We start from the raw sequence: 72,089 nt of genomic DNA on the forward strand, positions 1-72,089 counted from the left end.
TATGCCGGAGTGTTTTGCGCTATGAACTAGATAGTTGGTCCGAAAGAATAGTCGCCGGAATTGACCTGCGCCGTTGCAGGTAGCTACCGGAGGAGCTTAAATTGCTTACTGATATGGCGTCATATCACATAAATTCGAACAGGTTTTGCGGAACAATCCCAAAATATTCTCCGAACTTGAAGATCATTTTCGAGCTTGATATAAGCAACAACAGGTTCGCCGGAAAAGTGCCCGAACAGGTTCACCGGAATATTAGTTCCATGGTTGTCTACCTGCAAGCTCTGTATCATGTCTGATTCTTTGAACATAGTTTTTTATAAACATATCACTTTTGGATCAAAGTGATATGTTTCTTTTTGTAGAAAAAGTCATTTTTTTTTAAACCGACCCAACCCAAACTGACCCGAAACCCGTTCTTACCTGGACCCGTTTCAACCCGAAACCCGTTCTGACCCGGACCCATTTCAACCCGAACCCGTTCCGACCCGAACCAAAATGACCCTTTCTTTAATTGACCCGTTTTGACCCGAACCTGTTTTGACCTGAACCCATTTTGACCCGTCACCCGACCCGACCCGACCCACCCGTTTTGCCAGGTCTGGTTTCGTCCCATTAACTAAAAATTTAGTTGGTTGGTGTTTTAGACGTGTATTTTAGAACAGTCAACATTGTCGGTTTTAGTTAAGTTAAAACGGGTCGAACGGACTAAAATGATTAAATTACTCAAATGTTCAATGCATACTCTAAATGGTACATACATGCTAAATCTTTTGATTTAGAGAAGCTATTTATCATTCCAACAATATAGTTTTTCAAACATTTAATGTAATGACATACTGAGCTCATGAAAAAAATGGACACGATTTAGGCTAACAAAACAATAATCTATATTAAGATGAAATCATCTACTTTAACTAAACAATACTTTAGATAAGGTGTAACAAGGTTGATAGAATCTATATTCTTAATTTGGTTCGGTGGGCACATGTCTATTTATAATTGGTGTATCAGGGTTTAGCTTCATTGATATAGAAGAGCCGAAACAAATAAAATTGATAACTCATTATCATCATCATCATCGTGCTAATTAAATCTTACCGATAACAAAGTTAAGATAGGGTTTGGGGAGGGTAAGATGTAAATAGCCTTACCTCTATCCCGTAGGAATAAAGAGGTTACTTCCAGTAAGACCCCTGGCTATAATTGAAATTATTATATCTGCCTCCCTTCTATAGGGTGAGTATCCATCAGGTTGCGCAAATAAACTGAAATCGGCTATTAATAAAAGCAATTTCATAAACAAACGTGTGAATTTGTGAAACCAAACATTCACTTTTTTGGGTATTAAAGAAAATAACTGAATATCACTAAAATCTGGGGAAAGTCTTTGACTTTGGATCAGGGGCTCTAAATCGAATCCAACAGTTAGCTCAGACCATCTATGGCGTTTGTAAGTTGTCACATTTGAGAACTTTTCAACCACTGCTTAGGGGGTAGGGGTGGTTATCACTCATCACTCACTCACAACTTCCAATCAAATTCCGCCATATCATCAAGCATTATTATTCCATCAGTAGTGATGGATTTTAGTGGAAATGTCCATCACTTACCACCACACCCAACATCCCTCACAACTAACAATTTCCCTCATCACCCAACACTTCTTCACGCGTGATAATTATGACGCGTGATAAACACTAGTGGTGGTGGTGTTTTGTTTTGTATAACTCGTTATATTACTTCTTCACGGGGTAAAACGCCCCGGGTCCCCTTATGGTCCATAACTCCAAACGTAGCATGTCCTTTTTTACTGAACTATTGCCAATTGCCATTTTGCATATACTAATCCAAGTATGAGTTTGCCACTTCTTGCATCATCTTTGTATCAATCGTCCCCTTTCTACACCTTTAATCCAATGGCTATTCTTCCCTATCAGCCTTTCTAGCCGTTAAAAAACAAAGATGTCAGCCTTAATACCTCTTGTGTAGTTAGTAAATTAACTTAACCGTCAGTATCCATAGGGTTTCGACCAGTGACGGATCCAAGATTTTTTTCTAATGGGTTCATTGTTTTTAGATACTCTAATATCATAGGACCGGATGTAAAAAATCCGGGTCGGTTCGACGGTTTGGGTCGGGTAAAATTCATCACATACTAAAAAATAAAAATACTATACAATTAGGGGTTAACAGACTTCGGTCCGACCCGAAATTACTCGAAAACAAGACCGAAAATTAATCGAAACCGGGCCGACATAATACAAATGGTCAGTCCTTGGTTCCTATTTATTCACCAGGGCTGCTTTGTTTCAATCATTTTTTAAGCAAATAACGCATGTAATTTAACCATATGGAAATAACATCTACTTCAATTCAATTTGCAAAATCAATAAGAATGGGAATAACGTTTTATCATAGCCATTGATTACTTCAACTCAACTGTCATCTCAATCACAAGTTTGTATTGTATAATCATGCAATTCTTATTCAGACATATCATCGAGCAGCTTGTATGCATACTCTCAATAAAATATAGAAAGACCCAACTTTGTTCAATCCACCCCCAAATCACAAGTTCAAACAAGTATGTTCATGAATTTATTGACTCATGGTAAAATAATGTTGGTGCAGTTGTCTGTCGACTACATCTTAGTTCGAGTCTTAGGTTAGGGTTGTTTGTATCATGCACGGAAATTGAGAAATCATGATTTAGTAATAGTTTCGCTTATAGGGACATAGTGGAGGTTTCACTTTTCAGTCATTGTAAAGGTTCCGCTTATGTGTCATGTACACATAAGCGAAACCAGATGTCCTATATATAGGGGTCATTTGAAGCGAAACTAAGCAGCAGTTGTGTTGTCTAACGGCGAAGCCCTGCCGAAACGTCTCCAGAGCTTGTAAATTGTTAATAAGTGAAATAAACAGAGACAAATTAGTGAAATCAAGCTAAACAAAGACTGAAGAATTCCGCCTCTGATTCAATCTGAGCACTCTTCTGATCGACTCGTCAGGTCGTATAACGATCCTACAAATAGAAACCTAACAAGTATGTTCATGAATTTAATCATTCATGGTAAAATAAAAACCTTGTAAAGTAAAAATGTAAAGGATGAGAGATTTGGTACTGAGAGGGTCGAAGAGATTAAGGGAATAGGGCTGATGTGCGAGTTTCAGGAAAAATGGGGAATGGGACGTTGGTATAATGTTAAATCTTAGGCCTGTTTTAGATTTAAAAAAAAAAAAAAAAACTTCAAAAAATCAAACACCGCAGGAGTCGAACTAGCAATAACTAGGTTGAAACTGGGCGGGCTTAACCAGTCACCCATCTATCAATTTTGTTAATGGGTTTAACCAAAATTTCTTTTATGGGTTCATTTAGAATTTTCTATATATACTACTCTAGTAAAAATTTGAAACCGAAATTTTATGGGTTCATGTAGATCCGCCCCTGGTTTCGACCCATGGATATTCATTCTAACACGCTTACGAAATTTATTCCAACTCTAAAGAATGATAAACCACAACACCACCACCGAGACTACATCGAACACGAAAAGACTTCCTTTTTACACTGTTGCTCAAGTCCATGCCACCTTTTTAACAGTAATGTTATGTTAAATTATTTAAAAACATAAATTTCTTATTTATTTCCTAGTATGTTATGTTAAATTATTTAAAAGACTAAAAAAATAAATTTCTTATTTATTTATTTCCTAGTCCATAGCTTAGGGGGGTCGGGGTGCACACCGAAAACCCCATCGGGGAGGTGTTTCGCCGAGCGGGTATACACCGCCAACCATGCGGTGACCAAGAGAGAGGTGAGAGAAACGGTGGCGGCTCACCGAGGAGAGAGGGAGGAGAGAGAGAGGCCTTGTCCAATCAATGCTTTTCTTTTTTTTTTTTTTTTTTTTTTAAACAATTCACCTAAGAGGGGAGTGCCGCCATCAATTTAGGGTGTTAGGGGAGTTTAAGAGGGGAGTTGACGTGGCACACGAGGATTGGTTTGGCGTAAGAGAGGGGACTCACCTATTAGGTGAGCACCCCCTTCACCCTAAATGCCCAAGAAATTAACCGTAAAATGAAGATCCTGAAATTAATTTGTAGCGGACATATTGACACGTCATTAGAAATTGGCGGTTGTAACGAAACTTAATCCATCTTCTTCCCTAACGAGTAACAAACAGTATCATTTTATTCAGTTATTCCTGTGACATTAATCACTAGCACCAAAACAATGAAAGCAGCAACTGCATCGATCATCGGAGGAGGTAACGTCCTCTGTTCTCATCGGTTAAATCTCTCCGGCAACCATCAATTAATCTCTTTCAATCCGCTTTCATCGCTCAATCTCCGACGTAGCTCAAACTACCTCACTATTCAGGATCAGTTGCCGCCTAAAAGTAACCTTAAGTTTAAGTTTGTTATCGCTAAAGCAGCTGATTCGTCTCAGGCTGTTCCTGCTGCCCCTACCGGTGGCAAATCGATAGTTGAAGACGATGAGTTTTCGCTCGCAAAGGTACTAGTTACATAATTGTTTTTCAACGGTGCTGTTTGTTTATGCATCTAGTTGATGATTGGAATGTTATATTTGATATAATATAATTTGGATAATATACTTGCATACTTATGTTTATTTTAATTAAAAGTTATGAATTGATTGGATTTTATCTTTATTGTATTATGCTTTTAGAGGAAATAGGTAATAAATTAGAATTTAGGTTAATGGTGTGGGTTAATGTTAAATTGTTTAAGCCTGTATTGCTGAATTGTATATTTATTATTATGACCTCTTTTCTGCAGATCTCTTTTGGTGTTATTGGACTTGGTGTTGGATTATCGCTCCTATCGTAAGCACATTGATCATACTTTATGCTTTAAGTTTCATGTCCAAAGTAGTACATAACGGAGAGTGAAAACGAAAACCTAGGTTTCATTTTAAGACCATGCATAACGGTTTCACTAAAAAATGAAAAAGTGACTGTCATGTAGGCTGGAGGGCTTTCACTCACTTTTTATTTCTCTAATGGTTTCACATAGAAATTAAATAAAACAAAGAAAAACAAAGCATTGTGATCGACAACCTCCCCTCTCACCCCGGTCACGCACTCACGCCCCACCGTGGAGGTGTTTCACGCTCTTTTGGGCCACTTGGCAAGGGGCATTAGCCCATAACGCACAGTCTAACATTGTGTTGCACGTGTTTTACAGTTATGGTTTTGGGGCATACTTCAATATTCTCCCTGGATCTGAATGGTCTGCGTTGATGTTAACATATGGATTTCCTTTGTCGATTATTGGGATGGCTCTTAAGGTGAGCCATTTTTTCGCTTTTATTAATCATCCTCCCCTTATATCCAGCATTCTCGGGGTACTTAATACCATGTTGAGTTTGCATAAATCATAACTTTGTTTGTAAATGCTTGTGACTTCGAAGGACATCGTGTTCCTGACGACAACATGATTTAAAACTTGTACTCATCTTTTGTAGTACATGTCAACTGCAATTACAAGTAAATGATACTTTTATTCCTCCATGTTTAATGTATCACTGTATTACATTTTTGCAGTATGCAGAACTCAAACCAGTACCATGTTTGACATACGCTGATGCTCAGAATTTAAGAGAAAAATGTGCAACTCCAATCCTTAAGCAGGTTAGAAAGATAAATTTTGCAATATGCTATTAACGCTTTATAGTTATTACTTTAGACACGTGTCAATGTGGTTAGAGATAGTTTTGTTGACTGTGTTCTGCAATTTTTTCTCCATCATTACCATTAAACTGTCTCCCTTGTATTAGGTTAGAGATGATGTTATCAGATACCGATATGGGGATGAGCAACATTTGGATGAGGCTTTAAAACGTATATTCCAGTATGGCCTGGTAAGTTCTTGCTTTTATATACATCTTATGCAGGTGTTTGTTATTACTTTCTGCAGATTATCAGTTAACCACTGGCTAATGTTGGTATATCATATATGTCATCATTTGGTTTAGGGTGGAGGTGTAGCAAGAAGAAATGCTCCGGTGTTGCAAAAAATTCGTGAAGAAGTGAGCCTCTTGACTTCCATCAACATATTGTTAAAACTTAAAACCAAATTATATATGAGGACGATTTTGTCTGATTTTCGCTAATGACCATTTTCGGGCATTTGTCTTACTTCCTGGGTATGATGGTTCAGGTTACCGAAGATGGTAAATACTGCTTAGTGTTGGTGTTTGAGGCAAAAGCACTTGAGTTGGCTGATTTTGAGAAGAGACAGGTAATCCTTTTTTTAACAACTACTTCCCAACTTCAAAATTGGTCATATCTTGATGTGGCAAATTCTAACTATAGTATTAAAAGAGTAAATTACGTTTTTGGCCCCTGTGGTTATATTACTTTTACTATATTAGCCCAAAATAAGAACTTTTAACATATCTGCCCCCATGGTCTCTATAACTAACCATTTTGGCCCCTAAATCTAACCATTTTAGCCCCCATGGTCTCTATAACTAACCATTTAGGCCCCCATGATCTATAGACTTAGGGGCCAAAATGGTTAGTTATAGAAACCATGAGGGCAGATATGTTAAACTTTCTTGTTTTGGGTTAATATTGTGAAAGTGATATAATCACAGGGGCCAAAAACGTAATTTACTCGTATTAAAATATAATCTATATATTTTCAATAATATCATTTAGGAGAGTTTACGCGTTTAAATGCACTCTAGACGACTTTCTACCCATTCAACGATTTGAACCATTTGATGTTTAGTTAACCTTTAATGTTTTTCCGTTTGACCCATTGGAAATAAGAACAGTGTGAGAGTTCTACCTCTATGGTTTTGGTTTGGCTATGTATATGTGTGAATTATATAACTCACGTTAAACAATTCCGTTTCACAGGAAAAATTTGCTTCCTTTTTTGGCCCGGGAATCACAGCCAAAGTTGGTGAGTTCTGACTTGTTACATTTAGTTTTTATACCAATTTTAGAAACTTTTTAACAATTAAATTAAAATTCATTGGGATTTGAATTGTATGCAGGGAAAGGAGAAGAAGAGAACATGTATGATGTAAGCCTAATTTCCAACACAACACTGTAATTACTCACAGCTACTTGCATCCACTTTGTACCTCCTTAGAACTAGATTTTCCATAGCATCGGAAAACATTGTATTATTAATCATATAACAGAATCAATATATTTCCATTCATGTCATTCATGTTAGAAGTAGTGAACTACAGCAAACATCAAGCTTTTCATCAAGTAATTTGAACTCAAAACTCAATTTGAGGTCAGCTTTAAACAAACTCGACACACATCCTTAGCTCAGGGCCGGCCCACGCCCAAGTATTTTGAGGCTTGGGCTTTAGGCCTCCAAATCAATAGGGCTTCCGACTTTAAAAAAATTATATATGATATTTGGGCTGGATTGAACCTATCTTTACACATACAAAAAATGTATAAAAATACAAAAAAATTAAATTAACTTCGCCAACAATAAACCTTTTAGTTTATTTTGCCGGTTCCAAGCCCGGGTAAAGGAGGATTTTTCTCAAATAATATTTTTTTTTTTTGGGAAAAAGACCTCAATTTTTTTATTCGCTTTAGGCCACCAAAATGGCTAAGCCGGCCCTGCCTTAGCTTGCAATTTTCACACTATGGTATCTGGTTTTCAACAATCCTTTACTTTTAAAAAGGCAAACTCCATCTTAACAATTCATTTGTTCTTACAAGTATCTATGCATATTTTATGTACATAAATAGATTAATATGGTGTAAATAAATGCAAGATACAGAAAATTTTATTTTACACATTGAACAATTTGAAATCAATAACTCATTAAGTGTGAAATCAATAGTTAATGGATATACATGAGCAGGCATGTTTTCTTTTTTGTTTAGTTTCAACAAAAAAAAATCTAGAAAAAAATACATGTCAGAAGTGGGATTTGAACCCACGCCCTCTCTCGAAGACCAGAACTTGAGTCTGGCGCCTTAGACCACTCGGCCATCCTGACTTTTGTGTCTAGCTTCCCTCATTTACATATGAAACTTGGAAAATAAAACCTTCAGCAATTTTGTTCATTTAACAGATTAATGACTCTGTGCAACTTGAGTAAACAGTAGATTTCATAGCCGTTGTTTTCTATATTTAAATGCTAAAGCTGAAATTTTGCAGTCTAACTTAAGTGTAACAAAACGAATTAGTCTCATTAACGTCAAACCCAGATTGTATATTACAAAATTAATCAAAATAAACCAACCCTTAGAATTGGGATTAACATGTTATCCATGATATTCAGCACGTGTTCGTCCCGTTCGCTTTTGATACCTTTGGGGCTCTCGCCCCTGACGTGGTGCAGTTCCTCAAGCAGGTTCAGCAAGTGGTAAGCAGTAACACCGTTCATGTTAAGGGGCAGAATTTTGTGTTGAGCAAGGTAGGGTTTGCTATTCAAAAGGGGATAGCGACGCAACTTGTTGCCCGTCTACCTGCCATTTGTCTGTAATCGTCTCTGTTTTAATGAAAATGAATTAAATAAAGGAAAAGGAGGAAACTGATGATTCATGTGAAGAAATGGGGATCAATGAGAGGACGTTACGGCTAGAGTACACATCAGTAAATCACCTGCCTGGATTACTTTACACTGCTATAATTATTTGAAATTATATGTACATGCTACAATGTATACATCTCTGAGCATACGTATATAGCCCACGTATTGCAGCTCAGAATCTTGAATAAACAACGAGATAATCCTTGTATGAATCAAGGAATCATGGATCCGGTGTTCGTCGGCTATCTTCCATTTCCAATGATTTAATTATCCTTCTGTGCCACGTGGCGGTTTCAGGATCAAACCTGAGCTCCCACGTAGGCCAGTAGTGCAGGTCCTGTTTCAGTGTCAGCACCCTTGGCTTCCCATTTAAATGGACTGTCTTACACGAACAAATTCTCCGTCTTCAATGGACATCTGGATAGATGGATGGTGCCTATATTCTTTCACAAAACACAAACTTAACTCATTTTTTTTAAATTGACCTTTAAATTAATTTGTTTGTATATATTTTGTAACTGGAATGTTACATATATAAATTTTAAGCGATGAACATCTGAAATCATATATAAATTTTATATTAAAAAGTATTTTACGACTTATGAAATGTTTATATAAAATTTAAAATTATCAAAAAGAAGTTTCTTTTTGATTTTTATGTATTTCTATATGAACCAGGCTATATATGTTCTGTAAAGGAGGGACACAAGTTAAATTAAACAAAAGAAGGGCTTAATGGAAATACATGAGCAGGCAGGTTTTCTTTTTCGTTTGATTTTAACAAAAAAAATCTAGAAAAAAAAAATGTCAGAAGTGGGATTTGAACCCACGCCCTCTCTCGAAGACCAGAACTTGAGTCTGGCGCCTTAGACCACTCGGCCATCCTGACTTTTGTGTCTACACACCGTCCTTTCATTCTATTAAATGAGGGAAGAAACAGATGATGCTCTATCTCCATGTTTGTTGTGTGACATGAGGGAAGAAACTAGGATTCACATTTTGTGGGATTGTTTTGCAAAATTGGTTTCGTATGGACAGTTTTTACGTGGTTAAAATTGCCTATCCCGGATCAGATTTCCTCCATCCAATAAATCCTAGGTATGGCTTTGGATATGAACGGATCAAAGGCGTGGAAGAAAATTGTCGGAGCAGTTTTGCAAGTGGCGGCTTGGGAGATATGGAAAATGGGGAATGCAAAAAATTTCTAATAGTCATCACATTCATTTCAATCGAACGGCGGAAATCATCAAAGAAAACTCTTTTATTTGGATTAGTGGTAGATCGAAACTTTGTAATTTTAAGTGGGATAGGTGGAGTGATTTTAATATTCGATATATAATTTTGTAATCGTCAGGTCACAATCGCTTGCTGGCCCGTTTTTCTATATATTTATATAGAAGTTTAGCCCTTAAAAAAGGATATGTTATCTTTAGATTCACAAATCCCAAAAAAGCCCAAAACACATTTATTTTGCCTAATTTCCAACAACACTGTAATTACTCAAAGCTACTTGGATCTTGCATCCACTTTGTACAACTAGATTTTCCATAGCATGGTAAAACATTGTATTATGAATTATATAAAAGAATCACACTATTGCCATAAAGATATGCCGTATCATTCATGTTAGAGGTAGTGAACTCCAGCCAAAATCAAGCTTTTCATCAAGTAATTTGAACTCAAAAATCAATTTGATGTCAGCTAAGTTAACCTTTAAACAAATTCGACACATCCTTCCTTAGCTTTATCCTTGCAATTATCAAGTCATGACATCTATTTTTAAATATCATTTACTTTTAAAGGCAAAAGATCAAATACAAATAATCTTAACATACTAAACATACAAATTGAAGGAAAACCCAAAAAGACAAGGTGGCATTTTTGTAATTACCACCAACTATCAAAGTTACAACAAAAAGTACCTAAAAAAACACAATTTTTTTTTTATTTTTAACATTTTTTATTAAAAAATCGCTACATTTCGTAAGAAAAAAAAAATTTTTTTTTTTTTGGCTGCTACTAAAAGTAGCGATTTTTTAATAAAAAATGTTAAAAAAATAAAATAAAATAATTTGTGTGTTTTTTTTATTTTTTTAGATTTTTTTAGGTTTTTGGGGGGGTTTAGTTTTTAGCATTTTAGCTTGGGTGGGGGGGGGGTAGGTTTTTTTAGGTTTTTTTTTTTTGGGGGGGGGGGGGGGGTAGGTTTTTTTTAGGTTTTTGGGGGGTAGGGGGTGGGGGGTTTAGGTTTTTTTTGGGGTGGGGGGAGTGGCTAGGTTTTTTTAGGTATATTTGTAGAGTAACTTTGATAGTTATTGATAATTACAAAAATGCCACCTTGTCTTTTTGAGTTTTTCTTCAATTTGTATGTTTAGTATGTTAAGATTATTTGTACAAGAACTTTACCCTACTTTTAAAAGACAAACTCCATCTTAACAATACATTTGTTCTTACAATTACCCTTGCATATTTTATGTACATTAATTAATACGATGTAAATAAATGCAAGATACACAACTACGATTTTCAATAAAAGTAATATTAATTATTTTAAGATTGAATTCAAAATTCAAATAACACATTACATAATTATAACAAACTAGTTGACGCCCCACCCACGTTGCGGGGTGATGGCCGAATAATTCTCAATCAATTAGAAAACATAACTATAATTTTGCTAGGGAAAAAATTAAAACGATGATAAGATCGTAATTTTTGCCTTAGGGCAAAAATGTAATTTTTCAGAACTAATGAGCGAGTGTTAGGCAGCTCTTTGACACGAAAAAAAATTAAATGGAGTAAACCAATTAAAACATAAAACTTTTATAGTTTTGCTAAAAAAAATAAAACGATGGGAAAAGCGTAATTTTGAACCGAGGGCGAGATGATAATTTTAATTCAGGGATGAAATCGTAAACTAAAAGGATCAATGGGGGAGTGCCAGGCACCTGCCGGCATGACTGCAAATTTACAAATGGGGGCAAACTTGTAATTTAACCATGAAAACAAACAAAAACGATGGAGAAATTGTAAACTTAAGTTGGGGGAAAAATCATAATTTGGCTGTGAGAAAAAAAATAATAATGGCAAAACGCTAAATTTAAACGAAGCAAAATCGTAATTTTTAACCGAGTGCAAAATTGAAATTTTTAGCTGGGAGCAAAAGCGTACATTTATTTTTAAGTAGGGGTAAAAACATAATTTTTAACTGATGGCAAAATCGTAATTTTAAAGAAAAAAACTAACGGTAAAAGTGTAAATTTAAATGGGGCAAAATCGTAATTTTTAACCGAGTGCAAAATCGAAATTTTTAGCTAGGAGTAAAAGCACGAATTTATTTTTAAGTGGTGGTAAAAACATAATTTTGAACTGATGGCAAAATCGTAATTTTAAAGGAAAAAAACTAATGGCAAAAGTGTAAATTTAAACGAGGCAAAATCGTAATTTTTAACTGATGGCAAAATCGAAATTTTTAGCTGGGAGTAAAAGAGCAAATTTATTTTTAAGTGGGAGCAAAAACATAATTTTATACTGATGGCAACATCGTAATTTTAATGCGGGATAAAATCCTAAATTTGTTGGGTCAATAAGGAAGTGTCAGGCAGCTGCCTAGCACTGTTGACTATCCCGCCCATGTGACCCAATAAGGGGGCAAAACTATGCCCGCCGACACTATCATTTGTAGTTGTTGAAAATACTTTATTACGTTCCTTTTTAGTAAGGATCCACCGTACACAAAACTATTCACGAACCCAAATCAACCAACCAACTATGGAGTGAAATCTCATTGCAACCCAAAAGAACCCGAATCAATTCGATTCGATTGCAACAATGTTCCCGATTTACCAAATGAGCCCATACCCAATTTTCAACCTTTTCCAACATTCTTCGGGTTCACGAGCCAAAAACTTGATCTCGATTACCAAAGCAATTGTGGCGACATACCCAAGCATTTCGTTGAAATCGATTGTTTACTCAGAAGCACCCCTCACACCCTTATGCAAACTCAATTAGACTGAGTGTTGTGAAACTATGTTCAGGGCGTGACCATCAAGCATTTTTCAAAATAAACAAGTCATCCCACAAACCTATCAATTTGACCCATACCAATCCTATTTAGCTAAACGTTTCACATGTTTAAACCCAACCTGATTCATTTAGATTAAACCTAAACTCAAAAATTTAATGTTAGATTTGTGTTGTATAAGAAAATCACAACTCTAAATACATCTTACATCACATGACCAAATTAACTTGACCTTCAAAATAATCATGTCCCTATATAGGTTACAAAAAGTTTGTTTAAATTCATGGAGCTAATATAAATTATATTCCATGAACTGTACATGAACAAAACACAGATCATCACGCGTTACAACAGGATTAAACTACGACTAATATAAGTCTTGAAAATAACATAGCATTACCCCTAGCAACAATAAAATGCACATCCACTAGTTTTTGTAGTGTTTTCTAAACCTTGTCCTGCAAAATAACACCACAAACCTGGTTAGCAACTACTTAACAAATGTTCCAAGAAACTGAAACAATTTTTGAAAATATTGTATCCTGTTGGAAAATGAAACACTTTTTGCGTTTGCACAGCATAAACACTTGTGAGTTTTTTGTTTTACATTGATGCATAAGTAGGAGGGTTTACGATTTGGTTTTGGCGGTTTTTACGTCAAACCATGAGCCAAACTATTAGTAACGGTTTAAGATTACCAAACCATTCAAACTTAAAACCGAACCAAACCAAACCGCCACCAACAGTTTGGGCTTTTGTTGGGCCTTTTCTATAAATGCATAAAACATAAAATAAAATTGTTGTAAAAATACATAAACAAGTTAATGTAGAAGCACAATTGTTTTTAAAAAGCCCAGATTAAGTAAAGAAATAAAATCCACACTAGCCAAGTATTAATAAGAGATGTCTAGATTGTTTTAAAAAATAGGCAACTATGCAATTATATATGTGTGTATATATTAACATTTGAAATATTTGTTAAACTTATGGTCCGGTCCGGTTTTATACGGTTGGTTTTTGCTATAAATCGTAAACCAAACCGTTCGCTACGGTTTGAAAAAACTGAAAAAGTGATCGCAAAACAAAACCAGTTTGGACAGTCTCACGGTTTTAAACTAAACCGTGAACACCCCTATGCATAAGGCAGTTACATAGTTGTCTTTCTCTATCCCAAATTCATTTAGAATATAATGTCCCCATAGTGCTCTATAATACAAGTATATAACATCTAAAAAGCAAAAAAGAAAAAGGATAAGAGTTACCTCAAGACATTTATGTGTTTTTCAATCAAATCCATCTGTTCATCATCGAATTCAAACCATTTGTCAACCACTTCAACAGTATGATCCCCAGTTCCTATATCTGTATGTTGTGTAGTAGTTACACTTAACAGTATTATAAATATTAAAAATAAAATTAAACCTTCATAAACTGCATCTAGATCTCACCTTGAAGAAGAATTCCAGGATTCTCGGAACACCCTTTTAATCTCCAGTACATATGCCCACTGTTGTCCCTGAAAATCGGCTCTGCTCTCACAGCATCAGGCCTCGATTTATCTACATAATCACACATTTTAGATAATGGGTCAACCTAACAGATCAGGTATTATAATTTTTTGGTCATATAAATAAAAAAAAAAACTTACCAATTGGAACCATATCTTTACATGCAAGCATTTCAGCATGTGCTTCGGCTGCTTTATTCTTGATCTTGGAAACAATAGCATCATGTTCAGATAAAGTAAGAGGAACACCTTCTTTCGCTATGATTGCTTTGGCAATATCATCCTGCATTTTCTGCTTTATAGTTTTCTCCTATAGATTCAAAAACAAAACAAAACACACCAAATCATTAAAAACAAACTAATTTAAGTTATTCTTTATATAAACAACTATTTATACCTTATCTTTTGCAACCGAAAGTTTCTCCTTTGCTTCCTTTCTCTTTTCAGCAAACTTCACATTTTGATCATCAATCCAATTTCTTATCTTTCTGTTGAATAACACCAAGTATACAATCACTAATTCACTATACAAGTAAGTTAATATAAATGTTAAATCATTAAAGGTGTACATAATTAAATAATTATCTTACTCAGTTCCAAGAACTTCATCACACAGGAAAACCAAAAGCTTAAGTTTCATCGATGATTCCAAATTATCATATCCGGCAGCTGTCAAGTCTATAGAGTCCATGTGTTTCACGTTTGAGTCAGAGATGCAACTTTTTAGAGCTTTCAGCCATGAATCATTGCCATGACTCGGATCCGGTGTTGGTGATCTGAAAAATTATACGTCAGTATGAATATGTGTATCTACCATGCTGTAAATTTTTACACTACGATACTAGCTAAAGTAACAGAAATAAAATATATAGTACATACTCTGAGTCAGATTCCAATTCCTCTTGAATAACAGACAGCAGCTGGATATGAAACTGGATTACGGAAGTAAATTTCCCACGGCGTGTACTTCGGCCTTTAATTAGATCTCTCAAAACTGCTTCTGCCTGCCCTTTTTTCACATCTAAAATCTGCAAAAAGAAGGTAAATTACAGTGCGTTTCATTCAGGAAGAAACTTACATTCCAGATTATATTAAATGAAATAAAATATATGGTTAATATCAGTGATATATCACCGATATATCAGTTATCGGTCCCCGTGTGAAATATCGGTGTCAACTGTCAAATATCGGTCAAAATATTGGTACCGATATTATCAGCAATATTGACCGATATTTGACTGATATATCACCAATTTTCCTAATATCAGTATCTTTCTTCTTAGTTTTACCATTCATCTATCTTCTTATTGCTACTATTAATGTTAGCGTTAAATGTTGGTGTTTTAGGTATTAATCAATTCCTACTAGCTACAATTATTAGTGTTTTGCAAGTTGCAAAAGGTTAATTTGTTAATGGTATGAAATAAACATGATGTGAAAATTACCAATATCTCACCGCAATAACGTAAATCTCAAATATCAGTCCTTAACCGATATCCAATATTTTACCACATTAACTACTTAGAAAATTAGAGCTTACCTTTGCAAAAGTAGAGCAGAATTCCAAAAACTGCAATGCATTACCAGCATCTTCTTTTGAAAGGTCAACCCCAGCTACAGTTACCAACTCAGTTCCAGCTGGCAAAGGGATAACAGACTCAAAAAAGTTTGAAGTCTTCTTTTTTACTAAACATTGATTATCCTCTGAATGCTGGTTTGCATGTTGATCATGCGAAATGTTACTTTCTTTAACTTCATTTCCATCAACAGTCTTCTTTGACCCGTCTGTCTTCAATTTCTTTTGCTTCTTCTCGTTTATGGCATGATTAATCTCGGTCTCCGAAACATCATTAACCACACTGCCATCAGGCTTAACTTCAGGTCCCTTCCGCTTAACGTTCTTTGGTTTCTTCTCAACAGCATTTCCTTCAACAATTTCCGTTGACCCGTTTGACTTTAATTTCTTTTGGTCCTTTTCATTTAGGGCATTGTTCGTCTCGGTTTCTGAAACATTATTAACCCCATTGACATCCGGCTTGACTTCAAGACCCTTCCGTTTAACCTTCTTTGGTTTCTTCTCAACAACAGTTCCTTCAACAATCTCCGTTGATCCATTTGACTTTAGTTTCTTGTGGTTCTTTTCATTCAGGGTGTTGGTTGTCTCAGTTTCTGTAACATTATTAACCCCAATGTCATCAGGCTTAACTTCAAGTCCCTTCCGCTTCACTTTCTTTGGTTTCTTCTCAACAGGCGACGGGGCTGAAACAATAGGATTTGCATTTAAATCTGTTTTGCCATCAAACAGATTTTCCTTGCCCGGTTTCTTCGGTGACTTGGTAACAATTCCCTGATTAAATTTAGTGCTTTAATAAATTTCCAAACATGATAGCTGTAACTGTTATCAAAGAAACTAGAGGAAAAAAAAGAACCATCACCTCTGCTGGAGAAGCTAGCTTTCTTGGTGAAGCAGTTGTTTCTTTCACTCGCTTGTAATTACTAACATTTTGAGCACCTTTTGCAACAATCATGTCAGAAACAGACGTAAATCCACTTGCCTTTGCCATTTGAACGACCATACCAGTGGGCTGATGACCGCGCTTTTTCCTACGGTTAAAACAGCTCTTAGATTTTATCTTAGTTTAACAGATCATATATTGCAAAAATGTGGTTTTTATATACTTACATGCAGATGCTGCAATTGCAGACACCTTTACACTTGGGACAATCCCATTTTTCCAACAGTTCCACTTCTTCAACTTTCTCCCCATATCTTGATAAAGATAAACCATATGTTGAGATCAATAACTTGAAGTAATAACCAACATATAGTTTGATAAAAGTGTTGAAAACAGCAGAGAAAAACTAACCTGTTCAAGAGGCACGTGCGACAATACTTGATGTTACATGGCTTAGCCTTTGCTTGATTCTTGCAGTTAACATATACAGCATAGGTCTTCTGTCGGCACTACGAAAAGAATGAAATGTTTTAATAATAAACCAAAAAAACTTTTAACTTCTAGGTGAAAAAACAAATTACAGATTAATAAAAGAAATAACACAAGACTGAATACAGACTGAACTGATCATCTATCAATTAGAACCAAGCGTTTGAAGAATATATATAAGTTTGAAAAATTACATATAAATTTCCAATTCACATAATCCTTAATTCTGATTAATAGCTAGTCGGTACTCGGTACCCCCATCGCAGACTAGCGCTAGTGATTCTTACAAATTGACAATTAGTACTAACAAATTACTTTGCTCTGTGATTAATACAGATTGACTCTAAAAGTCAACACAGCTCCCATCTAGAACATAGTACAAACATATATCTCATATTCATTTCAGATCGCTTCGAATTCGCCTACACGTCCTAACAAAACTTCAAACATTAATCTAAACCTAAAAACAAAGCTTAAACAATCTCAATCACAAATCATAAGAAACATTAAAACACCTACCTCATATCGAATATAAAATCATGAAAACCCTAAAACATGGTATATAATCGATTAATCCCAAAACATAAACACTATCGCAGAAATTAAACTACGCAATCAAATCAAATCAAACATACTTGATGACAAGTAGTCCCGTTCTGAGAGTCGTAAATCTTGCCGTGAATAACACGAACACCTGGATTAGTATTCCTCTTCTGCGGTTTAGAGCTCTGGTTGTTAGACTTCATCTCAGACGTGATTTGCTTCTCCTCATCGCCGGTGGTGGTGACCGTTGTTGTTGTTGTTTTCTTCTTGGGAGTAGATAGGGTAGGTTTGGAGTTAGGGCTTGCAGTTGCAGCAATCGCCATTTGTGAGAGATTGAGATTGAGATTGAGATCTGAGAGTTTGCCAGATGTTGTTAAAGTGTGGGAATAGAGAGATTTAATATGATTCAAGGAGGGTTTTTGGAGGGAGCGTGTGGTGAATTTTTTCAATTACGGTTTTGGAATGATGGAGGGAAAATTTTTGGGAAAAAAATTTGGGAAAAATTGAAGGCGGCAACTGAATGTTTGGAATTTTTTTGTTTCTTGGTCCCTTGGGTTTCCAAATTTGATGATGGCGAGTCATGCAAATGCGTGTGCATCGTAAATGTGTGGTTTAGGTTAAAATTTATAAAAGTATAAGCTTGAAAAAATGTTATTAAAAGAAAGTGATCTGTGTATCCAATTTTATTTTTATAAATTAAATTGTAAAACTTAGAAGTGAAAATGATTTTTTATAACGGTAAATTTGGATCACGAACGGACCACTGGAGTATTATTGTGCCACCAGCAGAACCATCTGATCATATCTTTTTCACTAGACATAATGTCTATACACCAATTCAGAAGGAAACCCAATAAATATGGGAAAAACCCCTATCGTGGGAATCGAATTCAGGACCTATTGGTCCCAAAGCCTTATCTCACCCAAGATATCACTAGGCTATAAAGCCGTTGAACGTGAGATCTAAAATGAATCATGAGTGAGCGGGTCAAAGTCGACACAAACATGAAAGTTTGACCCATTAACTTCATTCTTTCTTTTTTCTTTTTTTCGGTTGGAATGGTATTTTTTTAATGGCAATGTTTGCTCCTACTTTATTATACCAATAGTCTTAAATTAATAGTCTATGCCAAGTTTGAATACGGGAACTCTCTTTTAAAAAGCAATGTCTTTACCAAGTGAGCGAGTCCCACATTGACGAAAAGCTATTTTATCAAACAGACAAAAAACAATTAAAAATTTGAATTTACATCGTTCGTCCCACTGTAAGTGGCGATTTTAATACGATTTAAAAAAAATGAATTTACATATGGTACGTGATTTAGGTAACGTTACACAATGACGTAATTTTATAGATTGTAAAATATTTTTTTTTTAAATTAACAAACTATAGTAATAGCCTACTAAAGAGAATAAAATGTTTATTAATATAGTGTAATTTAATTGCCGTTTGAAAATCATGATTGGGGGGGGGGGGGGGTAGTTCATGCAAGAAAGACCATAATACTCTTTTTCTATTTGTTATTTTAATTGTAAAATCTCCTTATTTACGTAAATGTCATCGAGTCATTTAGAATCATTGTTCTTGGGAAATATAGGGTTGAGACTCCTACATACAATTCGTACATGAAATCCCTTTTGTACAATAGCCAGACCCGTAGTTTTATTATACGGAGAAACCACACAAACTTTACTTGTTTCATTATATCCAGAAACTACAAAAGGTTTACTTGTTTTATCATATGAAGAAACTACAAAAATTTTACTTCCAGTAATAAACTCATAAACTTTGTTATTACGTTGCTCAATTACGTAACTTACAAATAATTATCACTTTTTACTTTACCTCAAAACTCAAATACCCGTTGTTTGCGACTTACAAATAAGTGTCACTTTTTACTTTACTTCGAAACTCAAATATTGACACAACACAAGAAAATATATTTTTTGGGTCGACTTACATGCCACTTAAACAAAGAATTGACCAAACACCACACATTTTAAGTTAAATGATTTAACACATGTGTTAACACGAATACAACACATTTATTAAATGGGTTAACTTGTTATAACTGTTTAAAAGTTTTTTTAAGCTCATATTTATATTTATATTGTAGAAGAGGTTATTTAAAAGTTCAAATTTCACTTAATTCTCAAAAGTGCAATTAATTTATGTATTTAACTATTTAACATATCATAATTTCCAAAGACTTCATCTTTTAGTTTTAGCAACGCATTATCTAGGCCTTATATGTATGTCTACTAATCCCAAACTAAATATATAAAACTAAATTTAGTAATTGAGAATGAGACAAATTAAAAAAAAAAAACCTTTGAAAGAACATTATTAATAAAAAATGTTTCATTTGACCATGAGTAACGGATTTTTAATTTCTCACCATGTCACTAGATATTACTTACATTCATAAATTGGACATTAAGCGGGCCGGCCTGAAACACAATTTGCAGGTTCAGCATGATATGTCACAAATAAATATATAGATCCGTTACGGTTGAAGCGTTCACCCCACTAACCGGTCAACTCACCAACTCGGTACATTTAACGCTCCTAGTGTTGATGGGTTGGTTTTCGGGTTATTCAAATTTGAAAAATTTAAAGTTGGATTCGCATTCGAATTATGCTTATGCATCGAATATCCAATTTGATTATAGATTGATTAAAATAAAGCTGAATACATGTACATTTTCATAAAATAAAAAAAGCTATAATCGAAATCAAATACATGGATCTAATTAGTTTGAAAATCACAAATTCGATTCGAAGATTCAAAACAATTCAAATGTGGTCAAGTTCAAATTTCGTTTTTTCAAGTTTGATTCAAGTAATGTACGCCACTACTTATAGGTTTAACTATAAATTTATTTAAGCTTTCTCTGCCTACTCCTTATAATGAACACAGGCAAGACATCCCGCCCCACTTTCTTTGCCTCGTTAGTGTAAAGAATCGAGAGAGAAATTTGGCCCATCTGTCTTTTTTAACAACAATTGTTACTCGTAGTCTACTTTACACCAGTTATTATAAACTACTCTCTTTGCCCAAGTTTAAACCTTTGATATTGTTAGGATTCAGAGCACACACACGAGATCAATAAACGAAAGCAATAAGAAAAGTAGACACGAGATTTACGTGGTTCGGTCACAGTGTGTAACCTACGTCCAAAGGGGTAACTAGGGTTTGTATTTTATTGAGTGATAATGATTACAAGTACAAGAGATATATTTATAGGCTAGAATTAGGGTTAGCCTCTTGCTAAACAAGTAACTAAACATCTGGGCCTAAAACACTTAAAGCCCATTAGGGTTAGGGTCGGCCGAAGCCTTTCCTTTCTTCTCTCTAATTATTGGCTAGCCTTAATGGGTTGAGCTGAAGACAACATCTCCAACAATCTCCCATTTGGTGTCTTCGGACCTCGAACTGCATCATCTCTTCTGTACTTCTGTAAATGAAAACCCCCTTGATCTTCAAAACTCCCTAGTTACCCGGCCTTCTCAGCATTATTCCTGAAGGGCAGCTGAAGCTATGCATAGCTTCAGCTTATCTAGCACCACAACCTTGGTAAACATATCTGTTGGATTCTTAGCACCTGGGACATTAACTGATTGAACCTTCACTGATCAATCCTCTGACAAAATGATACCTCATCCCTATGTGCTTCGTCTTCCCATTATAAACAGGATTCTTTGCAAGTTTCACTGCACTTTCATTGTCACGGTACAACGAGTAGTCAGCTTTATTCTTTCCTAACTCTTTCAAAAAAGCTTTCAACCATATTAGTTCTTTACTGGCCTCAGCTACTGCCATGTATTCAGCTTCTATAGTAGATAAAGCCACACTTTTCTGAAGCCTGGACATCCAACTCACTATTGTTCCTCCCACTGTAAAGACATATCCTGTAGTGCTTTTAAATGTCTCTTTACAACCAGCCAGGTCAGCATCTGTATAACCTTTGAGAACCACATCCTTTCCTAAACACAACCACGTCTTTGACGTACCTTTCAAATAACGAAGCACCCATTTAACTGCTTCCCAGTATTCTCTTCCCGGATTTGACACAAAGCGACTAACAACTCCAACTGCATGTGATATGCAGGTCTCGTGCATACCATAGCATACATTAGACTTCCTGTAGCATATGCATATGAACTCTAGCCATATCAGCTTTTTCTTCTTCTGTTATGGGACACTGGTCTTTAGTAAGCTTGAGGTGACTTCCTAAAGGCGTGTTTCTTGGATTGGTCTTCTCACTGTTCATACCAAATATCTCTAACACTTTCCCGATGTACTTCTCTTGAGATAGTGTCACTGAGCCATCTTTCTTGTTTCTGGTTATACTCATCTCGAGTATCTATCTGGCTGGACCCAAATCCTTCATCTCGAATTCTTTGGACATTTGCTTCTTTAACCTACTTATTTCTTTCATATCAAAACCTACAATTAACATATCGTTAAGGTAAAGTAACAATATGATATAAGAGTTGCTGAACTTCTTCAAATAGCAACAATGGTCCATCTGACATCTCTTGTACCATGACCTCTCCATGAAGTTATCAAACTTCATGTACCACTATCTAGGTGCCTGTTTAAGACCATACAGACTATTCTTCAATTTGCAGACCCGGTTCTCTTTCCCAACAACCTTGAATCCCTTAGGTTGTGCCATATAAATGTATTCATCTAGGTCACCATGTAGAAAAGTTGTTTTCACATCTATCTGCTCTAGATGCAACTTTTCTGCGGCTACAATACTAAGAACCAACCTAATGGTAGTCATCTTCACCACCGGATAGAAAATCTCATCATAATCAACTCTCTTCTTCTGCTGAAACCCCTTGACTACTAAACGGGCTTTGTACCGTTTAGAACCACCGTGTTCTTCTTCGATCCTGAAGACCCATTTATTTTTTAGAGTTCTTTTATCTGGCGGAAGCTTTACTAAGACCGAAGTCTTGTTTTTATCTAAAGAGCTCATCGCATCCTTCATTGCATGCTCCCACTTGATAAAATCTTTCATCTTAATGCCTCAGAGTAGCTTTCTGGTTCACCGTTTTCTGTCAAGATAATATAATTAACTGAAGGATTATATTTATTAAGCGGTTTACTAACTATGGTGGATCTCCTGACCCAATTTTCTGACGGGTCAGGCTGCTGTGGAGGTTGTTCTTCTTCTACTCTGAGCTCCCACTGTCAGAGACTTCTCCTGTCTCATTATATCCACCTTCAAACTCTTGTCTTGTGTCATCTTCATAGTCTGATTTGGGTTCTCTAACTGGTTCATTCTTTTGACCGTCAGTGTCAAACTCAACCACTTCTTTCTGAACCTCTGACTTATCCGAATTCCTGTCTTTGGACAGCTCTGCTTCATTGAATTCGACATGTTTACTTCTGATTAGCTTCCTGCTTTCACGATCCCAAAACCTGTAGCCCATTTTATCAGACCCATATCCAACGAGCGTGTACTTCTTTGCTTTGGCATCTAACTTGTCACCTTCAAGATCAATATCATAAGCACTACACCCGAATATTCTCAGGTGATCATACTCAACTGCTTTTCCCTTCTATTCTTCATGAGGAATCTTGAATCCCAATGATATCGAAGGCCCACGATTGATAAGATAAGCCGCAGTGTTAGCCGCATTAGCCCATAACATTTTTGGGAGCCCTGCATTCAATCTCATAATCCTGGCTCTCTCACATAGTGTTCTTTTCATCCTCTCTACAACCCCATTATGTTGCAGAGTTCCTGAAACTGTATTTATCATCTTGATCCCTCTCTCAACACAATAACTGTAAATTCTTTGCTGATGTATTCACCTCCGTTGTCAGACTTCAAGCATTTCACCTTCAAATCAGTTTCAAGTTCAACAACAGATTTCCATTTCTTAAATTTATCAAAAACTTCAGATTTATGTTTAAGAAAGTAAACCCTTACCTTGTGTGTTGAATTGTATATGAAGGTCACATAATAGCGAGATCCTCCAGGTGAAGCAACTGATGTCGGCCGTACACGTCTGAGTGAATCAACTCCAGTTTTTGAGCTTTTGGTGCTCTCCCTGTCTTCACAAAAGTCACCTTCTTTTTCTTGCCCAGGATGCACGGTTCACAAAACTCAGACTCGACCTGTTTCAATTCTGGAAGCTTTCCCTTGGTAACGAGCATCTTCATCCCCTTTTCACTCATGTGGCCGAGTCGTTGATGCCATAACTTTGATAGACTCGGCCCATCGGATACTTCATTGACCCATCGGTTGGCACCTCAACCATGTATAAAGTACCCCTCTTCTTTCCTCTAGCAATGTCCATATCGCCCTTAACAACTTTCCATTGTCCTTTACCAAAGTGGACATCATATCGCTGATCATCAAGCAGACCAATGGATATCAACGTCCTCTTCAAACCAGGAATGACCCGAACATTCTTCAAGGTCCAAATGGTTCCCAGTGGTGTTTTAAGTCTATGTCTCCAGATTATTAGCCAAGCGAACTTTACCAAAGTTACCTGTTCATAGATTCTTCATCCTCTTTGTGCTAGAAGTAGCATGAAACGATGCTCTTGGATCCATAATCCAAGCTTCAATAGTATTTTTGACACAGCAAATAAGAGCATCCCCTGAATCTAAGGTTGTGGTAGCATTCACCTCCTTTTTGTCTCTAGGAGGTTTAGTACACTGACTTCTAAAGTGCCCATGCTCATCACAGTTCCAGCATTGTATGTCTTTTCGTGGTTTTGCTGGTCTTGACTTGCTTTTTTCGTTTTGACTTTGACCTTCCTCCATTTTCACCTCTATTATTACTTTTTCCTCTCCCCCAGTACTGAGCAACGAACTTGTCTCTCCAGAATTCCTCCTTCTTGAGTCATCATTCAATATCAAGTCATGAACTTTAGCAAAAGTGAGGGTCTCAACTGCCCCAGTGACTGCAGTAATCGTTCCTGACCAGCTGTCAGGTAACGATGACAAGAGCAGGCATGCTTGCAATTCATAATCTATCTTGAATTTTACTGAATTCAAACGAGACAAGTGAGAATTAAACAAATTAATATGCTTTATAACAGAACTCCCCCCTTTCATGCGGGTGTTGACTAACTCCCGTGTAAGAAACACCTTGTTGGCAGGAGACAACTTCTCATACATATTTGATAAAGCCTATATGATTCCTCGTGCTGAGGTTTGTTCGGAAATATTGTAGCCAACATTCATAGAAAGAGTGAGCCTGATAGTTGACATAGCCTTCTTGTCAATGGCTATCCACTTTTCCGTTACAGGTGTAGGAGGAGGCTCTAAGGCTGCATCCAGATCCTTCTGTATCAGCAAATCCTTGATTTGCATCTTCCACCATCCAAAATTATTCCCATCAAACATCTCAATTCTGACTTTTCCATCATCAGTCATCATCTTTGCTGAATAACAGAAACTAACCAGATAACGTGAGAGAATAAACTGAAAAAACAACCCTGAAATCTGACCTCGAAAAACATGTAGAAAAACCCGAAAAACGCAGCAGCGAAAATCGGTACCGAAATCCTTATGTTTGAGTGGCGGCGGCTGGAAACCCTAATCTGGTCAGCGGCGGCGGTTCTGCGGTTCCGGCAAGATGGCAGGCGGTGGCTGGCAAAACCCTAATCTGGGTTAGGTGGCGGCGGCGGTACCTGGTTGCCCTGGAGCAAAGCTGCGAAACTGCAGCGGGTCGGTGGGTGTCGGCGGCGAAAACCCTAGCGGCGACTAGGTGGTCGCGGCAAAACCGTAATTAGGGTTTGCGGCGGCGGCTGGAGGCATGAGGTATTAGGTGGCTGGTGTGTGTTCTTGAACAAGAGCCCGAGCTCTGATACCAGTTGTTAGGATTTAGATCACACACACGAGATCAATAAACAAAAGCAATAAGAAACGTAGACACGAGATTTACGTGGTTCGGTCACAGTGTGTAACCTACATCCACGGGGGCAACTAGGGTTTGTATTTTATTGAATGATAATGATTACAAGCACAAGAGATATATTTATATGCTAGAATTAGGGTTAGTTCCTTGGTAAACAAGTAACTAAACATCTAAGCCTAAAACACTTAAAGTCCATTAGGGTTAGGGTTGACCGAACCCTTTCCCTTCTTCTCTCTAATTCTTGGCTAGCCTTAATGGGTTGGGCTAAAGACAACATCTCCAACCGATATCTCATCTAGAAAGCATGTGTTTTTTTCCGGTAAGTTAGCCCCACATTGACATTTGGCCTCTTTGTTCATGACTGAAACATGCTATGTGAATGTTATTTGTGTTTTATTTATGTATGTGCTAGTTCAAGTTTTGAGAGAATTTTATATATATCCACTTTAAGCTTGTATGATGCTTTTCAAATCATATTTTTCAAGTTTCTAATGTGCAACATTTTTTTAGTTGCAAGTTGGGACGGTATGTTCTAAAACATTTTATACACCAGTTTCTGAATTCAAATATTCAATAATCTGTAATGTGACGTATTGACATTTTCTTTAGTGCGACAAGTTACTCGTCAGCGTGAGTTGGATGACCTTATTTTAATTCTATAAAGATTTAAGAAACAATTTGTAGATCTATTAGAGATTATGACAAACAGTTTATTACACATAAAGTTTAATGAAACATTCTAATCTAAAAAATGTATATGCATATAAATAAATATATATAGTTGTTTACCTCTGAACTATAAACTACTTAGTTTATCATTTCCAGTTAATACCTAGATAAAAGGAGAGGTTGTAATATTAAAGGTATAGTTAAAAATGCTTCAAATTAAATATTCACATGAGTTACCTGACTTGTTTGAGTCGCCTTAGCCTATGACCACTATCACATACGTACAAATTCTAGAAAAAAACGTTCATTTTGAAACGGTACACAACATTTTATTTTGAATAAAAAAAGACTGTTTTGTCACAAAGAAGTCCACGTAAACAAGACTCGATAAGTAAACAAGATTTGGGTCACGAACAAGCATATGTTGATCCACACACAAAAGAGTGCATACGAATCCGGAATTTGAATAAAAAAAAACTAACTCAAATCCTAAGCGGATAAAAACCAGCAAGCCACAAGTACTTGAACAAGCTTTTGAACTACTGGGTGCTAGCACCCGGTGATTGGGCAAACATTATGTCCTTGATACACGTCATTCAGAATAGGATACTTAAAGTAAGGTACTGATATGTAGTAAACAGACTGTTTTTCCTACAAACCTCATAATATATCAATCATTGTGTTTCGTCTGGCTTTGAGGATTCCTTGATCTCGTCTCCAGCTTCATCCTGCACCACAAACAAAAACATAAACCGTGTAAATGACTCGCTTGCAATATTACAAGTATAGGTCATGTGAAATTTGAATTTTTCCTCTTCTTGTCAAAATTTGAATCCAGGGGTAATTTAGAGATTTCACAAGTAAACAGTTACGTCTAGCTTTAAAAATATGCGTGTGTGTGTGAGAGAGAGAGAGAGAGAGAGAGAGATACCGCGATATCAGATGTCCACAAAGTGAGGTTGTCACGGAGAAGTTGCATGATCAATGTGCTGTCCTTGTATGAATCCTCTCCCAATGTATCCAACTCAGCAATAGCTTCATCAAAGGCCTGTGATGAAAAACAGTTACTTATAACATGTTCAGTTTCAGTATTATACACTATCATAATGGAAATTAGTTTTGCTATTCGCTTCTGAAAAGATAATAATCAAAGTTTTCAACAATTCTACCTACTGAACACAATGTCACAATCATAATTAAACCAACCATTATGATGTTTGACTTGTTTTAAAATCAACAATTAATGTTGCTTGACTTGTTTTAGATCAACAATCAATGAATATACTAGCTCGAGTCAGCTATTGAGGCCAATGTCGTGAGTCACTTTTCATACCGTTTACATTGATGCATAGCATGAATATTTATAATATAATTCACAAAGCAAGATCGGCTATCTCTAGGAATACCCAACAGTAACGAAGCAACACTCACTGCTCAAATCAAGTACTCAAGTGTTGAGAATTTTGTACAAACACTAATAATCAATATAAGAGATACCTGCTTGGCAAGGTTGCAAGCACGGTCAGGTGAATTGAGAATCTCATAATAAAACACTGAGAAGTTCAGTGCGAGCCCTAGCCGTATCGGGTGAGTAGGAGCCAAATCAGATAGAGCGATATCCTGCAACACAATAATACAATACCAATGTTACAAGTCAAGGTATGAAACAAATTCCAGATACAACAAGATTATAATACAGAAACGAACAATGGATACCCACCTGAGCGGATTTGTAAGCTAACAAAGTGCTCTCAGCAGCTTCTTTCCTATCAGCTCCCGTCTTGAATTCCGCCAAGTATCTATAATAATCACCCTTCATCTTCAAGTAAAAGATCTTTGACTCTGCAGATGAAGCAGAGGGGACAAGATAAGATTCCAGAAGGCCCAGAATACCGTCACAGATTTTGCTTAGTTCAGTCTCGATTGTAGCCCTGTAATCCTTAATTAGTTTAACATGATCTTCATTCCCACGGCTCTCTTCTTTCTGCTCGATGGAAGATATTATCCTCCATGATGCCCTCCTGGCGCCGATCACATTCTTGTAAGCTACAGACAGAAGATTCCTTTCCTCCACGGTCAACTCCTCGACGTCCACAGTCTTTGCAACCTTTTCCATAAAGTCGACCATTTCTTCATACCTTTCGGCCTGCTCTGCCAGTTTGGCCATGTACACATTTTCCTCGCGGGAAGCTTCGGTTGATGATACCATTATTGATTAGTATATGCCTGGTTTTGCAAAACATATCATATCAGTCACTGTAGGGATTCCGGCAAGGTAAGTTTTGCAGCAATGGGTTGTTTTACAAATGGTTTTGCACATCGGGCGTTTTTTGGACACAACTCAGTTTTTAAAAAAAAATTATAACAAATTGTGGGGGAATAAATAAACATATTAAATATTTTTTTTAAATATTACATATTATTAGACATAAACCGAATTATATGTTAAATGTAAACTGAAAGGAAAAAAGAAAAAAAAATTGCGAATTCGCTATCTCAAACCGAATTATAACTAAAAAATCATCTTTTAGTAAAACAACCAATTTTTGCAAAACAAAAATATATATATATCCAGCAAGCAGATTGACACATTGACATAATGGCAGATCTAGATGAACAAATCCAAGCTATTACACTAGAATCAACCATTAACCAATTAAAAAAATGTGTTTTTCCTAGATCAACTTGTACAATAGAACAAACAAACTGGATATAAATTCATACATTGTAAACAAAGCTACAACGCTATATACAATATACATTCATCGAAATTTCAACACACTATGCATGATGACTTGTGCGGTACAAGTAACCTACACAGTTGACAAATCTCTGACCAAACAATTCATCGAGATTCACATACTCTTCATCACGTTCACTATAAAAAAATCATCAACAAAAACCAGATAACTACAGTCTTAACACATTGAATCAGTTACAGATCCTTAATAATCATCAACAAAAAGTAACAGATTCACATATAAACACGAATATCAATCAATCCATTGGCATAAAAATACAGATTCAACAGTACACATATATATGTCTATATTAAACCTATAAATCAGAAAGTAAAAATTTAAAAAGCGATCGGAAAATACCTCGATTGATAGGGCGAGAAGCAGCGGTTGTGTGTGTGTGAGATGGAAGGAGAATGAAAAGACGCGGATTCGATGGGTTTAAATAAATGTGGAATGTGTGAAAGAGAGGAGGAATAAGCCAATGAGAAGACGACAGCTGGATTTCTTGGAGGCGGAGTTGGCTACACGGAGGTAGGGCGATACACACGAGTCTGTCCCCACCTTTTGCCTGCCATTGACCGTCTCATTAGTGCCGCTTTTTAATTTTATTCTTCCTCCCTATGGATATTTAAAAAATATTTAAAATAAACTAAGGTAGCGTTCGTTTCATGGAATGGAATTAGGAAGTTTTTCTTTGTAAAATTGATCTTGGTTGGGGGAGGGAGGAATTTGAAATCCTTCACTCTAATGAAATTTGTGACTATTTCAACATTCCTTAGAAATCCTTCACTCTAATGAAGGAATGGAATGGAATGTTGAAATAGTCACAAATTTCATTGATTAAAGAAATTCATTGGATTTCAAATTCCTCCCACCCCAAACCAAGATCAATTTTACAAAGAAAGCTTCCCAATTCCATACCATTCAATTCCATGAAACGAACGCTACCTAAACGATATATTTTTGCGTGGTATTCTGTTTATTAGTTGTAATACTTTTTGAATCTATTTGATAATTACAAAGTTTTGAAAGAACATTTTGATAATTATAATTTAAGAAGTTTTTAAAAAATAAAATAGTAAAGATTAAATTGTGTATTACACATAGTAGGCTACAATTTTAAAATTATTTATATTTTATAGTTAGTTAGTATAATTAGGTACGTTTGTTTGTTTATACTATCTCCAATGCTACGTGCGCCCTTAGGCGCCCTTAGCTGTCACGTCAACCGCTACATCATATCCTTACAAACCATTAAAAACCCACATTTTATTTTCAACCCTACAAATATTTTTACCCTTTTTAATTTCCACCTCATCACCTACCCACTACACACAATATTTAAATAAAACATTTATTTTTTTACTTTGGGCCCACCCTAATACAATAACCAAGCCATGCCCTTGTAGAATGCCAAGGGCAAGTAAGGATTTTGAAGGGCATGTCTCCTCCAGGCCCATTAGAGGTAGTCTTAATATCAATGAACGCCCAAACATAATGTTCATAAACTTAACCTAAGTAATAGTTAACTTATATAACACGCTCTGAAAAATAAGGTTATATATAATACTGTGTATTGTCCTTTTAACAAAACTAAAGTATAATTTTAAAATGATGAAGCAATAAAATAATTCATAATTACCAATACCATTCCCAAATCACACATAAATACGCATTGTTTATGTTGAAGTTATGCTTTCTTAATGCTAAATATGGTTATTGGTGAAAGCGTGTAAAGAGGATGATTTTCTCTTGTTTTTGTATTTTTTTTATAGATAAGGCATGGGTCATGACATAATTAATAGAGTTGAGTTGTTGACATATGACCTGCTAACTATCTATGGCATGATTAACCTACCTACATAACCTTCTATACTTTAATAGATAAAGCTATGCCATGGATTTTTTTCTTTTGATTTTTTCGACTTTTGCGATGGGGACGTCCGGGGGACCGGTGTTCCGGCCCGTCACTGCTCCTCGACGCCCCAGGGAGACGAGCCCCACACCGATTAGTCTAAGGCTATGGGTTACGAGGCCCAATCGAAGCATTCTTTGGACATGCCCATAGCCGACGAAGTGAGAGAGAGGAGGCAAGCAAATCTAATGTGCAAGGGGGGAGAGAGAGTGAAAAATCTTTTGATTCAGGCTGATAAGGGTGGAGCTATGAGAGGGAAGAAAAAAAATGGCACCGAAGAAGCTGATATGAAGGAGAGAGGAGACATCTGTCCACTCTAGCGCTCGCGATAATCTAATATGAATTTGACAAATCTTAATCTGTTTTGTTATCTTGTTAAGTAACAAAATCAAATATCTGTTATACGACTGTTCCAAAAATTTGAAAATAAATCTTATAGTTATAAAGGCAAACTCATCTATTGTGTTACAACTTGTAAGCACATGAATAGTTAATCTCTTGGTTTTTTTTTTTTTTTGAATATTGCAGTGGACCCAGCAGAACTGTGTTTCCATTGCAGCATAAGCTTAAACTTAAAACGTAACACCTCAAAAATAGTACAAAAGCAAATAGCTTAGCTGTCTACACACAACTGACACCTTGGTCAAAATCTCAAAACAAAATCTTTTTGGGACCATGTTATAATAGCCTGCAGCAACAAACAATTTAAGTTGGTTTTCGCATGTTACGGCCTGCACGAATCACTTCATCCACAAGGAGCAGCTGCGAAGCAATCACCGGGCTGCAAAAAAATACCACATGATTCATTCAAAGATCTGAAATATTCAAAAAGTGTGTTCGGTTTCTTTGCATACCCTGAGTTGATGAGTTGGCGCTTGACAGCATAGTTGTCAAAAATGCCCTCCATCTCAGGGTCGATTGGATCCCCCGTGTGTTGATTTAGTCCAACAACATTCCCGCTGTCATGCTCTCCCTAATTAATTAGTTAAAGTGAGATCACGTTATCAAAATTCACTGTATACAAAAACTAAAAAAGAGTCAAAAGGTATAGAACATTTACAGTCAAAGAAATTATAACGTCTTGCGTGTCAAGTCCAGAATTTTCAGCCAGTGTCTTTGGCACGATAAGGAGGGCATCCGCAAAAGCTTGAACCCCAAGTTGAGCACGCTAGTCGCAAGAATAAACCACCAAATTGTTTAAGTATAAAAATGTTTAATTTGGTTTAATATGTATTAGAACTTGAACCATAAATTATGTATGGACTATGAAAAATGTCAAACCTACCCCTTTAACAGTTTTTTTCACTACATTAACCAAATGTTGTCGAGCTGCAACCTCAAAAGCACCAGCACCCTGACAAATATAAAATATACTACATAAGAAATATGACTTGCCAATTTTTGAAGGTTAATCTTATCAAAGTCAAAGCTAAACTTACTCTAACAACTGCCTCGTCTTCAATTGTATTTTTGACTGCTCGCAGGCCATCCCTAACAGCATCCTTGATTTGCGCAATAGTGTGGTCATTTGGTCCTTCAATAGTATATAAAAATGTAATGAATTAATGATAAATAAAATTACAAATAAACTACCAGTGTAGAAAACTATAACGTTTTAACTTACCTTTAATTAAAATTGTACAAGAATTAGGATGCTTCACATTCTCAACAAACGTATACTTCTCTTCCCCAAGAACATGCTCGTAGACCAGTCCTGCCCAACCGAGGCAATCGGCGGTTAGGTCGTCCACAGAGTTCACAGCTTCCCCGCCACATGCCAAAACCAAACGTTCCATGTTTCTCCTTTTTGCCCTTCGAAGAGCAACTATCTGAAATATTACCAAATTATCCAGGTGACCGACTGACCGATGCAAGAATTAGTTCAAAAACTGAACATTAATATCGGTTACTTACCCCTGCCTTAGCAAGAAGATCCAACGAAGGAGGATCGATTCCTTTCTGATTGATAACAACAAAGTTGTCTTCGGTACCATTACACACCTGCAGGTCATGAAATCTATTAGAATTTAATTTAAATACTGTAAATTTATAAGATTTTTGTGTATAGAGGTGTTGTACCTAATGCTTACACTTTTAACCCAGAACTATTTGATTTTTTTACTTTTAACCCAAAATTTTTCATTTTTCGCAGTTTAACCTCACAACATTTTTACTTTGGTCCCTGGCCTATACTTTTCATATTTCGCAAATATTTCGTTTTACGTTTCATTCTAAGTTTTGCGAGTTAACACAGCGCAACGCGTGTGAGTGGTTCAGCGTTTATACATTTTGTTTTACTCTTTGTTGCAGCGTGCGTGTGGTTCAACGTTTTTACGTCGTCTATTTTTTTCCCGTTTAACAGGTTCGTCACAACGCGCGGGTCCTAAATTGACTTGGTTATAATTTTCTATGTTTTAAGTTTCCGTATTAGTTTCTTCACATTAACACGCCGCAACTTCAGCTGCGGTGGTGTTGCATTGGTGCTATTTGGCATGGTTTTACGCCCCCATTCAACGCAGGGGGGCTTAGTACTAGTTAAAACTTCAAATGCAAACCTCTTTCCACAAAGAATAAAATAAAATACCTTGTTTTTGAGAGCAATGATTTTTCTCACTCTCTCGTCAACAGAACGTCTCTCCGCAGCAACCATTGCTTCTCTCTGTTCCGCATTTGAGTAGAAAAATCCAGCATTTATTTCACTGAAAAAACATTAACGGGCTGATTTAATTATAAGTAAAAAAGGAAATTCAGATCTGCTTAATTCAAAGTACATGTTACCTTTTCTCGTATTCCAATGATACGTTACAGGTCAAGATGTGACAATTCTCTGCTCGCCTTTTCATATCGGGATGTCTGGACCCATGATCAAGAACAAGGCCCTCAACCTGTCAAACAACATAATCAGAAAATAGAAATAAAATAATAATGTGAATATTCATGAGTGAAGTAATCATATATAACATACCAAACGAGTGTCTACATCAAACTTATGGCGCATGTGCATAATCTCAACCATAAAAAGATCAATAGGTTCTTCAGGCTTGCGGATACAGAGAACCTACAATATTAAAAATATATATATAAAATAACTCAGTACAACGTACAAGCAATTTAATGTATGTGTGTGTGTATTTAGGGGAAGGATAAAACGAAAACCCACTTGAGTTTAAAAAAAAACCTAAAAAACCCTATGTAACATTTTTATTTTTTCTTAAAAAAAACAGGGAATGTAACATACATATATTTGAACAATTTTATAAAAACAAAAAAAAAGCGCTGGGTAGTTTTTTTTAAATGTTCAAAATCTGTATGTTACATTTTTTGGACATATATATTATGTAACATAGAATTTTTAACATTTAAAAAGTTACTTGGCGCTAGGGCTGTAAACGAACCGAACGTTCAGCGAGCAGTTCGTGAACTGTTCGGCGGGAAGTTCGTTTATGTTCGTTCGATAAGCTTAACGAACGAACACGAACAAAGGTCTCGTTCGTTCGACTGCGTTCGTGAACGTTCGGTAATATGTTCGTTTATGTTCATTCGTGTTCGTTCGTTTACGTCCGTTCGTGTTCGGTTTTTTATGTTTATTTTTCAAAAGTTCTTAGTGTTTTATTAATTTTTTACTTTCCCCATATGTATTGTTTCCCTCTCTCTGGCCCTCTCCCACTTTTGATATCACGCTCCTTCATTCAGTTTATCTCCAATCGATTGAACCCAATAATATCCATCCCTTCAATCTTTAAATGGTTATATTTAACTACTTTCATTATGTACAATGTTTAATATTAACGGTGCCTTTTTTAATTTTCAAAATTAAAGTTCATTTGTGTTCGTTTGCGTTCGTGGTTAGTGTTCACGAACTGTTCGCGAACAACCAAAATTCCTTAACGAACGAACACGAACACAAACTTCTGTTCGTCATGTGTTCGCGAACAGTTCACGAACATCCAAATTTCCTTAGCGAACGAACACGAACATAGCCTTGTTCGTGTTCGTTCGGTTCGTTTACAGCCCTACTTGGCGCTTTTATTTTACAAAAATGTTCAAAAATATGTAGGTTACATTCCCCCTTTTTTAGAAAAAGAGTAAAAATGTTACACGGTTTTTACAAAGGTTTCTTGAGTTTTTTCAACTCAAGTGGGTTTTCTTCCTGTACTTCACCTATATATATACATATGTGTATATTACGAAAAGCTTGAGGAAAATGTGTGGTCCAGAATGCTTCTCAAGTTTCTCACTTAGCCTAGTGCTTCTCACACGATCCTAACCCTATATATATATATATATATATATATATATATGTTGTATATTTAATTATGTAGAAATCTCACCGAGTTCACAACTATGTCCGTTAATTGATCTGCTAAAGCTTCATATAACTGCACAACAATTTCAAAAAATATATATAAGATACTAGAAAGAAGATCAACTAAACAAGAAGTCAAAAACTTAACCAAAAGATAAGAAAGAGTGTAAACAAGAAGTTAAAATCACCTTAGTTCTTAATGTTGTTCTTGCTACCATTTTTAGCATCTCTTTATCAGGTCCATCACCCATCACTACAGGAGTCTTGAACTTTTCGAGAAATTCTAGTGTGGCCTTCTTGGCGATTTCAAAACCATCAACCACAACCCGTGGATGCATCCCTGCATAAACAACAATAAAATAAACCTACTTTTCAGTTGCTATATTTCTTTTGTCTTCAACTATACTAACTCACTTGATGTTAGATTTTAAAAAATAAACAACAATTTTGAAAAATTAATACAATATTAATGTATGGTAAACCTAATAGATAGAAAAAAAAAACATAGGTATTCATATAAAAACTTAATTAACAAGCAACCCAAGAGACTAGAAGAATAAGAAACCTTCATCAATGCAACGCTCAGCCTGTTTCATTAGCTCCCCAATAAAAATGACTGTAGAAGTTGTTCCATCACCACTAGTATCATCTTGGGCAACAGCGGTTCTTGCAATCATAATGGCAGTTGGATTTTGAATTTGCTGCAACCATAAAATAAAATAAAAATATCAATCATACAAAAGAAGCATGATGGAGATGTAGTAAAACAAGAATTAATGTATATAAAATAATTCTTCTGCTCAAGAAAAGTAAAACTTTTGGTGAAACCTACGACTTCCAAAATGCAAAAGTGAGATACCGAGATATGTAACATATTTAACACTATGTGTAGCTCTATTTAAAAAGTCCCGTAAGTATCAATTTTTCCTATGAATTCTAGAAAGGCTATTAACAACTTCTCCACCTAAAACTTGTATACAAACTCCAAAATAATTTTAATCTAGCAGGATGAAAATTTACTATATCATACATTCATAGTCACAGAAACTCATTTTCTAAATATATATGTATCAACATAGCTCCTAACATAAATAACACAACATTAAGTTTCCATATTCTTGATAAAGCACTCCTAAATATATACATGAAGTTTCAATCATGGTGAATCCATGCTTTGTAGATGAATATATCATGGGAGTGCAAACTTAATCAACACAAGAATGTCTGATTAAAGCCTATAATGTCATTCTCTAAGTGCTCAGTGAGTTGAAAAACAAACTTTAACAGTATAAAAAAAACAGAAAACTAGTGCAGTATAAGTCCCATACCTTGCAATGGTATTAGACTATTAGTCCATAAAAGCAAGGTGGTAAGAAAAAGTGTATGGAGGAGGCACCTCATTGGTTGAGGAAGATGATTGTGAGGTTGACCAGTTAGAAAGTGGTGACTTTTATGCATGGTTTTAAAAAACGCTTGAGGCATGGGCCTCAAGGCGCACCTCCAGGTGAAACGGCCAAAAAACAAGTCCTGCGCCTTAGTGGGGCTGAGGCGCTAAAAAAGACTGCATCTCAGAGGATTTTGACATTTGTTTTTGATGTTTTTGACTGTTTGTGTCAATTTCAAGCATTTCATGTCTTTTTTATGTGTGTTTTTTATGAAGCTGATGATAAAATATGTTAGTAATTTAGTATTATTATTTTTATAATATATATAATTTTAATATTTATTTATTAATACCGCCTCGGCCTTACGCCTCGTTTCGCCTCGAGGCTTACGCCCATGGTTGTAAAAATCCCAACTAGGCGCCGATTAATCACCGATTAATCCCGACTAATAAAAATTAATCGCGATTATTTCCGATTAATCGTTAGTCCTCACCCCACCGCCCGACTAGCGACTAGCGATTACTTCAACACTGCTTACGGCTACGCCTCGTTGGGCGAAGGGAAAACGCCTCGAAACTCGTTTCCGTTCTTTTAAACCTTGCTTTTATGCTATTTGGGTTTAATTACAAACTATTTTGTGTGTTTTTTATGTGTGTTTTTTATGTTTTAGACTTTCTAGTGTTTAGTATTTTATTTTTTTAAATATATAATTTTTACATTTATTTTTTTAATTCCGCCTCGGGCCTACACCTCGGTTCACATCAAGGCTCATGCTTCGTGAGGCAAAGGGAAAAGGTCCCGAGGCTCGATTCAGTTCTTTTAAACCTTGCTTGAAACAGTGGGTAAAAGTGGCAATGTTCAAGGAAAATAAAATTGCAGCAAGTATAAATGTATAATACATAGAAGAACGAATATCAATCTCCAGCAAAGCAGATCTAATGTTCGAACTTTAATATCAATAAAAATTACATCAAAACAAATGAGTAATTGGTTTAAGTGTATGAAACCAATACCTCTGCCTTAGCATATTTACATTACGTTTTCGGTACATATATTATCCTCACTATGTTACAATTACCAACTAATCTTATTATGTTTTCACAGAGCAGGTTTTCAACACATATTTCAGTCATGGTTTTCAAAAACGGTTGAGGCGTGCGCCTTGAGGTGCGCCTCAAGGCGAAACGCCCAAAAAACGATTCTAAGGCGCGCCACATGGGGTTTCTATTGTACATGCGCCTCAGAGGTGCTGAGGCGCTAAAAAGGCTGCGCCTCAGGGGTTTCTAATGTTTGTTTTTTATGTTTTAGACTTTTGGGGTCAATTTCTAGCAATTTATGTCTTTTTATGAGTGTTTTTGATGATTTTGATGAATTTGATGATGAATTTAGTTAGTATTATTATTTTTATAAGATATATAATTTTTATATTTATTTTTTAATTCCCCCTCGGTTCGCCTCGAGGCTTACGCCTCATGAGGCGAAGAGATGATAACGCCTCGAAACTCGTTTCCGTTTTTTTAAACCTTGATTTCAGTTTTTTCTAATACAAATTTCTGCTGTCAAAATGACAAATTATGAAGTTATGCTCCATTAATAAACATAAATACGTGTCAATAACTAACACACAACAAACTAACCATTTCTTTCAATAAAGTGTTGCCATCCTTAGTTAACTTAATATCTCCAGCTCCTCCAACAAGCCTACACAAAACTCAACACAAAAATCACACACATAACAAAAATCAACAACAAATAAACCGAACAATATAAAAACAGGAAGCTAACATCTTAATAGTGCCTTTAGGGCCGAGATTGCTCTTGAGAACATCCTGTAAACCCTTGGCGGCGTTGATGTTCATGTGAAGTGCGGCTGATTTGTTCAGCACTTCGGCATTAGGGTTCAGAACCCGCACAGACATGTTCGATCCTGTAATTTGAAGTTTTAAAAGCACAGGTATGAGTGAAAAGGGAGAGTGTGAACGATTTGAAGAAATGTAGGGGATCGAGAAGCTACCTTTGATTGGTTGAAAGCGATCTGGATCTTGAAGAAGTGACGAGGAGGAGGAAGAAGATCGAGAGAGCGGGAGTTGTTCAGAAGTGAAAGTGGGAGATGGTTGTATAATGTTGGCTTCTAGGGCTTTTAGGTTTGGTTTTGGATACTTCTTAAGCTATACGACACCGTTTTGGGTTTAGATCATTTCATCTCGGATAAACTGTTAAAATAGGCCTGATGTTTGATCACTTTTACCATTTTACTTCAAAACTTAAATCTTCTAAATCTGGGTTATGTGATTTTGAATTTTGTTGTCATTTTCATCCAAAAACAAAATTTTGTCAGATTTTTCAGTTAACATCCAGCTTTTTTGTCTTTTTCATTCTTTTTAATGAAGGGCAAAATGGTCAGTTTTTTTAATTTGTTATAATAAAACGTTAAAATACCATTTTGCCCTTCATTAAAATGAGGAAGAAAAACTGGATGTTGACTGAAAAATCTGACGATATTTTGATTTTAGATGAAAATGGCAACAAAACCGAAACCACAGAGATCCAGATTCAAAAGGTTTAAGTTTTAGACTAAAGTGGCAAAATTGGCCAAACCTTAGGGACCATTTTAGTTGTTTACTCTTTCTTCTTTGATGTCTAGTAAACCAAGTGTAACACCCAACTAAATATTAACGAGATTAGTGTTACAAACACTTGTATTTAATACAAGAATTTACTAGTTTACAAAAAACTTTCATGCTTTTAAGACCATGCATGATCATAATATTCAAGTTATACTCCAACTAATTTAAACATACAAAACATGACTTCAAGTGTTTACATATTATTTAAAACAAAATAGATCAAGTGCGGAAGCTTTGTTTTGTGCGTTCGGTTCTTGATAACTACTTGATCACCATCCGGGTTAGATCCATCATCACCTAAGGTCAAAACCAAATCAAATGTTAGTTTTGACAATGTTAAAAAGGGTGTAAACAAGTTTGATGAGTCAAAATGAACAAAAATTAACAATTTTCGGAATCAGGGGGCTAGATGCCCCACCTAGCCCCATTTTCACAGCAAGTTCCTTTATTTTGTTGCTGCACATGCCCAGCTAAAACTTTTATCAAAACCAAACTTAAAATCATCATAAATTATGATCCGTAAGTCCGATTTAACCGATTCTTTTTCCTACGCGACCGTAATTTAATTACGAACACGTTTATCAACACAATTCACGTAATGAATCCAGTTAAGAACAATCAGCTTATAATCCGATTCCTTGTTTATTCGACCCGTTTGTCTACAAGTTCAACAACATGTTTCGTTATCGTCTCATGTTTTTAGGTCATTTAACCTATTCCCGTATTTACCAATTATGGCGATTCGCTTCCCACTCGTGGGTTGTTTATGTCGTAACCATCATGCTTATTTCAAGGATTAAACATGCTTTCTTAAATCTTTTGACAAGAAAATATTCCGAGCTTTAATCCTCTTCAAGGGTTCATGTTTTTACATCTAGTTAGCGTGTCCGCTTCACGGCTTACGCTTTGTTTATGACCAATCAACGAGTAATGGTCATTGACTTCGACATTTACTACTCAACATGTTTTGACCCGTTTGGATGCCGAATGGGTGTCACCATTACAAGACACATCCAAACTCTATTTCTAGCACATGTTTTGACCCGTTTTACTTGTCTATGGCACTTTGTCACTCCCGTGACTTAACAGGTTTTCCTTGTTTACCAAATTTCAATATAACAAGGTAAGACTAACAATTAAACATAATGTAGCGAAACTATAAGTCGCGTACTTGCATAATTCATCAACAACATATTTATTTAACTATTTTGACCTGTTTGGTTGTCGAGTGAGTTACATCACTTTATTGACATACCAAATGAAATCATTTTCGCTATACCAATATTAAACATCTCTACGACTAGGTTTATCTACATAAGTGTAACGAGACGACAAGTCACGTACCTTCAAAGCATTCCTTTCGAGCGCGTATCGCCCCCGGCTTGTCCGCTTGAAGACTCGGATTCTTTGCCTATAGAGTTCAACCACAACCGTTTAGAACCCTTTTTTATAACACACAACGCATAATTTTTGCCATATTGTTCAATCGTACGCTTTTATCTTAAATTCGCCATGTTAGCTTTCTCTTAAGCATTGTAACAAACACCTTATGAGCGTGGTTTTTAATTAATCATTATCAAGTTCATGTATCAACTATTTAGCCGAACTTTTACACATTTTGCAAGTTCTTTACCTCTAACATGCATATCAATATCAGATTTGCTTCATGCAAGCCATTAACATCAGTTTTCTGATTACACTATTAGGATTTCCTTATTATTCACAAAACCCATTTAACATCTAGATGGGTAAACATGAACATCCATAATTTAGGCATCAATTTCACAATTTATTAGCTAGGGTTTTGATCGGAGTGTCGCGCTCCGGTCAAAGATAATATTTATATACCCTAATTACCCTTAACAAATAGCTAGTGGTAGTGAGGGGTCGAACCACGAAGAGTATGTGGTTTGTGTACGGATTTGATTGAATTATATATCGTTGTCACTATTATGAAGCTTGCTATGATATATTTTTGTATTTTGTTTGGTTAAGAGATATGAATTAAAATTACTAAAAAGATTGGTTTGATTGATTAATGATTAACAACTAACAATTGCAAAATACAAATAACGATTCAAACAAGATAGAGAAAACAAGGTTCACACCCGGTTCGGCAATTGCATTCCTAGGGTTCCTACACGTTTTAAGATTGATTCAATTGCAAAAACGACTAACGAATTTAGTGTTACACGGCTTAGGTGCCAAGAGCTATCAACGTTATAAAGAACGGACCACAATGCACTTCGTTACCACGAACATGTAAACTCTAACCTAGACAAGGAATAATTGCACATAAACATTTCATAAGGTCAAATTTAATCTTCACTCGACGGTTTATGAATTCAATACAAATGCAAGACAATTGTCATAAGTTTCAAATCAAGAAGCAATTTGTCACAAAATCAATCCAAGAACAATGTTTTAACCCTAGACTTACAATTAACCTACACCAGGGTGAAACCTCCACGAAATTAGCCAAGCATGATCGAAGAAACTTGATCACCGGATGTTGAAAACATGAATTGGATCATTGCGAAACTTGAAGATGGATGGATGGATGAATGGTAGGGTTTTGGATGAATGATGATGGTGAATGGATGATGGGATTGATGGATTAGAGAATTGATGGAGCTAGGGTTTCGATTCAAGAAGATGATTGTGAATTCTCCTTGATTCGGGTTGTAGAGAGGATGGGTCGGTGAATGGTAGGTGATAGATGGGTGATAATGGCTCCAAGAATGGTTTTCAAACTCTAGAAGAAGTGTAACTCCCGAATAATCCCCCAACAATCCTCTTTGATTCGTTATTTGACCCAAAACAAACAACCATCGCGCAGCAAGATCGACAAGCCGTCACCAACGGCCTGATGCCCCGTCGGCGACGGTCCTTAAATGTTGATGTGGAGCCGACGGTGTATCTCGCTGTCTACGGACAATCCAGGCGACGGAAGTTTGTGCCAACCGTCGGCGACGGCCCATATGGGCGTCGGCGACGGTGCCCAGATGTTTGGTTTTCTGTTTCTTCCATTTCTTGAGTCCGGTTGACCCGTTTCGCATCCTGGTGGTTCCGTTTTCGCTCCGGTGACTCGAAAAGCTCCCGAAAAGCTCCTTAAACTCCGTTAAACCTGCAAAACACATATCTAATCAAGAGTAGGCAATTCGAAACTAATATTTGTGTAAAAACATCAAATTAAACAATTACAAGCACCGGATTTCGACCACGTATCACATCCCCACACTTGTCTTTTGCTTGTCCTCAAGCAAATCTGTTTTTCACGTTCACGTGGGTCGAACAATGAATACACTCCCCATTCCCGAGACGAAGGTTAAGATCCAATGTCATGCTAAAGTTCAAACTCTTTACAATATTCAACATATTTAGCGGTAATGTGATTTCATTTGCACAAATGGTTACCCAAGATTAACCCGCCCGTGAAACCAACAATTCATGCACATCCCTCACAATGTTCTCTCCACTCGGCTTATAAATTGGCTAATATTTATAATGTATTAGCACTTCAAAGAATATGCACTCAAACTGATTAGAACATATACCCGCATAAGCTTGCAACTCAATCATTCTCCACTATTGATCACGAACACTAAGCACAAGTCATAAGGTCTTGTAAGGGTTTTAACGGGGCTAGGCTAAGGGTAGGAATTAGGATGTTTTTAAAGTGGCTAAGGCGATGAAAATTCGATTTTTATTACAAACCACGAACCTAGATAAAACTAAATACACTATCAACTATAAGGCAACAACTTCCGCCTTTTATTCAACGACTACTAACACATCTTTTTGTATTTTTCTCAATGCCTTTTCAACTCTTTTTCATAACATTTTCTAATTTTGATTGATTTTTTTTAACAATCAAAACAACTATACAAATGTAATTCCTATAATCGAATTTTCATCACACGGGCTTAAAAGAAAAGGTTTAGCGGTTATGGGCTATAGGTGATCAAACGAAAGGTTTAGGCTCAAATTGTGACAACTGTGTCCTGTAAGCATCGTATAATGTAAAACAATGTGGATTATCAGTAAAACAATGTGCTTTGTTGTTATTATGTGTTATTGTGTTTGATGACTTTACAATTTGATTCGATTCCGATTTCAAACTTTAAATCACTTTCTAGAAGGTTATACGCAAAAAAACTGGTGCATAAACGAAATCAGTTTAAGGCAACGTACGCTCCGGAACTGTGACGTGAGACAAACATACCCTAAATATCCTTTACATAACTTAGAAATAAGTTCCGAAGGATTCGGTATGACAAAAACATGTTTATTTGAACTAAAGGACTATTTACGACAAAACTGCGAAACTAACGTTGGTGACCGCCCGGATAATGTTTAAATCCCAAAAAAAAATATATATTCTGTTATGATTAAATTTTATTTTAATCAGGTCCGTGTTGAAAAATAAATTAAAACGCCTAAAAACGCAAATTTTTCAAGTTTAAGCGCGTGTCGCGTGTTTCTGCGCGACACAGTGCTTCTACTACAAAACGCTGACAACGCAGCCAGTCTTGGCAACTGAAATTTATTTCAGCAATATTTTGGCAGGTTTATTTTTGTAGAATAATAAAAATAATTTAGAACGCCATAAACCGGGGTTTAAACGCTAGATAAAATACCCAGTATCCAGTTAAACACCCGTTTTAGCCTACATATAGCATATTTATATAAAAAGTTGCACATGGCCCCCCTCCCCCCTTTAAATTTCGGTCATCATTATGTTGGCCCCACTAAATATTTTGGCAAGATTATGAAAATATTCCCTCTTATTCTCATTGGCCAAGTGTTCATGCATGTCTCTTCCAAAATCTCTTATAAAATCTCACCAAGATCACAACACTTACCACAACACTCCATCCTCTCTCTCTCCTCCCTCTCCCAACCGTCCCCATCCCTCTCTCTCTCTCTAACTTCACCTCCTTCAAACCTTCAAAGCTTTGTTCATCACCTTCAAGTCCTATTTCAAGCAACCTTCAAGTTAGTATGAAGATCTAAGGTGATTCCAAAGTGTTGTTAAGTGATTCAAGCTTCCCATCATCTTCACACTAGAATTTCTACCCTAGCTTTGTGCTAGTAGAAAGTCTTACACCTTGCTTCATTTTGTTCTTAGTCAAGATATGTAGTATGATGAAATTAGCAAGAACACTAAAAAGTTTAAACAAGAAATATGAACAAGAAACATGCTGATTTACATTTTCAGCCGACTTTAACAGGCTGTAACTAGACCATTATGAATCAAAAACTGATTTTCTGAAGCCTAAATTATGCATTTTTGAACAACCGATCAAATGACACTGGAATCGTAATTTTTCGAGGTCGTTTACTATTTTTAAAGGACTGTTTTTGGACAGCAACTCAAGCTGTGTTTTTACTGCAGAAAAAGTGTGTTGTATTCGGAGTCATAACATGAAACCTGAGTAGAATCAACTCATGGAATCTTTACAGTAGATGGTCACCGTTGTCACGATGATCCTCCAACTGGAATTTCCTCGATCGGACTTACAAATATTTTTTAGTGAATTATTCCGTAAACTGCGATCAGAAAGTAACAAATCTGATTGCAGTCGGGTAAATGAATTTCTATAAAATATTGGTAAAGAACTGGACCCCGATATTTTTACACAATGAAACATGGATCATATATGACATTCTGTAAAAATTTGAGAATTTTTGGAAAATGTTAACTATTTTATAAAAATCCTTGAAAACAGTCCAGTTTTGATTAATAAAGCTGAAATAAAGTAAGTAATGTTTTGTATATCTAAATGTCGGTTTGATTATTTGAGAACGACCTACGGGATATATATATAAAAGAAAATGATATGCTATTAAGCATGGACATCTCCATTTACAAAGGAGACCATGGCGAAATTTTCCGAAAAATCCAACACTTGGTAAATATTTTCTAGACAAGAGTTTACTAGAACATTGAACGAACAAATATCCCAACATGACATATAATTAAGTTAAAATATTAACTATTTTAACAAATAATTATCACACGGAACAATATAAGAAACGTGACCCAAAATACTAAACTCTAAGCCAGGCACGGCCCGCTCGTCTAATAGACATTAGTACGTTGTAGGTTGTCGTGTAGCGGACAGGGTTTGAGATTCGATTCAAGACGCACTACAGTGAGTACATAGACCCCTTTTTTACTGTTTTCCAACGTTTTGGGGTGAAACACATGTGCCTACTTGTTATTTTCATGCTCTCATGTTTTCATGTCATATACTTGCTATGTTCATTAGTACACTTATAGTACATGATTTACATTACATTGTTTTGGGCTATGTATGTTTACTTGGCATACTTAGTACATTGTTTACCTTACATTTCGGCTATGTATGTTGACTGAGCATGCTAGCACATTGATTTACATGACTTTTCCTCTTTATATGTTAACTTAGCATACTTGGTACATTGTTTTCATATAACATGTTTACATTTGGTATAACATTTGGTTTCTACAAACGGGACTTATATACATTCATTAACATTAGCTACGCCGCTCGGTAGTAAGTAATGGTACCATAGGACTTGACAAATCCCGTTCCTGACATCCTAGGTTTGTTTGGGTGTACGGAATGACTGAATCCGAAAACATTTCTTTTGATAACCTTGACTTAGGGTTATCCGTCTATCTCAAGGCTTGAATGTATGCGTTAACTTACCACATAAACGTTTGTATCAGTAAAACATGCATTTACTTTGCAAAACATGACTCTTTGATATATTCAAAATACTTTGTTTTGTACATTTTTACATTTAGTTTACGTGACTACACTTTACTTACCATACATAACATTTGTTACACATTACTTGACTATATTTGGACTTATACATTTTACGCAACATATTTTTCAAGACCTTGGTTTACAAAATAGTCTATCTTATACAAACTCATATTACTCGGTTATTCATTTAACCATATATTATTCTCTCATTTATACACATCTTCTGATCTTATCGTTTTTCAAATGATTTACGAAACAAAACAATTTACAAGGTTCATGACAAATTTTGTTAAACATTTTCTTAAACTTAAGTCATGAATTCTATTTTCACAAAACCTATGTATCTCACAGCCATTTTTATGCTGACGTACCTATTTTCACATGTGTTTTCAGGAGCTGTTGCTTAGGATGTTCGTGACACACTAGGGCGGACCTGTGCCTTAGAGACTTAAAATAAAGATGGAACTAGTTTAATTATGTGATGAACTCTTCGTTTTAGTTATTTTAAGACAATGTAACTCTCTGTTCGATGAATAAAACATAACTTTTAATTACCATGGTTGTGGAACAACAATTCTGTTACAACACTCCCCGACGTTTCCGCCACGATTTGATGTTTTACGTGGTCGGGGTGTGACAGAAGAGTTGGTATCAGAGCCAATGGTTATAGGGAATTAGGTTATTAGTATTGCTTTGACCTAGACTATAACCTTTCTAGGACCCCAACACAAGTTGTCTTGTGTTTAGATTTTAAAACATGCACTTCACCTATCCTTAGGTGATTACCAAAAACAAAACATAATGGAAGGCACAAAGCCAAAATGAATCATCAATCTCTTAAACCTTCCAAGTTTTCAAAATCTTGTCAAAGTTTTGGGTTCTAAATAGTGTGAACACGTGCAAACTGGAAGAGTGAATGCATGTACCCTGGGTTTTCTGTCTAAGGCTAGAGTGTTCGTACAAATCCACATAATCGGACCAGTCACTCTTACCTGGGAACTCTTGGGGCGAGTGTTCACTTATAGGCGAGCATGTCTTCGCGATGCATTATTTTTGACCCATTTACTTTGATTAGTCACTGTGTGTCGTTTGTTTGCTTTGTGATACGGACGAATTACCACCATCTTTGCTTTTGTCGATTTCTGTTTCATCTCATTCTTTTCATCTAACCTTCTCACTCGTCTCCTCTCATGTTTCCTCTTTTTAGAATGCCTCCTCGACGCGAAAACCAGCTACCAAATGCCGAACTGGCAAAAATCATCGCGCAGCAAATGGCTGCTGCGTTCCCAAATCTTATTGCTCAGTGGAACCAAGCTAACAACAACAACAATGCTCCTTGTAACTTCAAGAGTTTTAACTCGGCTAAACCGCTCATGTTTAGTGGTTCTGAGGTAGCAACTGGGCTTCTTCAATGGTTCGAGAGCATTGAGAATACTTTCCGTCACGTTCAGTGTCATGATAATCGCAAAGTCAAGTTTGCTTCCAGTGTGTTTCAGAAGAGGGCGCTTACATGGTGGAACGGGGTTATGAGAGACCGTGGTGCAGAAGTTGCTCTAGCACAAACATGGGCTGAACTTAGGACTCTTATGATGAGGGAGTTTTGTCCTCGTCATGAACTGCGAGCTTTAGAAAGGGAGTTTGATGACTTGAAGCAGTATAGTGGCGAGCACCGGGCGTATACTGATAGGTATGAGGAGCTAAGCTTGTTGTGCCCAACAATGGTTACCCCACTCGATAAGGCTATTGAAAGGTACGTCGATGGTCTACCTGACTCAGTGCAAGACATCGTTACTGGTAGTAACCCTACCACAGTCCGTCAGGCGATCGAGTTAGCAGCGACATTGACTGAGTCGCAGATTCGGAAGGGTAAGTTGCACAGAAAGGGGGAGAAAGGTAAGAAGCAGGCGTCTGACAAAGAGGATAGCAAGAAAGGTAAAAACAAGAAGGGTAAGGATTCTGGTTCCTCGAAGGGTTCTAGGAAGCGAAAGGCTTCCCAAAACTACACCGTTACTGCACAGGCTCAAGCTGCACCAAATCAGCCTGCGCAACCACTTGCCAAGAAGCCTTATCTAGGCAATGCACCTTTGTGCAACAGGTGTAACGGTCATCATCAGTCACACCTCCAGTGTCGTCAATGTACCAACTGTGGAAGACCTGGTCATCTTGCTGCTTCATGCCGCATTCCTGCTAATCAGAATCGGGCAGTTCAGAACCCGGCTCAACAAGTTGCTCAGCCTCTTGCTCAACAACAAGGTCAAGTTGCACGACCTCACTACCCACCAGGTTCTTGTTATAACTGTGGGGATCTGACCCACTACTATAATCAATGTCCAAGATTGGTGAATGTGAATCCAGCTCAGGCTCAGGCTCGAGGTCGAGTCTTCAACATGAATGCACAAGAGGCGCAAGCAGACAATGAAGTGGTTAACGGTACGTTCTTTGTTAATAATCAACCCGCATCTGTTCTTTTTTTATTCTGGTGCCGATAAGAGTTTTGTGTCATTATCTTTTGAGCCATTGCTTCGCGTGTCTAGAACGAAACTAGGTAAGCCTTTGACAGTAGAAGTTGCGAGTGGTAATCCCGTTGTTCTTGATTCTGTTCTTCGCAATTGCCAATTGAACCTTAACGACCATCTTTTTCCTATTGACCTCACGCCCATGCAACTTGGAAGCTTCGACATTATTGTGGGTATGGATTGGCTAGGCAAGCATCACGCGGAGGTAGTTTGTTTTGAGAAGATTGTTTGGGTGCCGCTTTTGTCAGGTGAGATCCTACAGGTTCGTGGTAAGAAACCTGCTAGTAGTCTCAAGCTCATGTCTTGTACTCAAGCTCGGAAGTATCTGCGAAAGAACTATGTGGCCTTCTTGGCACATGTTACAGCAGATAAAAGCAAAGGTAAGTCTATTCAAGATGTTCCTGTTGTTCGGGATTTTCCGGAGTTGTTTCCTGAAGAGTTACCTGGTCTACCCCCAGCATGCCAAGTCGAGTTCCGTATTGATCTCGTACCTGGTGCAAATCCCATTGCCAGAGCTCCATATCGTCTTGCACCGTCTGAGATGCAAGAGTTGTCTAAGCAGCTTCAGGAGCTATATGACAAATGTTTTATTCGTCCTAGCTTTTCACCTTGGGGTGCTCCCGTTCTTTTTGTCAAGAAGAAGGATGGATCCTTCAGGGTGTGCATCGATTATCATGAGCTGAACAAGCTTACCATCAAGAATCGATATCCCCTACCTCGCATCGATGATCTCTTTGACCAGTTACAGGGTGATTCTTATTTTTCGAAGATCGATCTTCGTTCTGGGTATCATCAACTTCGTGTGCATGAAGAAGATATTCCCAAGACTGCCTTCCGCACTCGTTATGGGCATTATGAGTTCACAGTCATGCCGTTCGGTTTGACTAATGCTCCTGCTGTTTTCATGGACTTGATGAATAGGGTTTGTAAGCCTTATTTAGATAAGTTCATCATCGTTTTTATTGATGACATCTTGATATACTCTAAGACGCAAGCTGATCATGAGCAACATCTTCGTCTTACTTTGGAACTCCTAAAGAAAGAGCAACTTTTCGCCAAGTTCTCCAAGTGTGAATTTTGGCTTAAGGAAGTTCAATTTTTGGGGCATATTGTCAACGAACAAGGTATTCATGTAGATCCCTCTAAGATCAGTGCGACTAAGGATTGGGATACACCTACTACTCCTACCGAGGTTCGTTCTTTTCTTGGTCTCGCGGGTTATTACCGCCACTTCATAGAGAATTTCTCAAAGATTGCAGTTCCTTTAACTGCTCTAACTCAGAAGAACAAATCCTTTGAACGGGGATTTAAGCAAGAGGAAGCGTTTCGGACCTTAAAGCAGAAGCTTTGTGACGCGCCTATTCTAACTTTGCCTGAGGGCAATGATGATTTCATCGTTTATTGCGATGCATCTAAATTGGGTCTTGGCTATGTTCTGATGCAAAGGAACAAAGTTATAGCCTACGCATCCAGACAATTGAAGGTGCATGAGAAGAACTACACCACTCATGATCTAGAGTTGGGTGCAGTTGTGTTCGCTCTTAAGATCTGGAGACACTATCTGTATGGTAAAAAATGTGTGGTTTTCACAGACCACAAAAGTCTTCAGCATATCTTTAATCAGAAAGAACTCAACATGAGGCAACGACGTTGGGTTGAGCTTCTAAACGACTATGACTGCGAAATTCGCTACCATCCTGGTAAGGCGAATGTTGTAGCTGACGCTTTGAGTCGTAAAGAACGTGTCAAGCTTCATTGTGTTCGTGTTCAATCTGATATTCGAGCTCGATCGGATATTCAAGCCCGCATATCTCAGGCTCAACATGCTTGTGTTTCACAAGACTTGACGGGTAAGGAATTACCCTATCACATTAAGCCTGATCTCGAACTGAAGGATGATGGATCGTATTATTTCATGGACTGTTTGTGGGTCCCAAGCCTAGATGATCTCCGCACTTTGCTTATGGATGAAGCTCATAAGTCTCGTTATTCTATTCATCCTGGCTCAGATAAGATGTATAAGGATCTTCGTACTCGGTATTGGTGGCCCGGTATGAAGAAAGACATTGCCTTGTATGTTTCAAAATGCCTTACTTGTCTAAAGGTCAAGGCTGAACACCAACATCCCTCTGGTCTTTTGGAGCAACCAGAGATTCCAGTTTGGAAATGGGAAAACATTGCTATGGATCTTATTACCAAACTTCCGCGCACTAAGAAATGTCATGATGCCATCTGGGTAGTTGTTGATCGTCTTACTAAGTCAGCACATTTCTTGCCAATACGTGAGGGTTTTTCTGCTGAAAGGCTGGCTAAAATCTATGTGGATGAAATCGTATCTCGACATGGTGTTCCTTTGAACATTATTTCTGACAGAGATGCTCGCTTCTCTTCTCGCTTTTGGAGAACCATGCAATCTGCTATGGGGACCCAACTTAATCTGAGCACAGCTTATCATCCACAAACAGATGGCCAAACTGAAAGAACAATCCATATTTTGGAGTATATGCTTAGAGCTTGTGTGATCGATTTTGGTGGTAGTTGGGATTCACATCTTCCATTGATTGAATTCTCCTACAACAACAGTTATCACTCCGGCATCAACATGGCTCCTTTCGAGGCTCTCTATGGTCGAAAATGTCGTTCACCAGTCTGCTGGAATGAGATAGGTGAGGCTCAACTTACTGGACCTGACCTCATTCTAGAGACAACTGATAAGGTTAGGAAAGTTCGTGATAACCTTCAGACAGCTCGAAGCCGTCAAAAGAGTTATGCGGACCAACGACGCAAGCCCTTGGAATTTCAAGTCAGTGATCGTGTACTACTTAAGGTCTCACCTTGGAAAGGAGTGATCAGATTTGGAAAGAAAGGAAAACTTGCACCTAGATACATTGGACCATTCAAGATCGTTGAAAGAATCGGTAAGGTAGCCTACAGACTTGAGTTACCTCCTGAACTTGGGAATGTTCATCCAACCTTCCACGTATCCAATCTCAAAAAGTGCTTAGCTGACGAGAACCTCCACATACCGCTTGACGAAATTCGTGTTGATAAAACACTACACTTTATCGAGAAGCTGGTGGAGATAGTGGACCGTACATTCAGACAGTTGAAGAACAAACGGATTCATTTGGTCAAGGTTCGCTGGGAATCCAAACGTGGCCCCGAGTTTACTTGGGAACGTAAGGACCAGATGAAGGCGAAATATCCGCATTTGTTTTCACAAGTTTCCTCTAAATAAAATTTCGGGACGAAATTTCCTAAAGTAGGGGAGACTGTGACAACTGTGTCCTGTAAGCATCGTATAATGTAAAACAATGTGGATTATCAGTAAAACAATGTGCTTTGTTGTTATTATGTGTTATTGTGTTTGATGACTTTACAATTTGATTCGATTCCGATTTCAAGCTTTAAATCACTTTCTAGAAGGTTATACGCAAAAAAACTGGTGCATAAACGAAATCAGTTTAAGGCAACGTACACTCTGGAACTGTGACGTGAGACAAACATACCCTAAATATCCTTTACATAACTTAGAAATAAGTTCCGAAGGATTCGGTATGGCAAAAACATGTTTATTTGAACTAAAGGACTATTTACGACAAAACTGCGAAACTAACGTTGGTGACCGCCCGGATAATGTTTAAATCCCAAAAAAAAAATATATTCTGTTATGATTAAATTTTATTTTAATCAGGTCCGTGTTGAAAAATAAATTAAAACGCCTAAAAACGCAAATTTTTCAAGTTTAAGCGCGTGCCGCGTGTTTCTGCGCGACACAGTGCTTCTACTGCAAAACGCTGACAACGCAGCCAGTCTTGGCAACTGAAATTTATTTCAGCAATATTTTGGTAGGTTTATTTTTGTAGAATAATAAAAATAATTTAGAACGCCATAAACCGGGGTTTAAACGCTAGATAAAATACCCAGTATCCAGTTAAACACCCGTTTTAGCCTACATATAGCATATTTATATAAAAAGTTGCACATGGCCCCCCTCCCCCCTTTAAATTTCGGTCATCATTATGTTGGCCCCACTAAATATTTTGGCAAGATTATGAAAATATTCCCTCTTATTCTCATTGGCCAAGTGTTCATGCATGTCTCTTCCAAAATCTCTTATAAAATCTCACCAAGATCACAACACTTACCACAACACTCCATCCTCTCTCTCCCCTCCCTCTCCCAACCGTCCCCATCCCCCTCTCTCTCTCTAACTTCACCTCCTTCAAACCTTCAAAGCTTTGTTCATCACCTTCAAGTCCTATTTCAAGCAACCTTCAAGTTAGTATGAAGATCTAAGGTGATTCCAAAGTGTTGTTAAGTGATTCAAGCTTCCCATCATCTTCACACTAGAATTTCTACCCTAGTTTTGTGCTAGTAGTAAGTATTACACCTTGCTTCATTTTGTTCTCAGTCAAGATATGTAGTATGATGAAATTAGCAAGAACACTAAAAAGTTTAAACAAGAAATATGAACAAGAAACATGCTGATTTACATTTTCAGCCGACTTCAACTGGCTGTAGCTGGACCATTATGAATCAAAAACTGATTTTCTGAAGCCTAAATTATGCATTTTTGAACAACCGATCAAATTACACTGGAATCGTAATTTTTCGAGGTCGTTTACTATTTTTAAAGGACTGTTTTTGGACAGCAACTCAAGCTGTGTTTTTACTGCAGAAAAAGTGTGTTGTATTCGGAGTCATAACGTGAAACCTGAGTAGAATCAACTCATGGAATCTTTACAGTAGATGGTCACCGTTGCCACGATGATCCTCCAACTGGAATTTCGTCGATCGGACTTACAAATAATTTTTAGTGAATTATTCCGTAAACTGCGATTAGAAAGTAACAAATCTGATTGCAGTCGGGTAAAAGAATTTCTATAAAATATTGGTAACGAACTGGACCCCGATATTTTTACAAAATGAAACATGGATCATATATGACATTCTGCAAAAATTTGAGAATTTTTGGAAAAGGTTAACTATTTTATAAAAATCCTCGAAAACAGTCCAGTTTTGATTAATAAAGCTGAAATAAAGTAAGTAATGTTTTGTATATCTAAATGTCGGTTTGATTATTGAGAACGACCTACGGGATATATATAAAAGAAAATGATATGCTATTAAGCATGGACATCTCCATTTACAAAGGAGACCATGGCGAAATTTTCCGAAAAATCCAACACTTGGTAAATATTTTCTAGACAAGAGTTTACTAGAACATTGAACGAACAAATATCCCAACATGACATATAATTAAGTTAAAATATTAACTATTTTAACAAATAATTATCACACGGAACAATATAAGAAAGGTGACCCAAAATACTAAACTCTAAGCCAGGCACGACCCGCTCGTCTAACATCCCCACACTTGAAGTACATATTGTCCTCAATGTGTGAAAACTAGAGTATTAGATGCACAAGGGATGTGACACGGCTAATTCCCCCAAACTTTCACCCCGGAAATAAAATACAAAAATACACTCCACTTATTACTAAACTACGAATCAAGGTAAAAGGAAACGCATGCACCTGATTTTTGTCGCTTGATGCCCATATTTCCTTCTTCTCTTCATAAAACCGGTTGTTTCTCGAACATCATATACCTACAAATTCTAACCCTTATGTAGAAGCATGCTTCTCACAACCATTGAAATTTGTTAGGATTGTAGTTCTACCGTTTTTATAAAAGTATTACCAAGTCATGCGTTAAATTACCTTGATTTTTTTTGTGGAAAAATAAATTACAACAACAACACACCTAACTCACTTTCGTAGGAATCACGGTTGCATTTAGCTCATGCAACAAGCCCTTTTAAACCCCCCAATAGCTTGGGAGGACGAGAGGTCTCGTGAGGGTTATATAGGGAACACACCCACAACGTTCATTTAACTAGGCAAGAAATTAAATAACAAAACAAACATAACAAAAACAAAATAATATACAACAACAACAACAAAACACATACCTCGCCTCTACCGCTGGTATCTCTCGTTAGGGTTCACTGGCGGGTTCGGCTGGTACGGATAACCAGTGAGGGCCTCAAACATATCCCTATAGTTATCTAGTGGGCTCGAGTCTCCTTGCGGTGGCGGTTGGTACGGCATCGGAACGAAACTCGAGCCGACTGCTTCGGGCCAATGAGGGGTTGGATCCGATGGCTCCTGTGGATGAGGAAGGTTGGGGTAATCGGTCCACCCCGAATGCTCAGCATATGGGATACCGGCTTGGTAATCTCTTTGATGGCGCTCTTGGTCATGGAGCACCTTGAAGTTATTAATCGCCATCTGGTTAGAGAAGGCCAACGCTCCCCATCGGCGTTGGTCCAAATCTCTTTGCGCGGTTTGGCGCCTAGCCTCCTCTTCTTCCCATCGCTGCCTGTGGGCCCTTTCTTCCTCTTGCAGCTGTATCATGCGTTCCATTTGCGATTGTTGCAACGCATGTTGCATCTGTTGTTCCTCTAACTGCTTTTCCACCCTCTCGCGGAAAGACGATTGAAAACCCCATTGTTGCTGCGAGTACGCCCCTTGCGCCTCTTCCCATTCGCTCCTACTAGCATGGTACTCTCTTACTTCACCAATACCCGCCGACACATTGTCGTAGATCGCTTGATCTCCACGGTTCCACAACCGATACGACGGTATTTGCCTTTGATTCACAAAATCTGCCACACTGGCAGAGATTTCCCTATGCTTCTTCCTGTACCTACGCCTCGGTCCCCGTGGACCGGAAGGATCAATTTCCTCCTCAACACCGGGCATCTCCTCATCGCCCTCTTCTTCATCACCTTCTTCATCACCCTCTTTGTCATTAAACCGATAACTATCCCCTTGCTCATCTTCAACCGTGTGCAAATGCCCAAAAGCTTTCACGGTTATTTTCCAATGTCGCCTCATAGAGGCGAAGTTGAATTGATCAATGGGCTTAGACACCCACAGTGAGTCTTGAGGTAATGCATTCTGTTGGAGAATCATGGCGCTAATCAACCTTGCATAAGGAATCATTTTTCGTTTAAACGATTCCCGCGTATCCCATGTGTTGATCATAACAATTTGACGCCACGAGAGCTTGGGCATCCCATATAACAATGCATGCAAAACCCGACAGTCGGGTGCCTTCACCGTTCTACGGTCTCCGAACCGTACCATAATGTTCTCTAACGAGATACCTTGAAGTATCTTTCCCATCAGAGACAAATCGGCCCTTGCATCACCTGCACCCCCAGAACCCGGAAGGGTGTCCTCTAAAAGCCTCACTGGGTCAGCATCGTTTTTCTTGTTGTCCAAAAACTGATCATACCCATAATAGTCATACGCGTTAACCCCAAGCGAGTCAAACCTCGCTATAGCATTCATATGTTCGAAGGACATGACCATTTGACTTTTCCCAATGTTACCAATCAACTTCCACCTATGAGCCGGCCTATCAGAGTGTTCAAAACGAAGGGTAGATAGCCACTCACAAACTGCCCCCAAGTATACCCGAGTAGTGATATCATCACACCAGTCAATCACCCGTTCCCAACCAAGCTTCTCAAATCTTTGCACTATACCAATCTTCCTAAACTCCTCAACATCTACTGTACGTTCACAAACCGCCCTGTCGGGTACGGGTTTTGAAATACCCGTAATCATTTTCATCTTCCACATCTTGGCTTCTAACCTCTTATTGTTGTAACGAGAAAGAGCCTTTGTTTTCTCTTCCGTCCATATCGAAGCCGATCTACTATTTTTTTCTTCTTCCCACTTCCAATCTTGTCGTTCAAGTTGCCCATCGCCCTCTTGTACGTTACTTAGTTGTTCCCAACGTCTTTGATATACCCCGGAGCCCGAACCGGCTCCCGACGATGAACCTTGACCGGAAGTCTTTGCTTTCTTGCTTCCTCGGAACATGGCTACAATCACAAGAAAAAGACAACAACAATTAGTACACTCCAAACCTTCAACAATCTCAAACTTTGAACATGGTATGCAATGTTGAACTTCAATCAAATTTTAGATGTAAAATCGCCTTTTTAAACTTCCAAAGTCGCTCATTTTATCATCTATATCAACTAAACATGTTTAATCCTAAGAATTTTCAAAAGAAAATCATGGGTTCAACAATGTTCAACATCACTACTATGTTCAATCATGCCAAAATTTTAGGGTAATCACATCACTAAAACTAAAGCATGCTCAAATCCCACCCAAATCAAACAAACATCCTAAAATTTATGCTAACACATCCTACATTGTGATAAATAACCTACTCTTAAACAATAAGTTCAAAATTTCAGAAGAAATCAACAACACATATGAAAATCATGCATAAATTAAGTGAAAGTTCATACCTTTGGTGAAGATTGACAAGAAGAACTAAAGAAAAGTGTAAATTAAGAAGCTTGGATGAACACTCTTCAAAACCCTAAAACACACGTCCAGAAATCTTGCAAACGAGCAAGAATTGATGGGATTTGTTATGGGGGTTTTGTTCCTCTCTGAAAATCACTCAGGATAGGCTCAAGAAGCAAGTGATTTGGTTAAGGATTGAGAAAGTTATGAGTTAATGAAGGATTAGGGTTCTAGAGAGAAGTTGGGGAAGAAGGTGAAGATGAAGGAGAGAGAACACGTGAGTTACTGATTTGATGGTGTTGTGAGATGTTTGAGACATATGGTCAGGTTCCCGGGTCATATGTGTGGTGACAATGGGTTGCGGGTTGGGTTTGAATGCCCATAAATGTGTTTGAATGCGAGACAAGAGCCATGAAACGAATCAGCGTCAGATGGAAATTGAAGCACCGTCGGCGACGGGTATATCCACCGTCGGCGAAGGTCAATGAATTTTGACTTGGTGGCGACGGCTTATGTCGCTGTCTACGGCAAAAGTTGGGCGACAGAAGAATTGAGGGACCGTGGGCGACGCCAGGGTACACCGTCGGCGACGGTTGCCCTAAATGCAAAATTATATATATATATATGTATATATATATATGTATATATATATTTTTAATGAGGAATTTTATCAAACTTTAATAAAAAGACTATATACATTTAAAAATCCTAGAAATTATTAAAAATCTTTTTGTGAATTTTTATAAGTTAAAAAAAAAATTTAAAACGCAATAACCGTCAACGGCCTTACCACCCCCAAAAATTCGTGTATTGTCCTCAATGCACATAAACAAGTCTAAAAACATACCTTGTATCTTCATGACCCGTTCGGAATGTCTGGACTTCACACAATCAAGAGAGATTAGTAGGAAATGAAAACGATCAACCTCAAAACACACAAACAATTAAATAATTGTACATAACTTTACACAAAATGTTACCGGTCCTTTTCATTCGACCTCATAGGTTGGCACACTTACCACGAAGTTTACCAACTCCACATTCTCATTCTTTTTCTCATCGTTACCATCAAGAAATGGTTTAAGGCGATGCCCGTTAACCGTTTGCTTCGACCCATCCTTCGGATCCTTGATTGTAACATCTCCAAGCCTTCCGACCCGTGTAATCACATACGGTCCCATCCACTTACTCTTGAGCTTTCCGGGAAAGTATTTAAGCCTTGAATTGTAGAGCCAAACCTTTTGACCCACTTCAAACTCCTTTGGCTTCAACTTCGCGTCATGTGCCCTCTTCATGTCATCCTTGTATTTTGAGGCACACTCATACGCTTCTTCCCTAAGCTCCTCCAACTCGCAAAGCATTAATTTCCGCTCTTTACCTGCATCATCGTATTTCATGTTAACTTCTTTAATAGCCCACCAAGCACGATGCACAAGCTCAACCGGTAAATGACAATTCCGCCCATAAACTAAGCGATAAGGAGTGGTTCCAATAGGTGTTTTATGAGCCGTTCTATATGCCCATAAAGCGTCATTCAACTTCGTTGACCAATCCTTTCGGTCGGGTCGAACGGTCTTTTGCAAAATTTCTTTTATTTGCCTATTGGAAACCTCAACTTTACCGCTTGTTTGTGGGTGGTAGGGAGTAGCAATTCGATGGTCAACACCATACCGTTTCAAGAGTTTGCCAAAATTAAAGTTCTTGAAATGAGATCCCCCATCACTAATGATCACCCGGGGAACCCCAAATCTAGAAATTATATTCGTTTGTACAAAATTGCAAACAACGGTGTGGTCATTCGTTTTGGTGGCAATCGCTTCGACCCATTTGGATACATAATCGACCGCCACCAAAATGTATAAATTGCCATGCGAATTAGGGAATGGGCCCATGAAATCGATCCCCCACACATCAAAAATATCTACAATGAGGATCGGTTGCATGGGCATTTCATCCCTCTTTGATATACTCCCTAATTTTTGACACTCTATGCAATTCTTAGCGAAATTAAAAGCATCTTTGAAAATAGTCGGCCAATAAAGGCCGCTATTGAGCACTTTGTGCCCGGTTTTGTGACCACTGAAATGGCCCCCACAAGCAAATGAATGCAAGTGCATCAAGACGCTAGGAATCTCCTCGTCGGGTATGCATCTTCGAACGACTTGATCCGGACAAAACTTGAATAAGTCCGGTTCTTCCAACGTGTAATACTTGATTTGAGATAGGAAGTGCGGCCTCTTCCTTCTATCCCAATGAGCCGGCAAGTCACCTGTAACCAAATAATTGACAATATTAGCATACCATGGTAATATTCCAACTTTTAAAATTTGCTCATCGGGAAAATTCTCATTGATTTCTTCACGGGAAGAATCCTCCACACTCAACCGAGACAAATGGTCCGCGACCACATTTTCACTCCCTTTATTGTCTCGGATCTCCAAGTCAAACTCTTGTAACAAGAGAACCCATCGGATTAGCCTCGGCTTCGCATCCTTCTTGTCCATGAGATACCTAACTGCAGAATGGTCAAAATAAACAATGACCTTAGTACCCCATATATAAGCACGAAACTTATCCAACGCATATACCACTGTAAGTAGCTCTTTCTCGGTAGTTGTGTAATTCAATTGTGCATCCGAGAGAGTCTTACTTGCGTAGTAAATGGCAACCGGTTTCTTATCTACCCTTTGACCCAACACTGCCCCCACCGCATAATCACTTGCATCACACATAATTTCGAATGGTAACGACCAATTCGGTGATTGCAAGATTGGGGCCTCAACCAACTTTTGTTTTAACACATTAAAGGCATTTTGACAATCTTGGTTAAATTCAAACGGTTGATCTTTTAGCAATAATTTACATAAGGGTTTGGTTATATCACTAAACCCTTTTATAAATCTTCTATAAAACCCCGCGTGACCCAAAAACGATCTAATACCCTTAACATTCGTGGGATAAGGTAAGGTAGAAATAACTTGCACCTTTGCACAATCAACCTCTATCCCACAACTCGACACTACATGCCCCAACACAATCCCTTCTTGAACCATGAAATGGCTCTTCTCCCAACTCAAAACAAGATTTTTCTCAACACATCTTTTCAAAACTTTTTCGAGTTGGTCAAGGCATGTATCAAATGATGACCCGAATATTGAGAAATCATCCATGAAGATTTCCAAAGACTCCCCTACCATATCTGAAAAGATACTCATCATACACCTTTGAAAGGTGGCGGGGGCATTACAAAGTCCAAACGGCATTCGCCTAAATGCGAAAGTACCGTATGGACAAGTAAAGGTAGTCTTTGCTTGGTCTTCCGGATGTATAGCAATTTGATTGTATCTGGAATAACCATCCAGAAAACAATAAAAGTTTTGTCCGGCCAATTTCTCAACTATTTGGTCAATAATGGGTAAAGGGAAATGATCTTTGGAAGTTGCAGCATTTAACTTCCTATAATCAATACAAATACGCCACCCGGTTACCGGCCGAGTGGCGACCTCTTCACCTGCGTCATTTGTGACGACTTGAATACCCGCCTTTTTTGGAACTGTTTGTGTCGGGCTCACCCATTGGCTATCCGAGATAGGGTATATGATACCCGCATCTAGCCACTTTAACACTTCCTTCTTGACCACCTCTCGCATATTTGGATTTAATCTTCTTTGGGTGTCACGGGAAGGACTCATACCATCTTCCGTGATGATCTTGTGCATCACCACCGAGGGACTAATTCCCTTCAAATCCGCAATGGTCCACCCGATAGCGGCTCTATGGATGACCAATACCTTCATCAACTTCGCTTCTTCCTCCGCGGTTAAATTGGATGCAATAATTACCGGAAGCGTGCTACCTTCACCCACATAAGCATATTTAAGATGCTTGGGTAGCACCTTCAACTCTAACACCGGAGGCTCTTCCAACGACGTTTTTAACTTTGTGTCGATGCTTTCCGGGAGGCTTTCCACTTGGTGTGTCCAAGTAGGCCTTCCTTCCTTTACCGCCATAACCTCCAATTCCTTCATCTCTGATTTGTTTCTCCTTGTAACCTGTCAAACATGAAACACTCCTCTATTGTGTTTTCCTCTTCGACACTAGTGTCGCATAGAGGTATACACTCGTCAACGATGTCCGCCATGTAACATTCATCGCCAACTAGAGGATCCGTTAATCTTGAAAACCGATGGTTACCAAAAGTCACGTCGACCGTGCCCGATTTGCAATTAATTTGGGCATTCGATGTTGCCAAAAATGGTCGACCTAGGATCACCGTTGGTTGCTTTGTTCGGTCCAAAGAAACATAATCTAATACAAGAAAGTCCACCGGATAATAAAAGTCCTCGACCTTGACTATTACATCCGTGACTATCCCACAGGGTAGTTTAGGAGTCAAATCGGCTAACACCACGGTAGTGTTAGACACTTGAAGTGGACCAAAATCGTATTGGTCATATAAGCTACCCGGCAAGATACTCACACTTGCCCCAAGATCCAAAAGTGCCCGTGTCATTTTGAATTCACCCACTTGTATAGAAATAATGGGCGCCCCCGGATCTTGAAGTTTTGGTGGAAGTGCACCCGAAAGAATTGAACTCACGTTTTCGGTTAAATCAAGTTTTTTAGGAAATTTGTGAGTCCTCTTTTGGGTACATAAATCCTTCAAGTATTTAGCATATGAAGGTATTTGTTTGATGGCATCCAAGAGTGGTAAATTAATTTTTACTTGTTTACAAATTTCCCACATCTCTTCTTGATGTGGGCCTCTTTTGTTTACCACTTTCTTAGATGGTCCCAAAAGAGCTTCGGGAAAAGGGGCGGTATTAACCTCCACACCCTTGTCCTTAGCCTTTGGGACAAGAACGGTCGCAACGGGTGTATCTTTATTAAATTCATTTTTATTTTGACCCGTTTGACCGTTACTACTTTCATCATCACTCGCATCTTCCACCACCCCTTCAACAAACTTGGGTGATGGTGGCTCAACACCATTATCTATCACTCGACCACTACGTAAAGAAATTTTATTTATGGGTACCTCACGTGTGTTTTTCGAGCTCGACCCATGATGCTTAGGGTTTACCGTGGTGTCGCTTGGGAGTCCTCCTCAACTTCTGCGAATTTGAGCCATCTCTTGAGCAAGTTGCCCCACTTGCTTCTCCAACGCCTTATGGGATTTATCTCGTACCTCAAACTCTTTCTTCATCTCTTGATTTGAATGATTAATAGCATTCATAATAGCATCAAATTTCGAATTGATCGAGTCATCACCTTGAGAGTTTGAAGCATTACTCCCATTTCCGCCTTGGTTGTAACCTCTTTGATAATTACCTTCACGGTTTTGATACCCTTGGTTACCCCCTTGATTGTAATTCCTTTGGTAACCCCCTTGGTTACCACCTTGACGATTGTTGTACGAAGACCCACCTTGACCTCCTTGGTTACCCGATTGAAAATTCGGGTTCATTTGGTTTGACGCATTACCATACCGGAAATTAGGGTGATTTCTCAAGCCCGGATGGTAAGTGTTGGAGTTCATGTCATATTGCTTTCGGTCCCCATACACTTGGTTAACTTCCTCGGTGTAATCACCCGACCCCGTTGGACATTGTTCCGCTTTATGCCCAATATCACCACACTCTTCACACACTTCAAATTGAACCGCGTTCACTTCTTTCTTCTTCATTCGAGCCATTTCCCGCTCTAAGGTAGAAATCCGATCTTTAGAATGAAGATCGGAAGTGACCGGGAAACGGGATGCTTTTTGGCTCGGTCGGCCGATTCTTTCTCTTTCGAACGCTTGCTCATTCGTTCCAAAAACTCCCAATCATCGTCTTCATGGTTGCTTAGAAGGGTCCCATTGCTTGTTGACTCAAGTCGGTTCCATGTATTGTCATCTAGACCCCGTATAAAGCATTTAACCAACTCCCACTTCTCGATTTGATTATGAGGGCATCTTCGCATCATTTCTCTAAATCTTGTAAAGGCCTCATGTAACGGTTCGCCCGATAATTGGCGAAAAGACCTAATTTCATCACGAGCGTCATCGGTCTTCACCATTGAATAGTATTCATCAAGGAAAGCTTGTTGCATTTGTCCCCAAGTTCGAATACTATTTGCGGGAAGTGTGAGGAACCATTGCTTTGCCTTATCCTTTAGTGAAAAATTGGAATAATCGAAGTTTGACCTCCTCTAAGGCAAAGTTGTGACCCCCGATAGTGTTGCAAACCGAAGAAAATTCCGCCAAATGCGTATACGGTTCATCATTAGACCTCCCATTGAAGTGGGGAAGTATATTGATGTAGTGCGGTTTGCAATCAAACATCCTCCTTTCACATACTATCTGAGAGTCATTTTCAGTGACTATTGGTCGAAAGCAGTCATTCACTCCCCGTGGAGGTTGTTGACGACGTTGTGGACCGTTAACCTCTTGATCGACCGGCCTTCGGTTATCTCTTCGATCACCACCCCTATCATCTCTTCTATCGTCTCTTCGATTTCCACCTTGGTTACCCCTTTAATTACCCCCTCCCACGAAACGAGGAATCCGATTAGGGTTGCCATTGTTGTTGTTGTTGTTGTAAAACCCGTCATTTCGGTTCCTTTGGTTATTATTTCATGGTTGGCGGTTATTTTCGTAACCGTCATTCCTCTTATTCCCATACCCGTAGTCTTCATCCCCAACATAATTGGCATTTTGATAACCAACTTCTTCATCTTCATACTCTCGTGCATTTTAACCGTTACCCCGATTGATGTATCCCCAATCTCCATCATCGTCCACCCGATTGTCATAATAACCCCCATCATCCAAATGTTCTGTATGAATGCTTACATGTTCCGGCGATTGATAACCGGGAACACTATAAGGCTCATCATCGGGGATTGCATTTCTCAAATCATCGATGTTGAAAAATGGGTCTTCATTCGCGGGATTGCCGCGATCTCGATTACCTCTACGGTCGGAATTGACATTCCGATCATCAAGGTTGATAGGTAACGACGCTTGTCGATGAAGGGTTTGTTGTTGGGGAGTTCGTTGGGTGTTGTTGGGATTTTGGTTTCGGAAAGGTGGAGTGGGTGGTCTAGCGTTGGTGTTACCACCCGGTTGCTCTTGAGGTATAGGTTGGACGTTTTGGGCGGGGTTGAAATTGCTTCGGTATTGATATTGATTCTGGTTTTGGTTGGAGTTTTGGTTCGCCATTGAATCGGTTTCAATGGTCGGTGTGAGTGGTGGTGTTTGGTTGGTTTGATTAGAAGCAAGAGTTACTTCTAACCGGCTTGCTAGGTTCCTTCTTGCGACTCTTTCGATTTCCGGTTCGTAGACTAACGGTGAAGTCCTTCCGGAATTCCGCGTATGCATGCACTACCTGTAACCTGCACAAGTAATACACCCTGCGTAACAAGGAAAAAGACAAAGCAAAAAGAAAGCTACACAACTTAAACAGTTAATCACACGAATTCAAACAATATCCAAACACAAAGCGCACGCACTCCCCGGCAACGGCGCCAAAATTTGATCGGAGTGTCGCGCTCCGGTCAAAGATAATATTTATATACCCTAATTACCCTTAACAAATAGCTAGTGGTAGTGAGGGGTCGAACCACGAAGAGTATGTGGTTTGTGTACGGATTTGATTGAATTATATATCGTTGTCACTATTATGAAGCTTGCTATGATATATTTTTGTATTTTGTTTGGTTAAGAGATATGAATTAAAATTACTAAAAAGATTGGTTTGATTGATTAATGATTAACAACTAACAATTGCAAAATACAAATAACGATTCAAACAAGATAGAGAAAACAAGGTTCACACCCGGTTCGGCAATTGCATTCCTAGGGTTCCTACACGTTTTAAGATTGATTCAATTGCAAAAACGACTAACGAATTTAGTGTTACACGGCTTAGGTGCCAAGAGCTATCAACGTTATAAAGAACGGACCACAATGCACTTCGTTACCACGAACATGTAAACTCTAACCTAGACAAGGAATAATTGCACATAAACATTTCATAAGGTCAAATTTAATCTTCACTCGACGGTTTATGAATTCAATACAAATGCAAGACAATTGTCATAAGTTTCAAATCAAGAAGCAATTTGTCACAAAATCAATCCAAGAACAATGTTTTAACCCTAGACTTACAATTAACCTACACCAGGGTGAAACCTCCACGAAATTAGCCAAGCATGATCGAAGAAACTTGATCACCGGATGTTGAAAACATGAATTGGATCATTGCGAAACTTGAAGATGGATGGATGGATGAATGGTAGGGTTTTGGATGAATGATGATGGTGAATGGATGATGGGATTGATGGATTAGAGAATTGATGGAGCTAGGGTTTCGATTCAAGAAGATGATTGTGAATTCTCCTTGATTCGGGTTGTAGAGAGGATGGGTCGGTGAATGGTAGGTGATAGATGGGTGATAATGGCTCCAAGAATGGTTTTCAAACTCTAGAAGAAGTGTAACTCCCGAATAATCCCCCAACAATCCTCTTTGATTCGTTATTTGACCCAAAACAAACAACCATCGCGCAGCAAGATCGACAAGCCGTCACCAACGGCCTGATGCCCCGTCGGCGACGGTCCTTAAATGTTGATGTGGAGCCGACGGTGTATCTCGCTGTCTACGGACAATCCAGGCGACGGAAGTTTGTGCCAACCGTCGGCGACGGCCCATATGGGCGTCGGCGACGGTGCCCAGATGTTTGGTTTTCTGTTTCTTCCATTTCTTGAGTCCGGTTGACCCGTTTCGCATCCCGGTGGTTCCGTTTTCGCTTCGGTGACTCGAAAAGCTCCTTAAACTCCGTTAAACCTGCAAAACACATATCTAATCAAGAGTAGGCAATTCGAAACTAATATTTGTGTAAAAACATCAAATTAAACAATTACAAGCACCAGATTTCGACCGCGTATCAGGTTTACATCTAAACATGTTTCCAACACTAATTTCATCTAGACATCACCATATCAAGTTTAGATTTTGATTTCACAAATCATAAAGAATCTGAGATGAAACCAAATGTCGAAATTTTGCATACCTTATGATCACTTCACTGAGAGGATCACCAATCTATGCTTGGAATTCGATTTGGAACACTTTAGAGCCTTCAGTTTGATCAAAAAGTTGAAGCTAGGGTTTGAGGGGATCTCATGGTCGCCCCTGGGTTTCAATCGAACCAGACACACACTTTTTTTGTGTGTATTTGGGTTTTAATTTTTTGTTTTATTATTTCAAGTTTTTCCACTTTAACACCTTTGGCCCTCCTACTTATGCCAAATTAAACTTTAGATGTTTTAAATCAAGTTTCTTGTTATAACTAGACTTATGACTAACTAGGTTGTTTATTCCTAGTTAGTTTATTTTCGTTTATTGTATACTTTATAATTTTAATATAAAGTTTTATATTTTCGGGGTGTTACAAGTCCACCCCCCTTAAAAAGGGTTTCGTCCCCGAAACCTTCTTTAAGTAGTTCTTTGATTTAGGCCTAACCATCTTAATCTCGTTTTTCAGACCTTATTTCTTTTAATCGAAAGTTGTCATTTGCCTCAATGCATGCGTCTCCCATGTGTAGGTCCCCATGGACTTTAACTTGTCCTGTATTTCTTATCTTGCCGCCTACTCGGCCCAATTTGCCACTTGACCACTTAATAATACGAGTTCGTAAACATGTTTATTCCATACTACCCTGTATTGAGAAGTGTTTTATATAAATCACAACACTATTTTAACTTCGGATGATCTTATGGGCTAGACTGACCAGTCACCGTCGCCTCATGCCTCGTTAATTTGGGTCTACCCTTTGCTATATTCGGACTTATGTGAGTTTATGATCTCCTATCCCGTGACTCGCGCCATAACATGATTATATTCTATATCACTTTTGTGACCATTATCGCATCGCATCACGTCATGTTTAAGTTTTACATCGGCTTTTCATTATTAAGAATCTTTCCTTCGAATGCCTCGTCTTACACCTTTCGACGTTAAGACCTATATTCTTCAGCAATAACCATTTTCTAATTTCTCACATAATATTTGTATGAGTTAGAACATCGTTTCTTACTAAAACCAAAATTTAGTTGAATGTTTTTCTCTTGATCACTTGCCAATCAATCATATCAAAATTTGACGGCAATAATTATTCTTCTCCGTTATTATTTTGCGTGGAAAATCATAACTGGTTCCCACGCTTTATATTATCGACCTGTAGGTTCCTTTACTTAGCCCCATAGACTATTTTATTAGATCTTCACATTTTTAAGGTGAGACCCCATTGTTTGTTTCTTTGTATTTGTGACCTAAGGGTCATTTTGATCCCGTAGACCTTTATATCGCTTATAACCCGAAGGGTATAGCGATTTCCGTAGATCATCTTCTACTCATGTCTTTATTTAATAGTATATATATGTATAGATATGGCGTCTAGGCACCCTTCCCATGGCAATATTTATCATGATTACTTTTGGCTCGATCTTTACTTGATCACTTCTGTTTATGCTTATATACATACACACACACATACATACATATATATATATATATATATTTCTTTCACAAGGTTTACTCGTTTCACTACTCATATACGTCCATATATAACTATTATTCGCACTCGTGTCGAAATGATCTTTGTGCTAAACTTTAATTTACAAGCAACATACCTGAAATGATATCAGGTTCAACTTTAGCGTCTGCGGCTGTCATGTAGGAAGACCTTGCCTTCTCTTTTGGAGTATCAAACTTTGATTTCTTTACGGGTCTTGGGTCCACATCCGACTCACTCCCGTCATCTTTTTCTTGTGAGAGACTATCTTTTAATTCAATTATCATATCTTCTACTGGTAGCAAAATTGTGGTTTGTAGTCTCTGGGCGAACTGCGGTAGACTGGCTTCTATTGCCTTTCCAACTTCCTCGGAAATTTTAGCTTCCATCTCTTCAGTTAATTGAGATGCTGATTCGCCCCTGATTACACCGGACATTTCTTTCATCTGTTCGGTGATTATCGGCACCGTATCATTATTGCCTTCATCGGCCATCTTGAATCTGAAATGTTTTTGCTAATTATTAAACATTTCATTTTATATCTTTCGCATCTTTAGTTTTGGTTTAGCCAAGTTTGCAACTTGCTTAAACCATTCATGTTTGGTGCACTTTCCGGGTTTGAGTGTATTATGTCACACCCTGGCTTTTGCGGAAGCGTGGGTTAATTTGGTGATACTTCTTAATACCATAACAACAATCACAACAACACTACATGATTAAAACATAAGATGTTCATCCATTCATTAAGTCAAATACTACCACGACATCATTGTTGGAAAATGTCGACACATACGATAAGTTACAAACCATACTTGTTTAAAACATGGTTACCAGACACAACAATAGACTTGAAATAAAAACATGGTTTAAAGACATGTAACCCATCCAGGCAAGGGATTACACCTCCTAAACCAACTTCCCCGGATGACATCTTTATTCAACGCAGCTTAACATGCATGCAGACATTTGCCAGATCCATTAGTCTCCTGAAATACATGTAGTTTGAAAAATCAACAAATGTTGAGCGAGTTCATGTGTATGTGAGTCTGTATAAACCTTTGAAATGCGTCTGTATGTGTTATGGGTGAAATTCTGAGCCCATATTCTGGAAAATATCTTGATATATATCTTGTTTATTGTATCTGTTTACATCCGGGATGCTGACTCAGGATATTGGTAACATCCTGAATGGTATCCTCAGGATCACTAACGGATTAAATGCAGGTACGTGGGTTAGAAGCTAGCAACGTTCACGAAGACCTTTTCTACTGAAGACTCGGTCCAAGTCGTTCACAAGAAGCCGTTGAAGCCGCATTATTCGGTCTACAACGTTCACATTGGAATATTCGGAGCATCCCATGTTTATAGGAATTTTAGTTTGTAAGTCGTTACTATAACTAGTGGGTATATCAGATCAACTAGGACATCACAATCACACTCTCTACACTCTCAACACTTGCTCTCTCGCAACTTTCACAATATTCATTGTAACACTTAGCGATCTGATCTATATCCTGCACTGTATCCTGAAGTTTAAAGCAATAAGAAGAACTAGGCAGTTGCGATTGTCAGCTCCCGAGGTTTTATGACGGCGATCTAGATTGATCAAGGGCTTTCCTAGTACATCTCGTGTCATTTACTTTACTTTTTTGCTCATTGTTTGATCGTAGATACAGCTCAATATCCTGAGCCGTATCCTGAACACTGTTTTTCCAAAGAACCTAACAAGCATATTTTCAACACACTTTTTAGCACACTACCTCACTTAACTAATTTGATCACTTAATTGCTTCGGTAATTTTTGACCAAAACAATTTGGCGCCCACCGTGGGGCAAGTGGTGCTCTCTTTACTAAAAATCTTTGTGAAATCGTTAATCGGTTTTCTGTTTTCAAAACTTTTTGCCACATTGTTTACAATGGCCTCAAGATCAAACATGAGCTCTTCAACTGTGTCTGCTACAACTTCTGCAACAGTCGGTTCGGTGCTTCCACCACCTCCTCCAAGGATGCCAGCCTCTACACGATCTCAAGATGTTATCCCTGCTCGGAATGTCCAGGGATCTGCTCCTGTCTTAGCTTCTAACGATGAAATTCTAACCTTATTTGGAAGTGTGCAGGAACAAATGAGGCAGCAACAGGAAACAAACCAGATGCTTTTAAGGGAAATACAACTCCTGAAGTCTGGCTCGAGCAGATCTGCTGAGGATAATATCACTCCATTACATCCCAGAGCGTTGAACTTTAGTTCAGCTGTGTATACTGAGGATAACAGGGGGAATATCGTGCCCAGTCTTCCTCAGAATCATACTCCTGAAATACCCTCTTCGGTCAGGATATCAACTGTGAGGAGCTCAGGATATGCTTCAGGATATGGGCAAAATCCTCTAACGGGTAACGTATCAAATAATAATAATGCTATTGCCACTAACAGTGTTGGATCTCTGCAGGATACGATTGTAACGTCAGAATTATCCAGGGAGCTTCAGAAATTAAAGGATATGATATCCAGTGTACCTGGGGTGGTGCAGCCAATTCCTGAAGTATCCCAGGATAGCCACAGGATATCTCGATTCGTGCATCCTATATGTGATGCTGAAATCCCAAAAAGATTCCAGACTCCAAACATGAAGCTTTACGACGGAACCACGGATCCTGAAGAGCATATTGCCCAGTATAGGGAAAGGATGGAGATCAACCCTATCCCTCCGGAGCTCAAGGAAGCGTGCCTGTGCAAGGGTTTTGGTTCAACCTTGACAGGATCGGCTTTAAAATGGCTCTTGAATGTTCCTCCACATTCGATTACATCTTTTGCTCACTTAGTAAATTTATTTAATAGTCAATTTTCTTGCAGTAGAAGCTTTGAAAAATTAACAAGTGATCTCTACAGGATAACACAAGGGCCTCAGGAATCCCTTAGGGATTATGTGAACAAATTCAGTTGGGAATCACTAGACATTCCTCATCTTGATGTTGCAACAGCTGTGCAAGCTTTCAAGATGGGGCTGCAAAAGGATTCTCAATTCTATCAAGACCTTGTAATGAACCCATGCAGGAACCTGGATGAAGCCCGGAACAGGGCTCTAAGATATATTCGGTTAGAGGATGACAGAAAAATGCAAGAAAAGATGAATGCATCCTCGACATATGAATCGACTAACAGGAAATCAGAATCCTCATATAGACCATATCGCTCTAAGCCATATGGCAGAAATGATAACAAGAGAGTGAATGCTGTTGAAGACGAGGATCCTGAAGAATATCCTGAATTATCTGAATATTGTTTTTCTGTTAATATACCTGAACTAATGTATGCTATGCAGGGTTTGGGAGATAAAGCCAGGTGGCCTCGGAAGAATCAACAAAAAGCAGATTGGAAAGACAAGTCAAAATGGTGTGCTTTCCATGAAGATTTTGGACATATGACTGAGGACTGCATAGCTCTGAGGAAAGAAATCAGCTACCTTCTAAGCAAGGGATATTTGAAAGATCTCTTAGGGAAAAAGAAGAATAAGGGTCAGGATACTGAGAAGGATCCTGAGCGAGCGGCATCACCTCCCGCCGATGCCAAGATAATCAACTTCATTTCAGGAGGATCCGACATTTGCGGAACTTCGTATTCGGCGGCCAAGAGACATGCAAAGGAAGCTAAGGCCGAGAGGGGAGACAAACCTATCAGGATGACTACGCTCACAACTGACAAAGTGATCACTTTTGATGCAGATGATAGGGATACTGTCCAGGATCCTCACCATGATGCTCTGGTAATAACATTATATGTGGCTAACCATTTTGTACGCAGGATATTGGTTGATAATGGCAGCTCCGTCAACATAATACAACTGGAGACTCTGAAGAGGATGAATGTGTCTCCAATGGATATCACTTCGAAGTCTACTGTGCTCGTTGGTTTCAGTGGAGAAGCTAGGAACACAGTGGGAGAGATAAGGCTGCCAGTATATGTTGAAGGAGTCAACAAGATGCAACGTTTTTGTGTGATGGACTCTATATCATGCTATAACATCATCCTAGGAAGACCTTGGATCCACGATATGAAGGCCGTTCCATCAACGTATCACCAATGCATCAAGATCCCTACCCCTTGGGGGGTTGTCAAGATCGACAGTGATCAGCAGGAGGCGAAAGAATGCTACTCATCCTCGATGAAATCCTCAACCAAACCTAGTGCAGCATAGCAATTAAAGACGCGGGCCCAGGATATCGTGGAGGATCCGGAGCAGGATGTGAAGAAAATTATCCTGGACCAGGATAATCCCGATATTTCGGTGCTCGTGGGAACCAATATCCTTCAGGATATTGAAGAACAATTAATTAACTTTTTGAAATGCAGGATGTCAACGTTTGCATGGAAGCATGAGGATATGACAGGTATATCTAAAGACATTATTACTCACAAGCTTGGAATTGACAGGTCATTCAAGCCTATACAACAAAAGAGAAGAAAATTCGCCCCTGAGCGGAATGCAATTATCCAAGAGGAAGTTGAGAGATTATTGAAGTCCAGGATGATCAGAGAAGTTAAGTTCCCGAGGTGGCTAGCAAACATGGTTGTGGTACAGAAGAAAAATGGGAAATGGAGAGTTTGTGTAGACTACACAGACTTGAACAAAGCTTGTCCTAAAGACCCATTTCCTCTCCCCCACATTGATGCAATGGTAGATGCCACTGCCGGGCATGAAATGCTGACCTTCATGGACGCATCCTCAGGATTTCAACAGGTCCAAATGGAGCCTTCTGACCAGGAGGATACTGCCTTTATGACACCAACAAGTATTTATTGTTATACAGCTAT

At 37.9% G+C, this 72,089-nt stretch overlaps 4 protein-coding genes, 1 long non-coding RNA gene and 2 other non-coding genes across 7 annotated transcripts; 2 read left to right on the plus strand and 5 right to left on the minus strand.

The window, feature by feature from the left end:
• Positions 1-4,100: 4,100 nt before the first annotated feature.
• Positions 4,101-7,205, plus strand: LOC110908789 (thylakoid membrane protein slr0575). Its single transcript, XM_022153768.2, has 9 exons — positions 4,101-4,516; positions 4,801-4,847; positions 5,209-5,311; positions 5,568-5,654; positions 5,801-5,884; positions 5,999-6,052; positions 6,184-6,264; positions 6,891-6,936; positions 7,031-7,205. The coding sequence occupies exons 1-9, from the start codon at positions 4,235-4,237 to the stop codon at positions 7,087-7,089; spliced, it is 843 nt and encodes a 280-aa protein (XP_022009460.1). The 5' UTR covers positions 4,101-4,234; the 3' UTR covers positions 7,090-7,205.
• Positions 7,206-7,924: 719 nt separating this feature from the next.
• TRNAL-CAA lies at positions 7,925-8,008 on the minus strand. The gene has a single exon. It is a non-coding gene; the product is annotated as a tRNA-Leu (tRNA).
• Positions 8,009-8,296: 288 nt separating this feature from the next.
• LOC118482130 lies at positions 8,297-8,757 on the plus strand. Its single transcript, XR_004867390.1, has 2 exons — positions 8,297-8,428; positions 8,533-8,757. It is a non-coding gene; the product is annotated as an uncharacterized LOC118482130 (long non-coding RNA).
• A 593-nt stretch (positions 8,758-9,350) lies between these two features.
• Positions 9,351-9,434, minus strand: TRNAL-CAA. Its single transcript has one exon. It is a non-coding gene; the product is annotated as a tRNA-Leu (tRNA).
• Positions 9,435-12,778: 3,344 nt separating this feature from the next.
• On the minus strand, positions 12,779-18,046 carry LOC110908790. The gene is made up of 12 exons (XM_022153769.2): positions 17,657-18,046; positions 16,944-17,041; positions 16,760-16,846; positions 16,512-16,680; positions 15,617-16,423; positions 14,956-15,104; positions 14,667-14,852; positions 14,474-14,564; positions 14,218-14,386; positions 14,018-14,128; positions 13,832-13,931; positions 12,779-13,027 (listed from the first exon to the last, which is right to left on the minus strand). The coding sequence occupies exons 1-12, from the start codon at positions 17,885-17,887 to the stop codon at positions 12,997-12,999; spliced, it is 2,229 nt and encodes a 742-aa protein (XP_022009461.1). The 5' UTR covers positions 17,888-18,046; the 3' UTR covers positions 12,779-12,996.
• Positions 18,047-26,518: 8,472 nt separating this feature from the next.
• Positions 26,519-29,432, minus strand: LOC110908791 (14-3-3-like protein GF14 psi). The gene is made up of 5 exons (XM_022153770.2): positions 29,228-29,432; positions 27,847-28,352; positions 27,624-27,746; positions 27,058-27,174; positions 26,519-26,854 (listed from the first exon to the last, which is right to left on the minus strand). Exons 2-5 carry the CDS (start codon positions 28,333-28,335, stop codon positions 26,801-26,803), a joined length of 783 nt encoding a protein of 260 aa, XP_022009462.1. The 5' UTR covers positions 28,336-28,352; positions 29,228-29,432; the 3' UTR covers positions 26,519-26,800.
• A 1,789-nt stretch (positions 29,433-31,221) lies between these two features.
• LOC110908792 (T-complex protein 1 subunit zeta 1) lies at positions 31,222-38,636 on the minus strand. The gene is made up of 16 exons (XM_022153771.2): positions 38,488-38,636; positions 38,259-38,400; positions 38,111-38,174; positions 35,654-35,789; positions 35,277-35,428; positions 35,114-35,161; positions 33,748-33,840; positions 33,561-33,667; positions 33,367-33,481; positions 32,697-32,783; positions 32,407-32,611; positions 32,222-32,316; positions 32,068-32,136; positions 31,843-31,950; positions 31,637-31,755; positions 31,222-31,563 (listed from the first exon to the last, which is right to left on the minus strand). The coding sequence occupies exons 2-16, from the start codon at positions 38,390-38,392 to the stop codon at positions 31,488-31,490; spliced, it is 1,608 nt and encodes a 535-aa protein (XP_022009463.1). The 5' UTR covers positions 38,393-38,400; positions 38,488-38,636; the 3' UTR covers positions 31,222-31,487.
• Positions 38,637-72,089: the final 33,453 nt, after the last annotated feature.

Source organism: Helianthus annuus, chromosome 9, assembly GCF_002127325.2.
Source record: "Helianthus annuus cultivar XRQ/B chromosome 9, HanXRQr2.0-SUNRISE, whole genome shotgun sequence".
NCBI lineage: Eukaryota > Viridiplantae > Streptophyta > Magnoliopsida > Asterales > Asteraceae > Helianthus > Helianthus annuus.

Excerpts from the sequence above, each read along its gene's own strand:
- LOC110908789 (XM_022153768.2), top strand. The coding sequence starts at position 4,235 with ATGAAAGCAGCAACTGCATCGATCATCGGAGGAGGTAACGTCCTCTGT. Across the intron at positions 5,885-5,998 it reads GTATATTCCAGTATGGCCTG|GGTGGAGGTGTAGCAAGAAG; the intron begins GTAAGTTCTTGC and ends CATTTGGTTTAG. Across the intron at positions 6,053-6,183 it reads TGCAAAAAATTCGTGAAGAA|GTTACCGAAGATGGTAAATA; the intron begins GTGAGCCTCTTG and ends ATGATGGTTCAG.
- LOC110908791 (XM_022153770.2), bottom strand. The coding sequence starts at position 28,335 with ATGGTATCATCAACCGAAGCTTCCCGCGAGGAAAATGTGTACATGGCC. Across the intron at positions 27,747-27,846 it reads TAGCTTACAAATCCGCTCAG|GATATCGCTCTATCTGATTT; the intron begins GTGGGTATCCAT and ends ATTGTGTTGCAG. Across the intron at positions 26,855-27,057 it reads TGTGGACATCTGATATCGCG|GATGAAGCTGGAGACGAGAT; the intron begins GTATCTCTCTCT and ends TTTGTGGTGCAG.
- LOC110908792 (XM_022153771.2), bottom strand. The coding sequence starts at position 38,392 with ATGTCTGTGCGGGTTCTGAACCCTAATGCCGAAGTGCTGAACAAATCA. Across the intron at positions 32,612-32,696 it reads ATCTTCTTGCTAAGGCAGGG|ATAGTTGCTCTTCGAAGGGC; the intron begins GTAAGTAACCGA and ends GTAATATTTCAG. Across the intron at positions 32,317-32,406 it reads TTGTACAATTTTAATTAAAG|GACCAAATGACCACACTATT; the intron begins GTAAGTTAAAAC and ends ATACTATTGAAG.
- LOC110908790 (XM_022153769.2), bottom strand. The coding sequence starts at position 17,887 with ATGGCGATTGCTGCAACTGCAAGCCCTAACTCCAAACCTACCCTATCT. Across the intron at positions 16,847-16,943 it reads CGCACGTGCCTCTTGAACAG|ATATGGGGAGAAAGTTGAAG; the intron begins GTTAGTTTTTCT and ends ATCTTTATCAAG. Across the intron at positions 14,853-14,955 it reads GAATTGGAATCTGACTCAGA|ATCACCAACACCGGATCCGA; the intron begins GTATGTACTATA and ends ATAATTTTTCAG.